Consider the following 72,089-nt stretch of genomic DNA (forward strand, 5'->3'; position numbering starts at 1 on the left):
GACATCCTTGTTGTACCGCTCCTATAAATTTGAATACTGACTTACATATTTTCTTAGAGTATGAGATCTCTGAGTACTCCACGGCTGGTTGCATCTGCCTGGTAGATGTTAGAGTAATCTCAGGTTCATGTAGGTTTTTAGCCTGGCCCTACTTAATGGATTGGCTGTAGTTAATGTTGATGACCATCATTTCAGTAGGGCAGCAAAAACACTGTCTCACTAATGCTGAAGAGTTTAGATTTATTCTAGAACATTGACCTTTATTTAGCCAATGCTATGGTTTGTGGTATTATCATATGTATCTTGTCAGTTCATAAACCAGAGTTTGACTCTTTCTCTCTCTTGTTTTCTCATTCACTGCATTTGTATTTCTCTAGAGTTGGTTATTCATTTATTTATTTTCTGAACTGCGTTAAGTTCACTCTAGCTATGTCCAGGTTTACTTGGAAACTTGTGTATATGCAGTAGAACATTTAAGTGCAATGCGTAGCATAACTTGTCCAAACAGCATGTGAGAATGCTGTGTATTTGTATTTGCCTAGTTATATTTATTCTATGAATAACATAATATGCTTCCATGTTTATATGGTAGAGTGTAGCAGATTTGAATACATAGCATCAACACTCAAATCTGGTAGCAATTAATAGCTATTACTCTCTGTTGGACTACTGTTTACTTCCCCAAACACAAACTAACATCATATTAAATAAAAAAGATACGTAATGTAAAATATATCATGATACAGGGAATGCTGACACTGGTTAAGTTAGGGTAGGGTGATGGAATTCAGGGTAATTTTTCTCTTTGTTTTCTACATGTTCCATGATGTAATATTATTATTATTATTATTATTATTATTATTATTTACTGAAAAGAATGCATTTATTGTTTTAGAAGAAAGGCAAACAAAAAGAAAACCAATAAAACCCGCTGCACTAAGAAATATGTTTGTAAGAATCCTCTTTGTGGAAGCTGTGGTGTGGGAGTGCATTAAAGTCATTATGGTTCTTGCCCTTGTTTGGCATCTTGCTTTCACAAAAGGGTCCACCTGCGTCTTCTTTTTATTGCTTAAACTTTTACTTTTTTTACTTTTCATTATTGTATTAGTTCTCAGATTGAAGGCCTCTTTTTCTCTCTTCTTTCCCTATCTTGACATAATGTCTTCTTCCTTGGCTTCTGCAGTGGGTTTGTGTTATTTGACATAAAATGTCATACTGATGGTCAGCGCAGAAAGGATGAGTTTTATACCAAGGTATATTTTAATTATGATGTGAAGTAATCAAACGTTATATTACTTTGTAAAAAATTCAAGTTAAGAATGGGATAGACATGGCTGGTAATGGAAGGGTGAGCCTTTAAAACCCAGCAGGAAGAAAGACTGGAAGAAGGCCTTGCAATTGGATGTAGCCAACCTGACTGTGGTGCTGGTGGTTTATCTCCTTTCCTATCTTCTGGAAGAGTGAATCGACTTCTGCAAATGATTTTTGTGCCACAAATCAATAAATTTGTAGGTTTATTTTGCTAATAAGTGTTTCTATCAGATATCCTTATTTGAACAGTTTCCTGATTTCTTTTTATAGTGTCTTCATCAGGAAAGATAATAGTAATATCCTTTGAAAATACAGGTGTAAAGGCCCACCGACAGGTGCAGCATTGAATCTTGGACAGATTTTACACTGTGTGCTTATGTGCATGTGTATGTGTATGTGGGAACATTCAGACACATATATAGCAGCAACTGGTATTTATAGAACTTCTCTTGGGATATCAGCAAGGAGACTTCATTCACTTCAAGTATGGAAGATACGACTTCATGGGACCGAGAAAAATCTTTATTACTATCATTTATAAATGCTTCTATTTGAATGGAATGCCCTCATACCTGATCTAATGATAACTTTAATTTTTAGGTTGTAAAGGACGGAAATGCAATTGGTTTAAACCCTGTGTAAACTTACCCATGTATCCTGCTTGAATCCTAACTCTTACTTGCCAGTTTTTGATGGCCACAAATTTTAGAGACCAAAGTCATCATTGTTATTTCCTCTCTTCTTTTAGGGAATTCTTTACATTTTATATAAGCTGTACACCCAATGTGGGGCTTGAACTCATGACCCCCGAGATCGGGAGTCACATGCTCTCCCTACTAAGCCAGCTGGGCACCTCAATTTGTTACATTTTATTTATTTATTTTTGTTTTTTTAAAAAAGATTTTATTTGTTTATTTATAAGAGACACACAGAGAGAGGCAGAGACATAGGCAGAGGGAGAAGAAGGCTTCCTGTGGAGAGCCTGCTGTGGGACTCGATCCCGGGACCCTGGGATCACGACCTGAGCTGAAGGCAGATGCTCAACCACTGAGGCACCCAGGCGTCCCCTTTACATTTTAAATTACGTTTATTTTCCCTAAATACTGGATTTAACTGCTGGTTAGAGGAGAAATTGCTGAGGACATTTTCCCGAAATGATTTCTCCCCTAATGATATCTTAATCTTATTGAAAAGCAGCTTCAATAAGTTTTGCAACAAACACATAATACTTTATTATCGAGACACAGAGAGAGAGAGAGAGCTATTTTTAAAATGTGTATCTATACCAGGCAAAAAGGAGCAAAAACAGCGTTAAGGGTAGGGTTTAATCTTTTCTCCATTTTAGCTAGATAATTCTTTTCTCCAAGCATACCAGGAAATGCTTTGTTCTAGTTGCGCCTCCTGGATCAGTAGAGACTCGGAAGAGAGTAGAAGCAAAAGGCAGGACAGCCAGGCCTCTTCGGGTCTTCCTAGGGAAACTCTTGGGGCATTAGAAGGACCAGGTAGGGGTAAAATGAGTTGACACCTTCCACACCCACCCCCTTACTCCTCAGAGTGTTTCTGAGAGCTCACCTGGCAGAGAACCCTGTGGAAACAATCTCACTGGAGACTGGCACTGGAGAGAAACAGTGGCCATGTGATCACTACCCACCAGCAGCTGAAGGTCAGGCAGAGGAGCTGGGGGTTTGCTCTCTCACTAGTTCTGGGCAGTCATGTCCTCTCTCTCTTCTTTCCCTCCTTCTCTTTCTGTCACACACACACACACACACACACACACACACCTCAAAATCTTCAAAGTGTTCATTATATGCACATTCTACTCAGAGGCCAAAAAATGTAACCAACAACAAAAACAAAGCCATGATCTTTGTTAGGTATTATTGACACATAGAAGTAACAAAAGTGAGCATTCGGGAAGAGAAGTAACTTTAATATACATAAATTATAGTTATTTAATTTAAGAAAACACAAATAATGCTGGTGTTTCTGGAAAGTAGACTTGACACCTCTAGAAAGAGTTACGTGAACTTGATAATGCATAGAAATTCCTTGTTCCTTCAGGTCCCATGAGTTATTGTTATAATTAATAAGGCCGAATTCTAACACAAAGGACCATAATAAAACATTCTTTGAATATTAAAATAATCCTCCCAGAGCCTATATTACGCTTTGCAAATTTTAGGCAAGGTATTGTATTGAAACTCTGCCCAAGACACACACAGTAGTGAGTAATGTGTTGCTCTGAAAGCTTTTTGGATTAAAAAAAAATCATGAACTTTGGGTATTAGAATATTTGATTTACCAGATTTTGGCTCCTCTCCTGCCTGTTTCTCTTGCTAAACATTCAGACTGAGACTTTACTATGATTATCTAATCTTACTCCATTCTTGGAAGTTTAGCTTCTATAAATAGTAGGAAAGGAGACCCTCCTGGATTGTTATGGTGAGTATTTGGCTCTGAATTAAATGAATGTTCAAATCTCTAAGATTTCCAGTAATGTTGAATTTGGCTAGATCATCTGTGGTTATAATATTTTGAGCTTTAAAAATACATGGAAAAAATAAATAAAAATATTTGGGTTCTCCAATAGTGATATGCTTTTTTCCTGATTAGCATTTGTCATTACCTTCACAGTCTTCTTTAAACAAATCTTATGCAGTTTACAATTCTTGTAGCATATGGTTGCTGCCTACAAGCACTTTGTATTCCTTGGCAGACGGCCACATGTGACACTGAAGAATGATTTTCTGGATAAATAGTAAAGAATCTTGCTTTTATCCATTTCTCTACTTGAATTCAACTTTTAAGGTAGGGCTGGGTTAGACCTTTTTTTCCTTTTCTCCCTCCTCTCCCTTCTTTGTCCTCCTGCACTCCCTTGTTTCCTGTTTTTTTTTTTTTTTTTTTTGTTCCAGTCTCCCTCTCCCCTAAGTCGAGTAATTTATGCTGTCAGCGATATTAGAAGTTCTTGTCCAGCAATGGTAATGTAATACTCATGTGGACCACTCCAGGTGTCTCTAGCTTTTGCCTTCTTCTGAATCCTCATCTATTTTTCAAGACATTTCGAGAAGGGACCCATTTGTTCTTTGTTCTTTGCAGAGAATTCTGCAAAGTAGATAACCTGTTGGTTTGGCCACCTCATCATGCATATTGAGACCCTGCGTGGACTTCTGTTTTGGAACAATAATAGCTTCTACTTAGCAATAATTGAGACGAGGGCCGGGTATAATATCCTGCAAAGTCCAGGGTGGGGAGTGGTTACAAAAAAGGTGCAGGTGCTTTGAGAATATAGATGAAAGCTGTGACAGCAAGAATGGTGGGAAACTCTCTCTCCAGAGCAATAGAAGACAGTGAGGGAACTGGGGACTTGGCAGGGCCAGGTGAACATTCTTTCTCAAGACTCCCATGCACAGGAGGCAGGGAGCAAGAGCATAACCTCATCTCAATTGGAGGACCCTCAATCCTTCTACGCTCTTGCTTGTTTTCCCACTTCTAGTGGGAAGGCTACTCCTTGCAGGTAGCCATGAGTGCCTGCTTCCCCACATGGAGCTGCAAGGCAATGCTGAGTTGTGTCTGAGAGGCAGTTGGAAGAAGTGAGCTGTCTACAGCTGTGACTGTTCCCCTTTTCTGTTTACGACTTCTTGTGGCATCTTTGTGTCTATATGTGTTTTGCACACTCACAGTCTAACCCAACTGCTGTTCAGTCATTTGATCCATTGGTTGGGTTTATTGATCTCCCAATATCCGGTTACTTGTTTTTGCCCAACATTACATGGCCTAAAGACCTGAATCCTGAACCTACTTCTGATTCATAGAGCATTAGCCTACCCTCATCCCAAGCAAGTAAGAGATACTTTTTTGATTATCATCTAAATATTTTGCACAAGAGAACTCCAAAAAAGGATGAAATGTATGTGTTTTATATATATATATGTGTATATATATATATATACACACACATATTTGTATACATATATACTAAAAATATACAGATGCACATATAGGTATATAAACTCATATATGTATATATTCACACACATATGTATATATTCACACATATACATATATATGTATATTCACATATATGCATATATTATGTATATAATGTTTAAATGGAACCTGGACATCCATTACTTACTACAGAACTTATTAAAACTGTATAGGGAAATAAATGAAACATTGCATTTTCTATATTTATATATTATAGTGGGAGTCCTGAAACACCAAATCTTACTGCTGATTAAGAAATTGAAATAAATACCATCTCAATGGAAAATTAGTAGGAATTTCCTATCTGTGTGTTTTGTTGCCATTTGGGAAAATTATACTGTCAATCCGTTACACAGAAAAGCTCCAAATCAGTTATAAATTGAGAACAAATAGCACAGGCTGAATGTGCTCTGCATAACATTTAAAAATGTCTTGATTCTAATTAAGTCTCTTCCCTTAGACATCTCTAGCCCTTAGCGCCTCTTCAGAAGACAGTCTTATGATGAAAATGTAAAGTCAGGGAGAATAGCTTCCGAAGGCACCATGAGGCTTAGTCTACTCCTTCCAGGTTGGTGTCGGCCACTGGGGGCTGTCCAGGCCCCACTGAGGGCCCTCCTGGTAGCCCCTCTGCTGCTTCTTCCAGTGGTGGTGGCGGCCCACTGGGCCCACATGCAAGCACCTCAGGTGGAATTGGCTCACCTGCTGTGGGTGGTGGAGCAGGACCACTTTCCTCCATCACTGGTAGGGAAGCCTCAGCTGGGGACTGTGGGGTCTGACTGGAAGCTTTTGCCTCTGGCTTCTGGGGCTGCTGATCAGCTTGGGCTGCTGCAAAGAGACCCCAGTCTTGGGCCTCTGCTCCCCACCCCACGGGGGGATTACTGGGCTTGGGAGGCACTTCTGCCTCATTGCCAATTCTGGCTTCAGCCTGAGGAGTTAGGGGAGGCAGGGAACTCTCTGAATGACATAAAGGGCCCAGAGAGGATTGTTCTGGCTCCTTGGGGGCCGAGTCACCACCCTCTTGAGGACTGCCACATTCTGGTTGGATTTCTTTGGACTGGTTAAGGGTCGACTCTGGATGATGAATGGCCATGAAGACTGTGGCCAGATTTTTCACAGCATTGTGAACACTACTGACTTCCTCGGCATCAACCCCTGCCCCCCCAGACACAGCAGACTCGGGCTCTTCGTCGGAGGTGTGCTGACTTTGGTCATCCCTTTCAGGCATTTTTGCGTCTCTAATTTTTTTGTAGAGTTCATTTCTCTCTTCTTGTAAAGCTCGACAGAGGTTCTCCAGCCTCCCAATTTTCATCACGAAGCACTCATATTCTTTAGCTCTCAGCGCTTTCTGTGATTTGAAAACAACAGAAAGCCAAAAAGGCATAAAACAACAAAGCAACATTGCCAGGATGCTCTCTGGAGACGAGCAAAACCATTTGTCCAGGAATCTGTCTACCAGACTCTGGGCCTTGACCACAGACTGGTGGCTGAACAGACAGACTCCTGGCCAGGGGCATCGAATCTGTTTCTCCATTGTCAGGTAGACTCTGGTAGAATTTTAATCACTGTATCCTTTTCTTTGGGTAAGAAAGATGGCCAAGCTTCCCCCCTGCCACAGTCCAAGTCTCCCAGATCTTTAAGTACATGCATTTTCTGCTTCCAAGACTTAGGAGTCTTCCAATGGCACAATGAGTGAGATGGAGCAAGACCTGGCTGTCAGCAGAGCTTCATCTAGTCTATAGATAAACTGCTGTATGCTAATCCAGCAACTGTTTGATTTATGTTGCTGAATAATAAGCTCATCTCTTTGGAATTGGTTGCAATTTGGGATGAATTGTTAGAACAGTAATTATAATGACAGAAACTCCCCCCACACTAATTCATGATGCTGCTCAAACTGTTCAATTCTCCTCCATTTCCGTAAAAATGTTGGTGTGTTTCTGCATGAAATTGTTCCTCATCATCTCACTCCTCGCCCCCACCTTTGTGCTACTCTGTACCCTTCAAGACTTTTTTTTTTTTCTGTTGATATGGAGAGGCCTTCACCTCTAAACTCTGCCTCGCAGATAATGGCCATGTTTCTTTGGCTTTGTAGTCTCAACAGCTACAGAACCTGACATAATATCAGTCATTAAATGCCTGTTGGAGGAGTTAAAAAAATCCATCCCCATATCTGTCTATAAAGTAGTACATACCCTGGGTGTTCAGGCTGGTGTCTTCTCTCAATATGTTCAAATCAACTCACTAATATATTCTGCACCTGCCATGTGCCAGGCATGGAGGAAATTCAAAGACAAGCAAGACACTTGTCCTGCCTTTAAGAAATGTAGTCGAGCAGGCATGGTGCTGATTTGAGGATGGCTTTGGACTCAGTAAGTAGGCTGTGACTTAGGGTCACAAAGCTCTTTGGGAGTCTGGTCCCAATTCTATTTTGCTCTAAATATTTTTATTACAATTTCATATGTCACATCTCCGGGAAAAAGATCAGCTCTTTTTCAAAGATAATAATTTGTGTTGTTAGGTCATCATTATTTTCTAAGTATGGATATTTGGACCAGGCAGGGGGAAATCAGCTCTGGGGAAGCCCTCCTTACCTCTTCTATCATGTCTAGCAGAGCTTTGTTACAGTTTTCGAACCGAGCTTTCCACGTGGCTGTGTCCTTCTCCAGCTTCTTCATTTTCTTAGTTGTCTACAGAAATTAGAGTATTTTAATGTTAATCCTGAAGACTTACTATATCGAAAAAAGCTATAAGTTCCATATGCAACACCAAGAAAAGTCCTCCTGTTACTAGCTGCCGAAGCAAGCAGGTTTGATGTCAAGGAATGAAGATTGAGTGGGGAGAGTCATATTTATTTCTGAATCATCTAGGTCAGTGGTAAACAAGACTTACTTGCACCAGAGCCAATTCATGAAGAAGGAAACTACTTAGGTCCACACTGTTTCGTCAATTGCATTTTCTTTAAAGTAGCTTTATTCAGTCACAAGAATGAACTTGCAATAATGATTTTTTACTTTATTAAATAGAAGACTAAGTGAGAAAGCTGGTCAGGCTTTTTAGCCATTAAAATATTGATACTATCTTGACACATCTGAGAAGTAGTTACACAAAGGCAGCTTTCTATTTTCTTAGGCTTTACATTTTTTAAAAAAGTTCTTATTTAAATACTAGTAAGTTATCATGCAGTATAATGTTAGCTTAGGTATATAATATAGTGATTTCAGTACTTCCACATATCACCCAGTGCTCATGACAAGTGCCCTCCTTCATCCCCACCACCTATTGTACCCATCCCCCCACCCATCTCCCCTCTGGTGACAATCGGTTTGTTGTCTTTAGTTAAGAGTCTATTTCTTTCTTTCTTTCTTTCTTTCTTTCTTTCTTTCTTTCTTTCTTTCTTTCTTTCTTTTTTTCTTTCTTTCTTTCTTTCTTTCTTCTTTCTTTCTTTCTTTCTTCTCTTTCTTTCTTCTTTCTTTCCTTCTTTCTTTCAAGATTTTATTTATGTCTTCATGTGACACCCAGAGAGAGGCAGAGACACAGGCAGAGGGAGAAGCAGGCTCCATGAAGGGAGTCAGATGTGGGTGGGACTCGATCCCAGGACTCCAGGATCACACCCTGAGCCAAAGGCAGACACTCAACCGCTGAGCCACCCAGGCGTCCCAACAGTCTATTTCTTGGTTTGCCTTTCTCTCTCTCTTTTTTCCTTTGCTCATTTGTTTTGTTTCTTCAATTCCACATATGAGTGAAATCATATGGTGTTTGTCTTTCTCCGACTTATTTCACTTAGCATAAAACTCTCTAGCTCTATCCATGTGTTGCAAATGGCAAGATTTCATTTTTTGTGGCTGAGTAATATTCTATTGCATATCTAAATATACCATATCTTCTATATTCACTCATCAGTCTATGGACACTTGGGCTGTTTCGTAATTTGGCTATTGTAGATAATGTTGCTATAAACATCAGGGTGCATATATCCCTTTGACTTAGTGTTTTTCTGTTCTTTGGGCAAATACCTAATATCGCAATTGCTAGGTCATAGGGTGGTTCTATTTTTAACTTTTCAGGAACCTCCACACTGTCTTTCAGAGTGGCTGCACCAGTTTGGCTTCCCACCAATAGTGCATGAAGGTTTCCCTTCCTCCGCATCCTTGTGAATGTCTGTTGTTTCCTGAGTTGCTAATTTAATTTTTTTTAATTTTTTACTTTCAAAAATAACATGATTCTCTTTTTATATTTTGCTGGCATTTTTTTTTATTGGAGTTCAATTTGCCAACATATAGCATAACACCTAGTGATCATCCCATCAAGTGCCCCCCTCAGTGCCCGTCACCCAGTCACCCCCACCCCCCACCCACCTCCCTTTCCACCACCCCTTGTTCGTTTCCCAGAGTTAGGAGTTTCTCATGTTCTGTCTCCCTTTCTGATATTTCCCACTCATTTTTTTCCTGAGTTGTTAATTTTAGCCATTCTTACAGGCATAAGGTGATATCTCCTTGTAGTTTTGATTTATATTTCCTTGATGATGAGTGATATTGAGCATGTTTTCATGTGTCTCTTGGCCATCTGGATGTCTTCTTTGGAAAATGTCTATTCATGTCTTCTGCCCATTTTTTTTTTTTATTTGGATTGTTCGTTTCTTGGGTGTTGAGTTTTAAAAGTTCTTTATATATTTTGGATACTAACCCTTTATTAGACATGTCATTTGCAAATATCTTCTCTCATTCCACAGGTTGTCTTTTCATTTTGTTGATTGTTTCCTTCGCTGTGCAGAAGTTTTTTTATTTTGATATAATCCCAATAGTTTATTTTTTATTTTATTTTTCTTGCCTTAGGAAACATATTTAAGAAGTTGCTATAGCTAATGTCAAAAAAATTCTAGGATTGTTACGGTTTGAGGTCTCACATTTAGTCTTTAATTCATTTTCAATTTATTTTTATTCATTTATTTTTTTAGATTTTATTTATTTATTCATGAGAGAGAGAGAGAGAGAGAGAGAGAGGAAAAGGTATAGGCAGAGGGAGAAACAGGCTCTCTGTGAGAAGCCTGATGTGGGACTCCATCCCGGGCCCTGGGATCACACCCTGAGCCAAAGGCAGAGGCTCAGCCACTGAACCACCCAGGAGGCCCTTGCATTTATTTTTGTGTTTGGTATAAGAAAGTGGTTCAGTTTCATTCTTTTGCATGTTGCTGTCCAGTTTTCCCAACACCATTTGTTAAAGAGATATTCTTTTTTCCATTGGATATTCTTCCCTGTTTTGTCAAAGATTAATTTACAATATATTTGTGTGTTTATTTCTCAGTTCTCTATTCTGTTCTATTGATCTCTGTGCCTATTTTTGTTTTGATCATACTGTTTTGATCACTACAGCTTTGTAATATAACTTTAAGTCAGGAATTGTGATGCCTCCAGCTTTGTGTTTTGTGTTGTTTTTTTCAAGATTGCTTGGGGTCTTTTGTAGTTTCACACATATTTAGGACTGCTCTAGGTCTGTGAAAAATGCTGTTATTTTGATAAGGATTGCATTAAAGGTATAGATTGCTTTGGGTAGTGTAGAGATTTTAACAATATTTGTTCTTCTGATCCATGAGTATGGAATGTCTTTCCGTTTCTTTGTGTCATCTTCAATTTATTCCATCAGTGTTTTATAGTTCAGATTTTTCATCTCTCTGGTTAGGTTTATTCCTAGGTATCTTACTGTTTTTGGTGCTCATAAATGGAATTGTTTTCTTAATTTCTCTTTCTGCTGCTTCATTATTGGTGTATAGAAATGCAACAGATTTCTGTATGTTGTTTTGTATTCTGTGACTTTACTGAACTCTCTTATCTCTTCTAGCAGTTTTTTGGTGGAGTCTTCGGGTTTTCTATATATAGTATCATATCATCTGCAAATAGTGAAAGTTTTACTTCTTCCTTGCTGATCTGAATCCATTTTTTTCCTTTTTGTTGTCTGAGTGCTGTGGTTAGGACTTCTAGTACTATATTGAATGAAAGTGGTGAGAGTGGCCATCCCTGTCTTGTTCCTGACTGTAAAGGAAAAGCTCTCAGTTTCTCCTCATTTAGGAAAACACTAGCTGTGGGTTTTTCATATATGGCCTTTATTATGTTGAGGTATGTTCCTTTATTAATGCTTTTTCTGCATCTATTGAAATGATCATATATGTTTCTTATCCTTTCTTTTATTAATGCAATGATGTATCACATTGATTGATTTGCAAATATTGAACTGCTCTTACAATACAGGGATAAATCCCACTTGATTATGTGAATGATTCTTTTAATGTATTGTTGGATTTGGCTTCTAGTATTTTATTGAAAATTTGTGCATCTATGTTCATCAGGGATATTGGCCTGTGCTTCTCTTTTTTAGAGATGTCTTTATCTGGTTTTGGTATCAGGATAATGCTGGCTTGGTTGAATGTATTTGGAGGTTTTCCTTCCTTTTCTTTTTTTTCAAATAGTTTGAGAAGAATGGGTATTAACTCTTCTTTAAATGTTTGGTAGAATTCACCTGTCAATCCATCTGGTCCAGACTTTTGTTTGTTGGGATTTTCTTGGTTACTGATTCAGTTTCTTTGCTGGTTATCAGTCTGTTTAAGTTTTCTGTTTCTTCCTATTTCAGTTTTGGTAATCTATATGTTTCTAGGAATTTATCAATTTATTTTAGATTGTCCAATTTTTTGGCATATAGTTTTTCATAATGTTCTCTTATAATTGTTTGCATTTCTGTGCTGCTGGTTGTTATTTCTCTTTCATCTTTGATTTTTAAAATTTATTTATTTATTTTCTCTTCTTTTTGGTAGGTCTGGCTAGAAGTTTGCCAATTTTATTATTTTTTTCAAAGAACCAGCTTCTAGTTTAACTGTTCTATTGTTTTTTTAGTTTCCATATAATTTATTTCTGCTCTAATCTTCATTCTTCTTCTTCTTCTTCTTCTTCTTCTTCTTCTTCTTCTTCTTCTTCTTCTTCTTCTTCTTCTTCAGAAAAGCAGACTGCCACATGTAGCACCTCATTTGGATGGGTCTTGAGTCTTAGAAGCTTGATTACCCTACCTTCTCCTACAAATGGACCTTGAGAGCTTGTTTGAAGTTCTTGGAGGGGAATGTAGTTACTTGTATATCCCTGACTAAAGAGCAGTCTTCCTCTATCGAAACACCCACCTAGCTAGCCAGATCAACGGAATCAATCCTGGTGGTCAATGGAGTGGTGGATGTTGCAGCCAGGTGGCCCTCACATCCTCTCCTCTAATATTTATTATTTCCTTCTTTTGCAGGTGTTAGGCTTCATTTGTTCTTTATCTACCTCCTTTAGGTGTAAGATGAGGTTGTTTTTTTGATATTTTTCTTGTTTCTTGAGGTAGGCCTGTACTGCTATATACTTTCCTGTTTGGACCACTTTTGTTGCATCCCAAAGGTTTTGGGCTGTTGTGTTTTCATTTTCATTTGTTTCCATATATTTTTAAATTTCTGCATTGATTTCCTGGCTGACCCATTCATTTTTTAGTAGCATGTTGTTTAACCTCCATGTACTTGTGTTTTTTTCCAGATTTTTTTCTTGTGATTGACTTCATAGCATTGTGGTCAGAAAAGATGCATGGTATGACTTCAATCTTTTTGTATTTGTTGTGGCCTATTTTATAATCTATGATCTATTCTGGAGAATGTTCCATGTGCACTTGTAAAGAGTATGTATTCTGCTATTTTAGGATGGAATGTTCTGAATATCTGTTAAGTCCATCTGGTCCAATGTGTCATTCAAAGCCACTATTTTCTTGTATGTTTTCTGTTTAGATGACCTGTTCATTGATATGTTAAAGTCCCTTACTATTATTGTATTATTATCAATTAGTTCCCTTACGTTTGTTATTGTTTTATATATGTGGGTGCTCCTATGTTAGGTGCATAAATATTTACAATTGTTAAAGCTTCTTGTTGGATCATTCCCCTTTATTATTATATAGTGCCTTTCTTTTTTTCTTGTTACAGGCTTTGTTTTAAAGTTTACTTGGGGGCAGCCCCTGTGGCTCAGAGGTTAAGCGCTGCCTTCAGCCCAGGGCGTGATCCTGGAGTCCCAGGATTGAGTCCCATGTCAGGCTCCCTGCATGGGGCCTGCTTCTCCCTCTGCCTGTGTCTCTGCCTTTCTCTCTCTGTATCTCTCATGAATAAATAAATAAAGTCTTTAAAAAAAAATAAAGTTTACTTGGTTTACTTGGTCTGATACAAGTATTGCTACTCTGGCTTTCTTTTGATATCCATTTGCATGATAAATATTCCTTTATCCCCCCACTTTCAATCTGCAGGTGCTTTAGGTCTAAAATGCGTCTCTTGCAGGCAGTATATAGGTGGGTCTTTTTTTTTTTAATCCATTCTGACTCCTACGTCTTTTGATTGGAGCATTTAGTCCATTTATATTCAAAGTATCATTGATAGATATGTATTTATTGCCATTTTATTACTTGTTTTGTGGTTGTTTCTGGAGATTTTCCCTGATCCTTTCTTGTCTTTCTCTCTTTCATGTTTTACTGATTTTCTTTAGTGATTTACTTGGATTTCTTTCTCTTTGTTCTTTGTTTGCATGTTTATTAGTGGTTTTGATATGTGGTTACCATTGGGTTTGTATATAACCTCTTCTGCAAATAGTAGTCTAAATTAAAATTATCGTGATTCAGGGTTGAACTCATTCTTTTCTCCTCTCCTCCTTTTAAGTATATGTTATTATATTTTATACCTTTTTAATGAGAATTCTTTGACTGATTTTTACAGAATTATTCACTTTTACTGCTTTTGTGCTTCCTGCCTTTATACTGTCACCTTAGGTCTCACCTCAAAGAGTCTCCTTTAATATTTCTTACAGGGCTGATTTAGTGGTCACATACTCCTTTAGTTTTTGCTTGTCTTGGAAACTCTTTATCTCTCCTTCTATTCTGAATGATAGCCTTCCTGGATTGAGTATTCTTAGGTGCAGATTTTTTCCCATTCAGCACTTTGAATGTATCATGCCACTCCCTTCTGGCTTGCCAACTTTCTGTTGAGAACTCCCCAGCTAGCCTTATGGCTTTTCCTTTGTAAGTTAAGGACTTTGACTATCTTGCTGCTGTTAAGATTTTTTTCTCTATCACTATATTTTGCAAATATAATTACAGTATGTCTTGGTGTTGGCCTGCTTTTGTTGATTTTGATGGGAGTTCTTTGTGTCTTTTGTTTTAATTTTTAAATTTTTAAAATTTTTTACTTATTTTTTTTTCTTTTTCTTTGTGTCTTTCGAATCTGGATATCTGTTTCCTTCCCCAGGTAAGAGAAGAAGTTTTCAGCTATTATTTCCTCAGATAAATTTTCTGTCCCCTTTATCTTCTTCTTCTTCTTTTGGGACTCCTAGAATATAAATGTTATTACATTTGATGGAGTCACTGAGTTTCCTAAGTCTATTCTCATGTTGCAAAATTCTTCTTTCTCTCTTTTGTTCAGCCTCTTTACTTTCCATTACTTTGTCTTCCAGGTCACTAATTTGTTCCTCTGCCTCTTCTATTCTGTTCATTGCATCAAGCCTGTTTCCAATCTTGTTTATTGCATTCTTCATCTCTGATTGATTCTTTTTAAACTATTTATCTCTGTAGTAAGGGCTCACTGTTGTTTTCTATTTGTTTCTCAAGGCCAGTGAGTAGTCTTATGACTGTTGCTTTAAGTTTTCCATCAGACATGTTACTTATAGTTGTTTTGCTTTGGTCTTGGGCTGTGGTCTCATCTTAGTCTTTCACTTTGGATAAATTTCTCCATCTTAACACTTTGTTTAAGTCTCTGTATTCTCTGTGTTAGAAAGGCAACTTCTGTCTCCTGCTCCTGAAAGTAATGGCTTAATGAAGAAGAGGTCATGTCGTGCCCAGAATCTGGTGCTTCAGGGAAGGTCTCTGGTGTATGCCATGGCAGCCAGCATCCATGCTATGCTGCTTTCTGCAGGTGGCTTTGTGTTTATGCTGGAGGGACAGAGGAGAGAAATGGTGCTGGCCAGCTCCTTTCTTCCTGGAGATGTGTTTCCATGAATGATGCCTCCAACGGACATGCTATGAGAAGACTCAATAATGTCCCCATTGTGTGCTGCCCCAGGTGCTCTTCAGATGACTGCTTCCACATTGTCTACCCTGGGTTTCTTGCCTGCTTCTCTCCAGCCAAGCCTGCTGACCTTTAAATCAGGCTTTAAGACATGCTGGTTCTAACAGCTTACAAAATTCAGCCCCTCTCATTTTCTAAGCCAATGGCTTTGGAGAAATGTTCTCCTTGTGCATTCCCCTGTGTGCTCCTCTCTCTTTCTCTCCTCCATGACCACAGCTCCCTCCCCTCCATAGCAGCTGTGATCTGTTTCTCCCCGGAATCACAGCTCTGCACTTCCCACCTTCTTTGATATGGCCTCTTCTCTCCCTTTAGTTGTGGAGTTTATTCTACCAGTCTACAGGTCAATTTCTGGGGTATTTAGGATAATTTGATAGTTATCTAGTGTTTGCTGGCTGAGGCAAGCCTAGGATTCTCCTACTCCACCACCATCTTCCTGCTCCCTTTGTCTTTACATTTGTAGGTTGTGGTGGGATTCATAGAATGTGATTACACGCATTTTTCATTTCACCCTTGAAACAGTTTCATAAGGAAGGTTCTGTTTCACCTCCACTTTATCACTGGGGAAACTGAGGCTCAGAGAAGTGGAAGAATATTCAGGTGAGTTAGCAGAAGAGTGGGGCTAGAGTTACTTTATTTAATGCAACATATGCTGGTCACCAGTAGGGAACTGGGTGTAGGGGATACAGAATTTAATAAAATGCAGCCCATCATTTTTGAACGTGAAACTGTTTGTTGGCTCTCTGCTCTACTTGGATGAAGTGAAGGGCAGGCATGTAATCAGGTGTAGTTTCTCTGCATGAACCACCCCTGGGCACTTGCTGCTTTTGTCATGCTGAGGCTGGGGTACATTTGGAGACCAGAGGCTAGGCCCAGGCTGTCAGCCCCTGGGCTCTATAAGGAAGCTGGGTGAGACTTAACTGATTTTTAATTTTGATCATTCCTTAACCAACTTAGTAGTTTAGAAACTTTTTAAATTCCATCAACCTCTTTAAGAATTTGATGAAATCTATGGAACCACAGTCAAAGAAATGCAATATGCCCATCAATTTTGTTTTGTGTATGCTAATTCTAAGGTCAACTTTAAAAGTCAGTAAATAAATCCTTACTTAAAAATTCCTGTTCTAATATTTATTCCAATCTTAGTACTGTATGGTGAAAAAAGATTTTTGAAAAATAGATAGTTCCATCCCGAGAGGAAAAGCTGTAACTTTTAACCAGTATTGGCCTACTTATGTTTGTTCACTGAATTGTGAAATTTATCATCTAATTTTAAGAAAATGTTTTAATTTTTTTTATTTTTTAAAAAGATTTTACTTATTTATTTGACAGAGAAAGAGAGAGAGAGAGAGCACAAGCAGGAGGAGTGGTAGGCGGCAGGAGAAGCAGGCTCCCCATTGAGCAAGGAGCCCAATGCAGGGCTGGATCCCAGGATCTTGGGATCATGACATGAGCTGAAGGCAGATGCTTAACTGACTGAGCCACCAAGGCACCCCAAGAAAGTGTTTTAGAAAGATACTTTGTGCACTTAAAAAAAGTTAATGCCAATGCTTCTTAAGAAACACAATTTTGATGCTGATTTTATTTTGGGAAAATATTGTATTGAATAAAATTTAAATATTATGTCTAATAATAATACTTAGTACTTTATATTTGTAAGTGAGTATAAGAAAGATTAAAATTCTTTAAAATATATTAATTTATTTGAATTTCACAATCTTGTGAAGTAGGCAAGGGAATAGTATCTTAATTTATAGATAAGAAAATTGAAGGGAACTTAAATGGATTGTCCAATGCTACTTGAGGAGTAACAACACACCCAGAATCTGAATTCAGGCTTCCTTCTCATTCAAGGCTCTGTCAATTATATCATACTACATATATTCTCTTCTAAGAAGGATTGGAAGAGTTGTATGAAATGGTTTTTCCACTATAAAATTCTACTCTTGCATATTTATATGAAAGTTGTTCCTTCAATCTTTAAAAATTAGATTTTTAAGAAATTTCAGTATAAACAACATAATGTGAAATTGCTAGCTCTTGTCTTTTTTTTTTTTTTTTTTTTTTTTTTTTTTTTTTTTTTTGCTCTCTATGGACTAGAAAAAGAAAATATTCTTTTACAAAGTGAAAATGTATCCTAGTGTTTTTGGACTCTTCCTGAGATTAATTCACCAGATACATACCAATAAAAAAAATACAGTTTAAATCTCATTTGAATATATAAATGTTTAATTACTTCATGAAATGCACTGAGTTATCTTAATGAGAGAAAAATGAACCCAAAGGAGAATTACCTATCATAATAGAAAATGTCAGAGTTTATGGGGAATAAGTAATACTCACTTTATCCATTTCCTGTTTGAAAGTGGCAAACACCTCATTGCTTTTTGTTAGTGTGTTCTGGAACTCTTCAAACCTTCCAGAGTAGAGGGTAAGCTGTTAAGAGGGGAAAAAGTAGATCTCTTTTAAAGCTGCTTTCAGAATGCTTCCAGAACAAAACAACTTGTCATTGTTCATTATTTGAGAAGAAAAGTGATTTACGGGAATTCTCAATACAATGTTAGTAATATGTTCAGTTCTTGTATTTACTATGAGATCAACCTAAGTCAGTGAGTATGACTGAAGGAGATCTTTAAAGAAAAATGAAATAATAACATATGTCATCATTTCATTATAACTTTTACCAACAAACTTTTATTGAGCACTGAACGTATGCATCGACTATATGTACAAAAGCATTTAACACATGACTACTGTTTTTGAGAGACTTGCACTCCTGATAGGAAGATAATCTCAAAGACAACTTGATTATGGTATAGTGACTACAAAGTGAAAGTTCATTAAGTATAGTGCCCATCAGAGAAGGAAGTAAGCATGGCAGGTGTTCATGTGAGCCATGTTTTTGTGGAGAAGGCTTACCTTGAACTTGGTCTTGAAGGGAGTGAGAAAGTAGACAGATGAAAAGAAGTGGTATGAAAGGTGGACCAGACATGGGTGGCCGCCGTTATATAGCTTGTGCCACACTAAGCAACAGCTATTTGCATTTTGGTCAATTTGCTTTTGTATGTTTATGAATACAGTGTTTTAGCCAAAAGCAGTTAAATGCCCTTTTTCAGCAAAATCATACCAATTTTCTACAGATGGAAAGAATGAGTCTCAAGGAAGGAATGCCCTTTCTAATGTGCACACAATACAAAACATCATATGGGTTAACACTGGCAAATGTGTGGCTCACCCCTATCTATATCCTTATTCCAAGGCTTGAGTTTGAGGTAGGAATAAAGCAAGACAGAGAAGGAAAGTGTGTTGCTAGTGAAAGTAATGCAATAATAAAATCTTGCTTTCGAAAATGATTTTAGAATAGCATGCTTTGAGTGAGTGGAAATTTAATATGGATGATACATGTTAGTAAAGCCTGCATTTTCAAATGAGTGTTTAGTACTGTTGACTGCCTGGAACTGCTCCAACTCTTCAAATGAGCACCAAATGACTAGCTGGGGGTACCTGTGACACTGTCATTTTGAAAGCAGAGTTCTGCTTTCTGGAGGGTTCTTTTTCTGGAGACTTCTCAGTCTTGGGAGTGAGAGGTAGAGTATGGGAATCAAACAAGCCCTAGAACCCAGAAAATCTGCTTATCCAGAATGGCTTATTCTGAAATGTTTTAGAATGGCAGAGATTTTACTGCACTAAACAAGAACAACAAAATAATTAACACAAAACACTTTCACAGGATAGATTTTCCAAAGAAAAGTCAAACAATGGCTGGCCATCATCTTGGAATCATCCCTTAGCTCTGTGAATATGTGACAGAGCTTGGAACAACTCTGGTGGCCTAAAATTTGTTTCCTGTGATTCCTTGGCACACAGATTAAAGAAGACTGAGTAAAGGGGCATTGGGGAATTCATAACCAGGAAGGTACTCTAGGGTTTTGCACACACACACACACACACACAAACACACACAGTGCATAAGATAATCCTTACTCATTAACTCCTTATGTGCAAAGTACTCTTGACATATTCTATTTAATTCCATTTCATTTTTTTCAAGGTACTGGCTGGAATCCACTGAATTGATTTCAGGGCCCATGAGTAGGTTAAGCCTGTTAATCCGAGGATAAGCTTCTATAGGTCTGGCTACCTATACTGCACATGATCTAATGGTCTAGGGTGAGAACTGAAACTCTGGGCTGATCCTCTTCACATTCTATCACAAAATCCGTTTATTGGCATTCTTGGTCACATCTCCTGTTAAGCTTCTTTTTCTGACTTTCTCTCCTTTCTTTTCCTCACTTCTCAGTAATTCCTGCAGAGTTACAGGAGAGTGGTAGATACTCTGGCCTCCTGAGTAGGTTCTCCCAAACCCACTCTTGCAGCCCTATAGTTGCAGGCTGCAGACAGGAGAGCAGGAGTGTGCACAGGCACTGTTCCTTGCTTGACAGTATCAGCAAGGAACAACCACACCCACCTTGGTCAGCTTCTCCCCTTCCTTTGGGCAAAATGCTCTTTTGGGTGTATAGGTTGGGCAGATTTTGTTTCCCTTCCTCATGTTTTCTTGTGGCATGGACAAGGCAGACACACCCAGCGTGCCAGGAAGTAGTGTCTCATTTCATTACCACTTCTCCTGGCCTTTTTTTAGTGCCTGTTTTTTAATTCCCTCAACTTTTTTTTTTCTTTTTAATTAGGGTAAATACATATAATATAAGATTTGCCGTCTCAACTACTTTAAGTGTGCAGTTCGATACTGTTAACTATAGTCACATTGTTGTGTAACCAATCTCAAGAACTATTTCATCTTGCAAAACTGAAACTCGACACCTATGAACCAGTTAACTCCCCATTTCCCTTCTAGAACTGTTTTTCGTACTCAGCTTTTCTTCCTATTTGACCTCTTTGCTGTAGGTGGCAAAATCTGTGTGGATTATAACTTTTCTGAGGTAACCAACTCTCTCTTTACTTATACTACTTAAAAATAGACACTTCCTGTTATTTTATGGATATTTGTTTGCTAATATGTTCCTTTCTCACTATTATGCTGACATGATGCCTGTTTGGTTTCATGTGTCATATTCCTGCTCTTATTTTGGGATTTCAGAGAAGCATGGAAGGGACATTCAGAGGTCATCCACAGTGCTCCTGCCAGAGGCAGAAATAGAAACAAACTCTTCTAGGGTTAGTAATAACAACAATTGCCTCAACATTTTCATTGGTAAGTGGGTGAGCGACACTCACATTCTTTGAATAGAGCACTGAATTTGAATTACAAACATTCATAGCATATAGGAAACAGAAGCATGTCCAGGAATTCGCCTAGCAAACTTACGAGATTTGGTTTGGGAACAAGTTCAATAATAATAGTTGCAGAGTAATCTCCTCTCATCATCTATATGGAAGGTGAGGACTTTTGAGTTTAAAAGCTCTGATTACTGTCTTTAACAATTTACTCAATGATCTTTAACCCTTGGGCTGTTTTTTTGTTTTGTTTTGTTTTGTTTTGTTTTTGTGGCTGCGTTGTTAGGATTGCTGGCTTTCCACATCTACCATCTTCATCCGTATCGATCCAATGAATACTCTATTTGTAGTGACAATTGTATCCCATTGATCATTTCTGTCATTTACTCTGCTGCCTTGGTTCATATAATTGAAAGCCAGACATCTCTTCCCTAAGTGAAAACCATGTCCCAAACTGGCAAGCTGTTGTCTTATGGCTGAAAGTGACTTCGTCTAGTAAAACACAATTTGTCCTTGTTATTTACCTTGCTCAGATTGTAGAAATGGGGACTTAAGACCTCTGCCTCCTACCACCCCTGTCCTTTAAAGATTGTGAAACCAAAGGAAGTGTTCAAGTGCTATGCCAACTAACCTGTGATAGATTGTGTTTCTCAAAGTTTAAAGGTTTTAAAAATAAAATGTTGCTACTTTTCAAGAGAAACTTTAAACATGATTACTTATAGGTTTTGGGGGCCTTTATATTCTTCTTGAAGATTAAGTTATTCCTGGAGTTTTAGAAAGTGCCTGAAGACAAGAGACAGACAAGGTGGGGAGGGGTCCTTGCCAAGAGCCATACACCACGGAAAACAAAACAATAGAGGAGAAGGCAAGGTTAACCCAGCTTAGGACCACACGGCTTCAATTCTGGAAATTCTCTGCATTCAAGAACTAGAGCTGACAGGGTCTTCAGATCATCTTTTCCAGTGGCTCTTAATTTTTTTTGCAAATAAGACTCCTTTTGTCTCGTATATCCTTATATAGATCCTCACCTATGAAATAATAGTGATATAGGTTCATACAACTAATTGTTAGCATTTTTTATCAATGTTGTTGTTATCACTAGATTGTGAATTTAATTAGGCAGAGATTTTTGATTCTCTTACTGATTAGTATATCTTCAACGCCTATAACCTTGCCTAGGACTAAGTAGGTGCTCAATAAATATTGGTTGAAATAATTATGCTTATTATGGGTCAGGCATGGAGCTAAGTGCTCTGAGTGCATAATTTGAAAGCAAACTGCATATATTACATGTTCATTAACTCATTTTCTTTTTATAAACTTAACCAAACATATGAACAGTTACCATCCATAGCTCTGAAGGAGAGCTGTCATAATGTCAAAAACAACTGTATTTTAGATAGTAGCTGCTGCCTTGTATGCTGTTATGTTTTGGGAATACTGAATACTGAATAGTAAAGTCTCCCAGAGATCGGAGAACTCCAAAGCTTGTGATACATTATGGTATCCTTATTTTACAGTCAAGGAGATTTAGGTATAAGGAGGTTCAGATGAATTGCACAGGGTTAGATAAATTCTGAGCAGCAGAGCCAGGACTCTGACCCTGGTCCCTGGACTCAGTCCAGTATTGATGGACAAATGAGAAACCTGGGCAAGTCTAAAACCCCTGGTAGATGCTTTTTCAAATTTGAGGGGGTATAGGTGGGAAGTTGGGTCACACCTTTATGTTTTATTCCACAGGTCTTTAAAGGCCTACATTCTGATGCTAGCTGAATACATGACTCTCTCATTGCATTTGGTTCACACTGGAAAAGTCTGCTTTAGGAAGGTTAGATATAAAAATGTTATCTGTGTCTTTGTCTGCAGTGATATAACTTGTGATTTTAAGTTTCTTATTTGCTTCTTTAAAATGAAGAAGTATTCATTGAACTTGTTTATTCATGTAATGACAAGTTTTTTGCTTTTGTTTTTTAGAGTGAATAAGTGTATAGCAGTCAGCACATCAACATTTACAAGTGAATTACTCAGATCTTAAATTAACACTGCCCAGCTTGGAAGCCTTCTGACTTCCTCAACTTCTGTGAATTTATTTGTTCTGTGTGACTTTATAGTCCTTCTCTCACTAGGACATTTCTCCCAGCTGGGGTGCTAGTGCTTCTCTACAGCTCAGCCTTAGGGTGCTTCACCTGGAATATGACAGGGAACCTTTCCCAGAAGGGGCAGGGCCACAAGGGCACGGGAAAGAGGGATAGAGTCATCTGTTGCCTGAGGCTTTGAGTCTGAATTATGAATTCTTATAGACTCATCAGAACACGCACATAACATCACGGAGCCAAATCAAAATTGTGCCCTACTTGTCTGTCGTCTCTAGTCATTAACCACTGACAAGGACAACCTATGATAGCACAAAAACTTAGGTACTGACTTAATTTTTCTAATTTCCTTTGTTATAAATGATATCAAACCAGTACAGATATTTTCAGTATTGACAGTTTCTGTATGGTGCATCTGACCAGTTGCCATTTTATTCTTACTTAAATAGGGTAATGGGGAGGAGAGAAAGAAGACATATTATGGACAGGCATGAATCTGGACCCCAGCTTATTCTAGTGAACCATTTCAGGGCCCCCATTGATATGTCAACAAACCTTTTGACTGGATGTTGTTGTGGAGAATTTATTTTTCTTAGATATAATACTGTGCTTTTCTTTTTACTTTAAAATCATAAGTATGAAGTTAGTGTTCATTTCTAATTCCTGCCCCCCAGTGACACATAAATCCTGGTGCAGACTATCTTTGGTTCACAGCCCCTTTATGTGGGGACAGCAAGGAGAGTACACCTCATGCACTGTTGTCTCCCCCACTTCACCTGAGCCTGCAGGACTGTCTCTTGTTCCTTCAGTACTTTGGCCTGAAGTTTCCACTCTGCTGCCTGGTTCAGCAACTGTGAGAAGAAAGAATGCATGGAGAGACTGTCAAATTGTCCTTTACATCACCATTTGGTGATAATTTGTGTATAAAACTTAATAACTTGCTGGTTAACCCTCTTAAGTAAGTTTTAGGGAACTTTGCAAAATATCTAAGAAAGCAGCTAGTCTGAACAGTTGGATTCTCCACTAAAAGTTTGTGGTTCTCATGGTTAAAAAAAAAAAGAGAAAAATAATCTCTAACTCAAGCATGAATCATGCAAAATTTAACCTCCCACCAAATTCTGGAACATTCTCTAGCAGTCCTGCTCAACCATCATTCAGCCTCTGCTTGGACATCTCCAGAGCACCCCCACCTGGATCACTGTTGTGAACAACTGTTCCTTTATATTAAACTCAAAGTTATTCTCCTAGACCACAGTTCTCCACCATAACATGCATCAGAATCTGCTAGGCAGCATGTTAAAATGTAGATCCCTCTCAAAGAATGTCAAAGAATGTAAACTAGGAAGTGTAGGGTGTGGTTAAAGTCTATAGTGAGAGCAAATACCCAAGATAGTTTGGATGTTGGTGTTCCTTGGATTACATTTTGAGAAACACTGGGTTAGAAATTTGACCTATTATTCCAAATCTTGTAGAATATTTATGAAATAAGTCTTATCCCGCTTCCACAAGACAGCCTTTCGAGTACAACCAAGGCCCTTATATCAAAGACAGTCATAACTGGGAGCTGATAGGTTACATTGAAAAAGTTATTCTAGGCATAAAAGTGACACAAATATATGTAAAACATGTTATTTTGGGGGTGCCTCATTGACTTAGTCTGTTAAGCATCTGATTCTTGATTTTGGCTCAGGTCACAACCTCAGGGTCATGAGACTGAGTCCTGTGTTGGGCTTCACACTCAGTAGTGAGTCTGCTTCCTCCTTCTACCTCTCCCTCTGCCCCTTCCCTTACTTGTGCTCTCTCTGTCTCTCCCTCTCTTTCCAATAAATCAATCTTTAAAAATAATAAAATATATTATTTTAACTTAAGATGTATGTTTATTTATTAGTTTATTTTTATTTTTATTTTTTATTTGTTAGTTTTGATAGAGAGCTATGCTCTTTGTTTTGGATATAGGTCTTCTAATTGGACTTCAGAGGAGTTTCTTATATATTTTGTTTTGTTTTTGTAAAAATTATGTCCATAATGTGCCATTTAAAATTTATATATATATATATATATATATATATATATATTTTTTTTTTTTTTTTTTTTTTTTACTTTTTTAAACAATAGTACTAGAACCTACAGCCCTAAAGATATTTGTGAAGAAGCTTGATTGGATCATTCTTTGGAATTGTAAAGCTTTCTCTCTGTCTTTTATAGCTACTCCCATCTAACTTGACAATTGTTTGTGCTATTTGCCTACATTTAGTCTTTCAAAGCATTAAGCTTAGTTTTCATAGAAACAACTCTTTCTTTTCGCACTTACATTTCATCCATTTCTGTGTCATTCTGTTGGTTTTCATAATACAAAAGCAAGAATAACTTTGGGAGCAAAGAGCTAATTTTTGGTCAGTGCCTTCTTACTTATCTTGGGAACCCATGTGTAGGAACTCAAGTGGCTGTCTAACTACAGGATTCAACTTGCTATAGGCATCTGTTAGTGTGTTGACAGAGAGAATGGTGGACATCATGGACATCATAGCTAGTCAATTAGGTGGCCATCAGTTTAAGAAGTTTCTAGTGTATTTGAAGATAAGCTGATTTAGATTTCCTTTTTCTTTACTCCTGTTTTTAAAAATGTCCACTTTTGGTAATTAGAACAAAAAACAATAATAAAGTTATTTTTAAAAACTTGGAAGCATTGTCTTTCTAATCCTAGTTTATCTTTTTCTCACGGTTCAAATTCTCCATTTGTAAAGTGAATTATCTGTTCCTCAACGCCTCCCAGTGAGCAGTGAAGGCTAATTGTTATAGAAGTACAATCAACGCATCCTTCTGGAGGTCTGAGGCAGCTGTGGGGTACAGGACCTGCAGGGTCCCCTCTGGCCCTCTGAGCCCCTGCTTCACAGAGCAGGCTGAGGAACCCAGTTCCCTGACCGTGATGGAGGAAGGCGGCTGCATGTTCTGCTTGGGATGAAGAAACTTTCCCGCTCTCACTTGATTATTTCATCACTTTCAAAAAGAAGCATCAGAGCTGGAACCCAGGCCGGTGGCTAGCTCTGAAGAACTGAGGGCGGTATATTTTTGGACTCAAATCTGCTATTTTGCTAAACCAGGGTAGAAAATAGGGCAGCACACGAGTTTCTTGCTAAGGCTGGGTCACCTCAAAACCACCCCTAGTCTTTTTCAAGTGAAGCTTTGTCTAGTTATCCTTCTGTCATGTCTCATATGTTATATATCAAAGGTACTGATATCCTAAATACTTTGCCTAAGAGAGTAATTACACCAACAGTGGAATAGCTATTTTCTTGGGTTCTGTATAATTAAATGTTTTATTTCTTATTTTGAGGGCTTTTGTTGCTGCTATTCACACTACTGCCGGAGGCCACCTCTTTCTCGTGAGGCAGGGCGCAGCTCAAGCATCCTCCCTTCCAGAAGGCTTCCTGGTCCCCCAGGCTACATACAGTCTGCCCCGTCCTTCTGCTCTTCTTCTTTTCAATTCCTCCTTATTTCCCTAGTAGCACTGATTATTATCTGAAATTTTCCTCCTTGCTTGCTTATTGCCTATCTTTTCTTTTCTTTTTTAAAGATTTTATTTATTTACTCATGGGAGACACAGAGAGAGAGAGGCAGAGACACAGGCAGAGGGAGAAGCAGGCTCCCCGCAGGGAGCCCGATGCAGGACTCCATCCCAGGATCCCAAGATCACACCCTGAGCTAAAGGCAAACCCTCAACTGCTGAGCCACCCAGGTGTCCCTTGCCTGTCTTTTCTTAGATTCTGCTCTCTGTGCTGGGACATGGTCTTCTTGGTCTTGTTCACTGCTGTACCCAGCCCCTAGAACGATGCTTAGCATATGGCAGGTGCTTGAAAAAGATTTGTTGAACAGATGTGTGACTATTTTATATAAAAAAACTGTGTAGGTATAATGCCTTCTACTGGCTGGCCAGTGTAGTTCTCTAGGGAAGCTCGGGCTCTCTCCATCTGTCTAGTGCTCTGTGACTACAATCAAAACCAGCTTTCTTGGGGTTCTCTGACCCCCAGGCAGACCAGACAAGCACACTGACTAAAATGATAAGTACATATTCCTTTTCACGTTTGTGTCGCTCCTCGGCTTCCTTCATCATCTCTTGTGCCTGTTCGAGCTTTGCATCCACCAGCTTCTGTTGCAGTTCTCTGTGTTTAAATATTTTGTCCAGATGCTAAGGGAAAATAAATTGCACAGATCAGGCTTGACTTACTACCGGTGCTGAGAAATATAATAAAAAGTAATATTGACATATATGTTCTCCAGGTTTTAAGATTTAAAGAAAAGGTGGGGGGGGGGGTAGGGAATAAATACATTGGCATCACTTATGGCTTTGTAAAAAAGTCACAAATTGGTGGAGTCCCCTGCATTTTGCACTACACAAAGATGGCTGCAAAAGGTAGAGGGTCCAGAGTTCAGTAATGTGAGCTCTACAAGATCTCAACATTATTTTTCTAAACTTAGTAACTACAGATATGATGCTACTTATTATGCTAGATGGCAAACTGATGCATATTGGGAGGGCTATTGCACAATTGCTCAGTATTTTGATGATTACTATGAATATAAAATTGCTTTTAATCACAATTTATTCCAGTGAATTCTCTTCCACATTCTTGTCTCAAAGGTTGTGAGGCAGCTCTGGAGGACTAGCATGGCCCAGGGCCTGGCACTTAGGGGGGAGCCCTCCCACCCACTTCAACTCTTGCTCTGATGGGCAAGACAAGGCCAAAGGTCACAGATGAATTAATAGCAAACGTGCTACTGCTTCCCCTATATCTTCTGACCTTTCAACTAGCTTGGTGAAGAGAAGCTTCTAATTCTATTTCAGTGCAGATCATTTCTTGGTCACTAGTAGGTGCCAGTGGCAAGAAGACCTATGGATTTCCAGCCTGGGAGCTTATCCAGAACCAATCCCAAGAATGTACTACTGGTCTACCAGGCCATTCTTACCTGTGATCTCTCTGTAGAGTATGGACATTTTGTTTTTAAGCTTCTTCCCTTTTGCTTTTGCCTGAACCTATCTTCTGGAGTAGGACTGATCTTGGTGACAGGATAAAATGGTAGCATAGCATTTTGGCTTATTGTGAGGGGTTTCTTGATTTACCTAACTGCTGCTTTGGTGTGCTCAGTTTTTCTCTTAATAAAATCTTAGCATGTTGCCAACACAGCCACTGTGATTGCTATGTGATATTTAAGGCAGACATTTAAAATATGGGTAGGATGGGGAAAATAACATGACATAAAAATCCTGAGAGGGCTTCTGGAGTCTTAAAAATATATTAAATATTAAAGTATAGTTTTGGAATAATAAAAGGTCCCCATAGTCTCCCTAATGTAAACTATTGAAAGCAAAACTCTTTTGGCTTTTGTGACTGCAGATAAGTGCTTTAATCTCAGGCTCTGCTTCCCATCCATGTAACGTGGATAAGAAAGTATTGTCTAGTGCATAAGCTTGTTGAGACAATGAAATGACATTGCATGCAAAGTACAGTACTCAGCACCTTTCCTGGCACAAACTGAATAACTAATACCAAGAATATTAGAATTAATTTTTAGTACTCTTATTGGCTTGAGGGGGATAAAGAATGCAGATTCATTCAGATGACATGATAATTCTTAAGAGGGAATCTGTGAGATATTTCTTGGCTCTGTAGAGAGTATTTTTAAAAAGCTGAGAAATACTATTTTCAGGGATAACTGTGCTCATGGCCTCCTACTTCCTATTTATTACCTTTGCTTTGCAATGATTCCAGTTTTGAAGAAACCCCATATGGCTTTCAGCCAGGTATTTTGCAACACCACCTGTTTTTATTTTGGCTAGTAAAAGAAATCCAATTCTAAATATTAATCAATTGAGAGGGCTGGCCATAACTTTCTTACTAACCACGTCCTCCATCTTCACAGCCCAGATCTGAATCTATTTATAGTGCCCCTAAGTTGTTTGATGTGGTTCTCACCTCCTCTCTGAGCTCATACTGATCAATGATGCTTTTCAGTTTCTCTGCAAGCTCTGTGTTCTCCTGACACAGCTTCATATTTCGCTCACTCTGCTGTTCAATCTGTGCCTGGATATCTGTCAGAGTGGTCTGAAAGTGACTGGTGATCTCCTTCCTCTTCTCTTCTTCCTCACGTGCTCGCTGAAGGGTTTCCTCCTGTGGATAAAAAGCAAAGTCTTTTGTTAGGCTGGCTTACATGCATCTGGGTTTATAGAACTCAGGGTTAGGTAAAGGAAAGGAGATTAGTGTGCAGGGTTAAGTAGGATTTTTTTCCTCAGTTCTCTGGAGCCAACCTTTCTCAGCCCCAAAATAAATGTATGAGCAAAGGTTTCAGTTGTAAATACATGGTTACTCGGAGCAGGTGCAATGAAGGCCTTGAAATGGATAGTTAGTGATGAATAGGCTTGTTTTAAAGATGACGGGTCTCTGACTGAGTGCATAAACTGTAGCAATTTCTAACAAACATGCAGTAACAGGGTTTTGATCTCTTGGCTGTGGCCTGGAAAAAAGGCCACTCAGCTTTACTGATTGATGAGACAGATCCTGTGTTTCCTTGGTTTGGTACAGAAAAAAGAATAATAGATCTTATATTCCTCTATAAAAGAACTAGGGCATGTTAACCACATAATTGTATTACCCAGTTTTGTAAATATAAGTGATCACAATATAAACTTTTTCTTAGTAAGGAAAACTTTCATCAGCAAGCTTGTAAAGGAAACAAAGATAGTTATAGATCAATTATAGCAATTCAAGAATGTAAAAATAAATCTTAGAAAATTTGCTGGGTGTTTTATTTCTGAAAGAACAATCAGCCCATGTGTCACATAGGGTAATTGAAATGTTCAATATAAATTTTGAATCTGAAAGCGATTTTAAGTTTCAAATTTTCTTTAACTCTCAAATAAACGTCTAATTTCTCCCTCTTTTGCTTTGTTAACATTCAAGAATTGGAAATTAACTTTTATATCATTTCTGTTCTCTTTTCTCCCAAATCAAAACTCTCCTTTCATTGCTAACTACTAACAATGTGCCCAAATTTCCCCCATATCTATATTGAGAAGTATTTGCTTTGTGATGATGCCTCTCATTCTTTTAGAATCAAAGGGTTTAATCTTGCTATATCATACCAAAGATAGAGACGCTGCTGAAAAATGATATAGACATTTTAGGATGCCTTTCAGTTCTGATTAATTGTTATTATGAAAGCTTGCTTCATGGTTGGCAAGTAAAATTATACTGCATTTAGTTGCCTCCTGTGATCGAATTATGTAACAGGATTTTTAAAAAGAAAAAATGATTTAAATAGAAGTAATTGTTCAAATCCTTATTATGGTAGTAAAATTATGTGATCAAAATAAAAACTGATGCTAAGAATTATGCTCTGAAAATATTTTAAGTTATCATTAGGTATCTTCTTTCCTCTACAATATTAACATATTCTCCAACTCCGATAGAACTCCTGATATCTGAATCATAATTAAGTCATAAAACATTTATTTGGTGACACCTTCTTAGGGGTATTGTAGGAAATATCACTTCCTAATCTGAGGACATTAACTGAGATATTATATTTCTCTGCTCTTTGTATGCTCTTACTATATATATTTCACTAAGAATGACTATAGCCATCTGCCAAGAGTCACTGAATATCTATATAATAGTGATTGTCTCCTTACTGCTCCAGCTTAGCTTAGAAGTCAACAGGTTCCTAGCTGTAGACCTACAGACCATGATCTGAATGCCATTTGCATTTATAACTATTCCATCCATGAATGAATGATAAATGAAAGAACCATCCCATGATACTCAGCAAGTTTGAGCTTATCACTGGCAACTGGGTACAGAAAGAAGGTGTGGGTGTTAGGATGGTTTAAACACAGGTCAAAACATTACAGCACTGAATCCTGACCCACAAAGTAGCATTTTGCATTTTACAGCACATTGTTTATCAATGAGGGAAAAATAAATCTAGCAAAATCTTATAAAACTTGGTTCTATTGGTAAAAAATTTGCAATCATTTGGATGATGTCAGAGAACAAATTTTCCTTATCAAGCACATTGTTCAAAGTCAAAATTAATAATGCAAATAAGATTGAAAAGTAAAGTATGAAATAACTAAGAAAAGAGACTTTGCAAGCAGCAATATGTATCTTAGAACTGGTGCTGGGCCTGGCAGGCGATTCATAAGTATTCAGTAAATATTAATTCAATTAATCAACAAATTATTAATTTACATACAAACATGAGTAACTTGGACTAGATGAGTCTTATAATCCTTTCCATGTTAAAATTCTGTGACATTCTGATAACAAATCCTACTTATTCATTTACTAAAATCATGTTCCCTGAAACACCCATCTCTTACTGGAAAGTTCTTTTTCAGTATAGTTTGAAGTTCACATTTAGTGCTTCAAATATATGAGTATTTTTTTGAAATAAATCCATGTCTCATACGTTCACTGGTCTTTTTCTAGATTACCCTAAATTGTGATCTTTTGTGGGTTCTTTTTTGACTCACTAAAGAATCAATTTTATTTTATTTTATTTTTAAAGATTTTATTTATTTATTCATGAAAGACACAGAGAGAAAGAGGGAGGCAAAGACACAGGCAGAGGGAGAAGCAGGCTCCATGCAGGGAGCCCAATGTGGGACTTGATCCCAGGACTCCAGGATCATGCCCTGGGCTGAAGGCAGGTGCTAAACTGCTGAGCCACCCAGGGATCTCCTAAAGAATCAATTTTAATAAAGAATAGTGATAGTTAAGAGTTTTTTGGTGGAAGAGCCTGGCATGCATTCTTTTTCTGTATCTTCCCAAGCTCCTAGCACATGCATTTTAGTAGCAGATATACTTATGTTGTTTTACTAGTATGACCAAGGAAACTCATATCACTTTGACCCTTCTACAGATAACAAGTATGAGGTCTGGACAAAATGCAAGAAACCACTACTTAAAAACACTGGAGAACTGGAGGTCAGACAGATGCTATAGGGAAGTTGACACCTGTAAAAAGGGAATGATATACTGTAAGTTTCTCTCTCTCTGTCCTTCTTCAGCTTTTATCTTGGGTGAAGACTGAAATTAGCAGCTGCATGGGACAGGTAAAACGGTCATAGAAAACCTATCTAGGGATCCCTGGGTGGCGCAGCGGTTTAGCGCCTGCCTTTGGCTCAGGGCGCAATCCTGGAGACCCGGGATCGAGTCCCACATCAGGCTCCCGGTGCATGGGGCCTGCTTCTCCCTCTGCCTATGTCTCTGCCTCTCTCTCTCTCTGTGTGTGACTATCATAAATAAATAACAATTTAAAAAATAAAGACTTAAAAAAGAAAAAAGAAAACCTATCTACTATTTTTCTGGTGTGAAGAATGGAGAGTTCTGAACAACTACAGCTAGTGGAAGATGTGGGGAGATCCCCAAAAATGAGGGAGAGAGAGAGAGCGAGAGAGCCCTAAATTCTGTAATACATTCTGCCCAAATCTTTGGCTGACTCTGAACCACACATGCTCAGGGCAGGCTCAAAGCAGCCTAGTTAAGAAAAAAAGAAATGAACTGAACTTGAATTGCTCCCCGAGAGAGGATTTGCAGTTTGACTCTAATCAAGTTAAATCCCTGGTTAAAAAGAACAATAGCAACAACATTCTCAAGGAGTATAGTAGAATCCACATGCTCCACAACACAACAGCTGCAACATCCAGGATACAGTTTACAATGACTTGATATATATGATATATGAAGAATGTGACCCATTCTTATAAGAAAAGGTAATCAGAGGAGGCCTATTCCATAATGAACCAGAGATAGAATTAGCAAACAAGAATTTAAAAACAGGTATTATAAGTATGCTTAATGATTATAAAGGAAAGTATTATCTTAACGAATGAAAATATAGGAAATCTCAAGAGAGGAAAAAATCTATAAGAAAGAACGAAATGGAAATTCTGGAGTAAAAGTCATAATATATGAAATTTATAGATCACGGAGTGGACTTAGAGCAAAACGGAGATGACAGAGAAAAAAATCAGTGAATGTGAAGCTAGATCAATATAAGTGATCTAATCTGAAGATAGAAGAAAATGGATTGGTGAAGAACATATGAGAGGCTGAAGGACCTGTGGGACAATAGTAAAAGGTTTAACACTCATGAAGTTAGAATCTTAGAAGGAAAGGAGAAAGAATGAGACATAAAAAATACTTGAAAAAAATGGTTGAAACTTTACCAAAATTGGTGAAAGACAGAAATTACAGATACAAGAAGCTCAGTCAATCCTAAATAAGATAAATATGAGGAAAACTGGAGCTAAGCATAAAGAAGTCAAAATTCTGAATACAAAAGATCAATAGAAAAACCCTGAAAGTAGTCAGAGATAAATGGCATATTGCATAACTGGGGAACAGCAATTCAAATTATTGTTGATTTTCATCAGAAATTGTGAAGGTTAGATTACACAATACAGAACCTATAAAAGGCTGAGAGAGAGAGAGAAATAAAAAAAACCCTTGCCAACCCAGAATTTTATATCCAATGACTATAGCCTTCAAAAATAAAAGCAAAATAAAGACATTTTAATGATAAAAAAAACCCACAAACAACAAAAAAGAGAATTAATTGCAGACTTGTATGATAAAAAATACTAATGGAAGTTCTCCAAACTGAAGGGAATGACACCAGACAGCAAGTAGAAGTTTTAGAGGAATAAAAAGTGTCAGAAATGATAAATATCTAGGTAAATAAAGAAGACAGTTTTGCCTTTAATTGTTAAAGAAATGTATATTATCATTTAAGTAGAAATTGTAACATGGCCTCATGGGCTTTATACATGTATGTAAATGTAATACATATAACAATTATAGTTTGAAGGGGGATCACTAAATGGACCAATTTAAGTTGTAGTGTTTCTACACATTATATGAAGTGATACAGTATTAACTCCAGGTAGACTGTAGAAAGCTAAGAATGTTTAAGTAATTACAGAGCAACCCCTGAAAGTACAAAGAAGTATACTTAAAAATCCAAGAAATAAATTAGAATGGAATTTTTAAAATATTCAAATAATCCAAAGGAAAGTAGGAAAAGAATAGAGAACCAGACAACAGGGATGGCAGATGATGAATAAATAATAGAATAGTAGAAATATATCCAACCACACTTATAATTTCACTGTAGTTAATGGACTAGTACTCTTAAAAGATAGATATTATAAGAATGATAGAAGCAAGGTACAACTATATACTGTCTATAAGAGGCTCACTTTAAATATAAAGGTCCAAGTTTGAAAATAAGGACGGAAAGAGATATACCCTGAAAACAATAAGAGTAAGAAAACTGGAGGGGCTTTATTGATATCAGATAATGTAAACATCAAGATAAGATCTTTACAGAAAGACATGTCATGGTGATAAAACAATTTATCAAGGAGATATAACAATCACAAATGTGTATACTTGTCAAATTAATGCTTCAAAATATGTGAAGCAAACATTTAACATAATTAAAAGAAGTAGAGAGTTTCAAAATTATACTAGGAGATTTTTAATTATACTAGGAGATTTCCTCAGCCATAGATAGAACAACAGACAAAAATTCAGTAAAAACATAAATGATCCAGAGCTAATTGTTGCTTATGCAAAATTACACCTAACATTTGAAAAACAGACATTCTTTCCAAGTGCATATAGTATGTTTGTCAAGATAGACCATGTTCAATGGGCTATAAAAATTAAGCAACACTTCTAAATAATCCATGGGTCAAGGAAAAATGGAGAAGGAGACTCAGAAAATATTTTGAATCTGAAGCATGATTTTGATACTTAATATATGCATAACCTTGGACAATTGATTTGAATTGCCAAGTCTCGGTTTAGTCATCAATAAAATGGAGCTATTAACCCTAGCACAAGGTTGTGTTAAGGCTCTTAGCACAAGTCCTGGTGTAATAATGATACTTAACTTCATTGTCCATAACAGGAAGCCATTGGTGAGGGTGTGTGGCTATACGTATAGGTCTCCTGCCACTTCCATTATTTTCTTTGAATGTTACTCAAAAAGCCCAAGCAACATCACCCCATTTATTATTTTAATTAATTAATCAATCAATTAATTAATTTTAGAGAGGGGATGGTCAGGGAAGAGAGAATCTTAAGTGGGCTCTACACTCCCACGTGGGGCTGGATCTCACAACCCTGAGATCATGACCTGAGCCAAAATCAAGAGTCAGACGCCTAACTGACTGAGCCACCCAGGTACCCCATCCCATTCTTTAAATATCTTTGTTGATAAACTTTCCACTATCTTTGATTTAATTTTTAGCTCATTACCATATAACACTATTGAAAGCCAGAGGATTTATGTAAACACAGAGTGCTATTTGCTTGAATGTGTATCTTGAGAATAATGCTCTCATCCTGGGCCCCCGTTTAACCTGCAATTCTGATTGTCCCTAGTGCAATGAGTGAAAGGATGCCAGGCCAGAAGCCCTTCTCCTACAACTTGTAATTTGAGAGCTATAGCTCATCACGCTGGCCTTCCATTTCCTAGATATCAAAAACCAATCTGGAATATAAGAGTCATGATTCTCTTCCAGTTTTCTTCCCTGCTATGTTGTACAAACTCAGCAGTGATATCAATCTCTCTGCTTCTTAAAATGTTTCCTTTTAAACACATGTAATAATAACTATCTCACTGGAATATTGGTGTCTAATTAATTATTGTTTGTCAAAAGCTTTAAGGTCTTCAGCTGGAAAGGGGATTGTGGATGCCGGCGGTATTATCTTGGAGAGCCCTGCATCTTGCTTCATTGATTGAATGGAGCTAGTGTCTGTGTGTAATCAAATTAGGCACACTGCTACAGGCTTCTGCTATAATTAATGAGACCCATGCAGACTGAATGAAGTGATCAGTCTATTATTTTTAGATTGAATAATTAAGTCTGAAGAGCTTCAGTATTTTTTCAAGTAGCTTCTTTTCTCAGCTGACTGTTGACATTCTGGCTCTCAGTCTTGCTGTATTGTGTCACTTAGTTTTGTGTCAATTTTTCTTGTGTTCTGCAGATTTCATCATAATACAAAAACTGTGGAATTTTTACAAATTTGTATTTTACAGGGTAGAACTAAGTCTTACCCTAAAAAATAAGACAAACTGGGGCAAGAAAAAGGCAAGGGGGATGGTACATGTTTTACTGGGGGCCTGCTCTGTGTCAGGTACTACGTAGCACCTTATGTATATGACCTTGTTTAATTTTTCCCTGGCCACACAGTGAAGTTGGCGTGATCCCCATTTTACAGATGAGGAAACAGGCTTGGGGAGTTAAAATAATTTATGGGAAATCAGAAACTCATGCTCTTTCCATGAGTGGCAGAAGCCCGTGCTGCGCTGCATGCCAGAAGGTGTGTTATTCAGAGAGGTGGTGATAACATACCTTCAGTGTCTTGTTGTGTCTCTGCAACTCCCGGCATAGACTCTCCAGTTTGCTTCGAGCAAGGATAGCTCTGCTGTGTTCACTTTGTAACTGGTCTTTTTCTTTTTGGATTTGTACCTGTTTCTTTTGTAAGAACTTTAACTTCTTTTGCTCAGTGCGATGCTCATCCAGCTAGACATGAGGGATGCAAAAATAAAAGAAAATGGCAGGAATTGCTTTTGAGTTGATAGAAAAGGATGAAAAGAGGAAATACCAAAAGATTACTCTGTGGTTGTTGGAAATATTCTTTGCTATTGTCACTGCCCCTCTGCAAAAAATTTCACAAATGGGACTTTGTGATACTCATAGATACAGCTTTTAGAGCATATCATTTATAGGTTTTCCTTATCATTATAATGATCCCTTCCTATTCTTTTTGGTGGTCTATAAATAGTTTTCCTTCTCTTGAATCTATCCAGTGATACTGGTCAATATAGAAGGGCATATCTTGGAATCTGTAAAGCTGTCAGAATTCATGATAATGTCTTGCATTGGTGCAATGGTCAACAGTGTGTCTGCTTGGTTTATATTTTGTTCTCACAATTATTTCTCATAACAAGCTTATAGCAACTATTTTTTAAAGAATAAGAAAGCATAAAATAGCCTCCTGGTAAGTGGAAGGTGAAGTCTGTGGTTTGTAAAACAGGGAGGGAAGAGAAAATACCTCTCAACTACCTAGCATTGGCGATTTTCCACCAGAGCTTCAGAAGTAGCCACTGCACAATTCAACAGCGAGAATGGCAAGTATCCATAACACACCCTGCCCTCTGACCATCCCCAGGTTCCATGCTCATGGCCAATAAATCATGACACGCACTTTTGCCAACCACAGTGGGGGCCTTTTCTCATGCTCCTCCAGCAGCTACCACATAGTTCCATGCGACTTCCCATCTTGGGATGCTACAGTTCAGGGATGAAGTCACAAGATAAGATGTGGGACACCCAGTTAAATTTGAATTTCAAATAATTAAAAAATTTTAGTAAAAGTATATCTAAAGTATTGGATGGGGCACTTTTACTGAAAAAAAAAATGTTTACTTGAAACATAAACTTAACTGGGTGTTCTCTATTTTGTTTGCCAAATCTAGTGATATTTTAATGGAATTCTAGCTCTGGTGGGTGGAGGGGCAGTTTGTGGATCAACCAACGGAAGTCATCAGAGACTAGCACATGCCAGACGTGTTGATCTCAGACAGTCAGTGAGGCTGTATCACTTCATCCAGAGCCTTTCTTTTGCTGGACTCAGTTTCCTGAGTGCCAAAATGGTGCTTAATGCAGGTAGGTGCTTATCCTGATTATGACTTTGTTGGCTCAAGAGGAGGAAAAGCCCATGTGAGACTGTCAGGGCTTCTGAACCCCAGGTGTTCTTAGTGACTTGAAGAATCTGATGCAAGTGATCACACACGATATGAACTCTCGCATGTGCCTCAATCTCCCTGTCTTGAAAAGGTATTTGTTCTTTTTGAACTAGCTGAACAAGACTATCACATTTACTTCAGTTCATGACTTATTTTACTCTCTTCCTCACTCCTTCCTGCCACACCAAAATGATCATTGTTGGATTAAGCTGGGGATGTTCATAAATGATATTCAATCTTCACATTTATGGGCAATTTTCATTTATTAGTGAGAATTAACATCAGGAAAAATTAGACCCATATGACCATAAACATTGATTGAAATTGATTTCTTTCTTGAGGTTCAATTGGAAAATCATTGATATTTTATTATGTTTCTCATTCTAACCTCCTATTAAAAGGATGGATGAGTTTTTTTCATTTTGTACCATAGTTACATTTGTGCTTATATTTGGATTTTATTAATTTTTTATTTTTATTTTATTTTTTTAGAGATAGAGTGGGGGGAGGGGCAGAAGAAGAGGGAGAGAGAGAATCTCAAGCAGACTTCTCACTGAGCACAGAGCCCCATGCAGGGCTCCATCTCACGACCCTGAGATCACGAGCTGAAATCAAGAGTTGGACACTTAACTGACTGAGTCATCCAGGCGCCTCCCATTTTTTTTCATTTTTTTTAATTATAAAAAAAAAATTTTAGAGAGAGAGTGTATTTGGATTTTAAATGACCTATTATCTCTATCTGAAATTTATATATTGTTATTATTGTTATTGCCATTATTATTTAGACTTTTTTCTTTTTGAAGATTAAATTGTATGTCAGGATTTCTCAACTTAAGCACTTGTACATATTGAGCCAAATAATTTCTTGTTGTGGGGGGCTATCTTGAGCATTGTAGGCTGTTTAGCAGCATCCTTGTCCCCAACCTACTGGATGCCAGTAGCGCCCCCCAATTGTGGCATTCATAATATCTCCAGACAGACATTGACTATTGGCCCACAGTGAGCAAAACTGCCAAACAAGGGAGTACTACCCCATATGGATTTACCTGAGCACTAGGAGAAAGATACCCTACATGTGTTTTATAAGTTGGAAGAGATGATTTTTGCTTGCTTATCAACCATGTAATGTTCTAGTTTTACTGCAAAGTCATACATATTTGCCATTAGGTCTATCTTGCTTTGCTCTAAATAAAAACTCTTAACTTTCTGACAAATTTATGAAGAGTGTGGCTAACTTTATTCAAATACTTCTGACTTGTGAATATATATATATATATATATATATATATATATATATGGTTCTTAATGAATGAAAGCGAACATATTGTAACGAGTCAACTTTAGTCAAATACTTACTGGCTTAGTGATTTAATGATGCACTTAGACACAGCACTTCTGTACAATTGTAACAGTCATATTGGATTTTTATCTGCTATTTTTCTTGTTCTCTCTTTTTCATTATTAAGTTAAAAAAGTAAAATTAATGCCAATTATGAAATCAGAATAGTATTAGTGGTTTGTTGTGACTACATTAAAACTGAGGAAACTTAGAAAACCTACTTCTCCCAAGTCCCTTCTTAATTTACTCATGTGGTATCTTTATTAATAAATATATCCTTATTTATTAATGAAAACAATCGTAGATGATATTACAGGATTCAGAGTCTGTAAGGGTGAGTTAGCTAGAGTGGCATTTTGATTCACGGCTTTGAATTTGATGATTTATTCTATGTTAATACATGTCAGACACCTTCTATATTAATATCCAAATCAGTGAGCAATGAAATAGGTTTTAGTCTTTAAGTAAAAGATTGAAATTATTCATAATTTTGCCTTTCTGAAAAAGAAATGTAATGAGTTTTTGGCCAATTATCTCCTATTCATTCTTTCTAGAATGATCTTTTGGGTTTTAAAGTTCATTATAGGACATGATATAAATGCCAAAGTATAGTAAGTAGGCTTGAATTGAGTAGGCGCTCTGGAAAAATAACCTGGGTGGGGTGACTCTTGACTAGGAAGGTGAGTAGGCGGAGGGAGTTCCCATGGTGAACAGCTGTGGTTTAGGAAGAAAATCTCGGCAGATGGGAGAAGTGGTGCTTCTCTGATGTGTTTCTGTGGGTTGCAGCACTGCACATGGCTTCCTGTACGGAGCTCGAATACTGCCCAGTCCAGCCAAGTATGAAGCATGGCGCTAGAAACGAAACATGACTGGCTTTGGTAGAAGGAGGTAAATCAAAGTGGCAAAGGGAAAATGATGTGGGAAATATTGAAGAGAGCAGGGATGGACAGGTGAGAATGGGGCCTTATTTTTAGGAAAAATATTTTTGAAACCTAACTTATTTTATGCCATTGAAATTGTTCATAGACAGTTAATAGCTAGTGTTAAGCAAACTGTAATAAAAAAAAAAGTTGATACACGGTACTTGCTTTATAAATTTCTACTATGCTTTTGGAAAGTACTATGACCATTAAAAAACAAACAAACACAAAAACCAGAAGGAATTCATACTACTTGATTCAGTAATCCAATTCTGGAACTTTTCCCAAAGATCATAAAATAAAGGAGAAGGAACAGATCTAATGCATGACGGTGTTCCATGCAGCAGTATTTGGTAAAGCAAATCGTGGAAGGAATCTAATGTCTCCAGACTCGAGAACCAGGAGATAATGGCCACTTCATGGAAAAAGACATAGCTATTATAAAATATAATTATAAAGACTCTGAACTACATGAGAAAATGTCTGTCATATGAGCCAAAAAAACCAGGTACCAAATTACATACGTACCTTATGATAGTAATTGTTATAAAAAGTATCTCTGCATATATAGCAGAATTGGAAAGGAAGATGGATAAATCAAAGTTTGTGTTTTAGATTATGACATTAGAGAGATTTTTGCTCATGTCTGCAGCATTTCTCGTATCATCATGATGTGGGGTTTATGTGATTAAAAAAAAATTAAAAAGTATTAGGGGAGTTAAGCAACCAGCCAGTCACTCAGTATTTCAGAGTCCCTCCAGGTCTATTGCAGGACAGTTCAGCCCAGAGGATGCAACAGGAGGATAGGAAGAAAGGGAAAAACAGGAACCACAAGACAAAAGAGTGAAAAAGAAAGAAAACAAATCACTTGTTAGATTGCACTCCACTGATAGGGATAAGACAAGGGGTTTGCATGCCTGAAGCCCCTTCAGGTTTGGACTCTCTTCTCAAAACAAAACACACAGAAAACAAAACTAAGAAAAAGCAATTCCGTCTAGGGCCTCAGAGAGGCCCATGCCAGTGAGAGGCTCCAAATGAAACTTCATTAGTGGCAAAGGTAAACCTGCCTTCACCCTGCCACCTAGAGGAAATGTTCTGTTGCGTGTGGACTTGGTTTCATTCTCCTGTCACTGCTTGTCCAAAAGAAATCAGTAAGTGAAAACATTGTTTTAAAGAAAGCCAGCAGATATGAGGGAGAAGCATGTTGGCTAGCTTCACTTGAGCAGACGTCACATCCCAGCAGTGGGTTGCATACTCCGTACACCCGGGGGAGTAGGACACAGATGTCGCTGCTTTAGCGGAGAGGCTGCTACACTGAACCCTCCTCTTTTCCCCAACTGACCCACTGAAGGAGTACCAGTGGGGAGGCAGTGCACTTTGCCGGCTCTCTGGTGTCCATTGAGTGGCTTCCCTGCCTCTCGAATGGCCTTCTCCAGATGGACCCTCCGTGGGGAGGACCTAGCACTAGGCAGAGAGTGATCCACACCAAGCACTGCCACAGGGGGGCAGGGAGAAGAATGTAGATCAAAGAGAATGAATGAATGGTTGAATGACTGAGTGACTGGCTGAATGAACAAATAAAGTTTTCCAGGCCAAATGAGAAGGTGTTACACAGTGAAGGTAGGATAAATTCATCCCTCTCCCTTCCTGAGGGGGCCTCTCAAAACACCCAGGCAGGTGCCTATGCACCTGTTCTTACCTTTCTTCCTGTCACCTTCTCTTGCCTATATCGCCTTTATATTGAGTATATTTCTCTTTTATTACAAACCCAAAAAGAACTTTAAAATATCCACAATTTTCAATTCTCTATAATTCTCTTTTCCATTCCCCAAATTATACATATAATTGAAGGCAGAATAGATTCCAACTCTCTTCTCTTTCTTTTTTGAGCTGTTTTTCCTCAGTTTTTCTATTTCTTTTTCCTTTTAAAAAAATTCTGCTTTTATGGATTCTTGTTTTGGCTTGCGTGAGGCAACCAGCTATGGTCTCTAATGAGCTACCTGAAAAACGAAAGGCCTCTTTTTGTCAGCTCTAGCCAGAGCCTGAATCTTTCTGACAAAAAAAACTAATCAGAGATCTTACCAATTCAGCATACTTCTTGAATAAAAAATCAAGTTTTTCTTCAGGTGTTTGCAACTTGTTCAGATTTTGCATTAGCAGGTTGGCTTCTTTGCCTTCAAAGAAAATAAAAACCATAAAGACATGAAAAAGTGTTTTAAATGTTTTGAAAATATTCAAAAGAATAAAAAATGCTGACTTTATATAAGGCTAAGTCATCCATTTCGCCTCATTAATTAATTAAAAAAATAAAAGCAAAACAGCCAATCAAAATTTCTGACTCCCATGAAATGGCCAGCATCGATACATGCAGTTCTAGAATTCCAGCCCAAAGCACAGAAATTTGACAGTTCAGTATGCCATTTTTTGGTTAGTTTTGTTTTTAGTACCTCTTTTTTCTCTCTCTTTTGGGGGAATCATTCTCTTGTTCCTGTGCATGAATGCATTCCATGAGATAGGTTTGGGTGGGAATGATCTGATTGTATCTCCTATCTAGCAGAGAATAAAATCTACATAGAAGGAAAATCAAGCCAAGACATGGAGGGCCTTTTCCACAGACTTTTTGGTGTTTCTGTGATGATGGCTTCTGCCTTCCTGGGCCTTCATTCCTCCTGCCCAGGCCTTAAAATTTGTTGGCAGTCTCCTTGTCCGGTCCCCGTTGGAGTTTATGCTACAATTTAAGAGTCATCTGTTCACAATTATTTGATAGTAAATCTCAAACTCTTCTCTTTCCTCATTGTTCTTTCTTTCGTCTTCTTCAGCTCAGCCTCTCTGTTTGCCTTTCTGTGGGCCTAGAAATCTTGTTTTCAAGTTAGCCATTGGGCTGAGTGTTGGTGGGGAGGAGAGGGACCCTGAGGCCTGCATGTACCACTGATGATACCTTTTCAAAGAGTCTGATCAAGGTGGAACAGAGTGACAGCCACTCTGGCTAATTAGAATCGGAAGGTCAAACCACACGGTAGAGGCCATGTTTCCTGGCCTAAATCTATGTAAGAATATTAACAACTTTGACAACCTTTCCCAAGAACAGGCATTTCCCTTTTGCTAAAATATTTGCTTTTATCCTGGAGAGGCAGATAAATCATGGAATTAGGCTTGCCAGATGAAATACAGGACATGGGACATGACTGTACAAAAAAAATTTGCATTGTTTACTGAGGTTCAAATTCCCCTTGGCATCCTGTATTTTTATTTGCTAATTCTGGTAACTCTAATGGCATCAAAGAATTTTAGGTTTAGAAGTACTTTAAAGAGCAGCCAGACAACTGGTTAATTTTATAGATTAAAAATCTAAAGCCCAGAGAAGGCCAAAGTTACATAATTAGTACTGGCAGAGCTGAGGCTTGAGTCCAAGGTTGGTCTATTTGCTCTAAATCGCTCCATTCCCATGTGGAATTTGGATGCCAGGAAACCCAGAGAAAGAAAAGAAAACTTTTTCTTAAAAAACATGACCTCATTCCTAACAGCTGGTTTTGTCCATCTTTGCCCAGTGAGTCAGTTCAGATTAGAGACCTGACCTGAGACGGGGAGAAGGTGGGTGTGAGAGGCAACCTGCCAGCTCTCCAATTATGGCCTGGGTGCCTCGTGCTGCATTTAAGCTGAGAATCACTGCTGCCCACCTCCACTGCACCTGCGCTGTGAGCTATTTCTCTAGCAGCCAGGGAGAGATGTGCATTGGTCACAGGCCTTGTCTTCAGGCTGTGAAAGGCACCCAGATGAAGACTGCTGTCCTGAGTGAGTGTCATCTATTAGGGGAAAGAGATTGTTGTGGATCAGATTTGGCCCAGAACCCAGCACATGTTTTGTCCACGATAAGTTCTCAGTAAATGTTGGTAATAGTGGAACAGAGCAAAGCCAACCTGTGCTCGCTAGTAACATGTAAATGAAACGAACGCTGTCCTGAAGACTACTTTGTGACTGACTAGAGGACAGACAGGTCTTACTCTCACCTGTGATATTTAATATACACTTAGGATATTTCTCAGTCTGAGTACTAGCACATAAAACCATTATGTGTTTCATCTGGGGGAGATAGAAACATTTGAGTGAGTCCCATGGGTCTCTCTCTCTCTCTTTTTTTTCTCCATATTAAGAATCTTCTTTCCTTTTATTTTCTTTAGCTGTGAGAAGGGGATTATGTTTTGTTCCGTTTTGTTTTGGGCACATTCACTGAGGTATCTTTCTACTCTCATATCCCATTATTTTGTATAAAAGGTTTACATTCAGAGGCATCAGTCTATCATTCAACAGCAAAAAACATCCAGGAAATTGGAGGTGGGCATGTGCAGGATTAAAAAATTTGTGACATCAGGGGGCTTAGTTTTAAACTTTCATTGGTTTTGCTGGACTAGAATGTTGTGTGGGATTATCGTGGTGAAGAGAAATAGACAGAGATTGCTCATCTTCTAATAAAGGCTGCAATTACAGTTCCACAGAAATGAGGTCATTCGGTGATAGTGTCAGACACCAGAGACAAACTGACTTTTTTCAGGGATATTTTATTGTGAGGGAATGACCTGACTTCTCTCCAGTGTGTCATTCCAAAACAGTGTGATTGTAAGATTAGTCATTAAAAAAGCAAGGGACAGACCTGAAGTCCCCATTAAAGCCAGGGAAGGCACATGAAGGGCATATGGCCATCCGTCCACAAAACACTCTACAAGAAACTCTACAAAAAGTAGGACCACCAAAGCAACAAGAACAGCCATGTCACACATGGCTATGACCAATGGCACAGCTGTAGCCTGAGGGAATATTGTTATACGAAGGAATCATTGTTACATCAAAGACATTAAAACACTTAAATTGAGATAATGAAATCAGCTGGCTATATAAATGTGGACTGGGATTTTTCTTAAACTTTTAGCATAGTGATAACTATCAATACTAAGTTTATGTAGATTTGATGAGTGTCTGAAACCTGGCTTTTTCTCTTTCAAAATTGTCTTTTAAAATTTGGGCTTAAAATTTGGTCTTGGATACCCAGGTGTGCCTGTCTTCCCCCTTCCTGATTTCCATGTGCTGTGGCGGAAGCTAAAAGCTTGAAAAGATTGTGAAGGTTCTGTTTCAAATGTTAGACCCAGATTTATATTTCAGTGTTAATTTTGTTCTCTAACACAATTTAAAAGTAGTGAGTATGATACAAATAATTCCTGAGTATCTATAGAAATCTTAAGTGAAATAGGATTTGTGTATGTTGATAAAAAGGACACTCCCCATGGACTCAGCATAAAGACTAGACCCTGGGTTCTAGAACAGACTGTGTCACTGACTAGTTTTTTGTTTGTTTGTTTGTTTGTTTTTGTTTTGTTTTGTTTTTTATAGTCTTCAACTTTCTGGGCCTATATTACCCTGCCTATAAAATTAGTAAGTTGACTAAATGGATTCTGAGTTTAGCTCTTAGGATTTGTAAAATTCCATGACTGGAAACTGGAATAGTTTTAACCATTTTTGGCTTGATTTAGACAACAACAAAAATAACAATATTTGGATGGTATATTTGTCTTCCCAAAATGTTCTGGGGAAAAAAATAAAAAACTTTAAGAATTTATCAGGATTCTCTTATCCCTCATTTCACCTTGTGTTGTCTGAGTTTTGTTTGTTTTGCTTAGTTTTAATGACTATCAGCTTTGAAAATACTACCTGCCCTGTATTTTCTAGTTACATTGTTTTTATTTGGCCAACATTTTATACCTTCTGTATAAAATGTTTTAGTCACCTTGTTATATTTACTTGGAACTTTGGCCTCTCATTCAGTTGGGGAGTGGACCTGGACTTCTTACTAGGTCAGTTGATGATATGTTTGAACTATTAGCAATTTCTTGGCTATAATTATAAAGAAAACTTTCTTAAGAGGAAAAAATAACTTTAAGAGTCTAGTAATGAGGAGATTATTCCAGGGAAAACAAAGTAAAGCAAAACCTTATAGTGAGAAAGAAAAATATCAGAAAGAACAGTAAGAAATGAATACATCTATTCCTAATTCTGATCAGAAGATAGTACTAATCATTTTTCTCAAGTAATGTTTTTCTCTCCCATTCAACCTATTTCTTTAAACCTTTCTCTCCTTTAAGGACCTGGCCTAAAATCCAGTTTCCCTGTGAATCTACTCATGAATCTTACAATCTCTGTTGATTCCTCTTTTCCCTGAATTCTTCCTGTCTCCTACCATCTTATCCCCAAATTTAGGATTTGTATCAAGGCAACAGCTTATTCCCTTTTCACAGTGAAACTAGAAATCAAGCTAAAATGGATGAAATAAATCATCTGGAAAAGTGCCCATTCTAAGGAAGAGTAAGTGAATGGCTTTCTAAAGATGTTTCAGAATCCACTGTCCTCGTCCAAGTCCTCAGACGATACAACTGAAAGTCACCTGTAACTAAAGACAGAACCCATTAACTGAGCTATATAGTAAATGCTCCCTACCCAACACACCAATTAGTTTTTATGTATACTCAATCCTGCAATATTAGTGGCTTCAGTTCTGCTCCTTGCTTTCTTTATGAATAATCTCAAAATCACATCAACTAGGTGAGTAACCTTTTTTGTAGACTCTTAAACTCTCTAAGCTTCAATTTCCCTTTTTATAAAATTAGTGGGTTGACTCAATGTATTCTGAGCCCATATTGGACCTGTGGATCAGCTTTGTTTTCTTCCCAGGCTTCAAACCTCTGATTTCCTACTCGATCAGTTATCAACCTAAATATCAGAATGTATATTATATTTTATCATTGTTTTATGCTTATTACTATGGGGTGTCCATGCAGCCCACCTACTGTTGGCAGAGAAGTGAATAATAAAATATTTGTGAGTCTGGAGGGTGGGGTGGGGAAGGCAAGGGGGATGATTTAGATGTTGACATGATGTGTCATGGTGGTGTCTAATAGGACTCTGTTTTTGTTTCTTTCAGTTCTGACTTTATCAACTAAAGAGATTTAAAAATATTCTTCCAATTGCTTTGGTGTGTAGTGTGTGATTGTGGGATATGCAGTCTCTAAAGGAAAAATGAGTCCTGGATACATGGGTTGTAGAGACATTTCCCAAATATTCAAAGGTGTTCTGCGAAAGAAGGATCTCTTTGGTCCAATAAGTCCAGGAAATGTAAACTATGCTCATCTCTGTTGGGGATTTTTATTGTTGTATGTTAAAGGTCAGAGAACTCTAGCAGTAAGGAAACTTTAACTTTGTCTGAAACCTCAAATATCCCAAAGTATATGCTATGGAAAATTTTGGGTTAGAGAGCCAGAACATTTCAGCATCTCAAAGATAGCAATAAAGCAGATATTATCTGATAAACATGCAGCAATTAAAGGTATCTTTGATCAAGGACCTAAGTAAAATCTAAGGATATATTTTCAGGTACTGGTCAAATGATTTACTAAAATTCTATAAAAGGTCCAAATAGATTCTAAGAAAGACCACAGCCAGCACTTCACTTTCTCTTTAAAAGGGGGGAGGAAGCACTTTCTGAAGCAGCAGAATCATTGCTTCCACAACCTGTTTGTATCAAAACTACCCCTGGTATTTTGGCTTGGTCCATTCCATTCCTCCCAATTCTGAATTTCAGTGGTCAAGAGCATTTTTGATACATTTTGTATTTGACTCTAATGCACAGTTAAGTTTGAAAACCACTGGTCTAGATGATAGCACAGTGCCATTTAATTGATAAACAACTAAGAACCCTGCTATAGCTACTTGCAGATGGCTGAAATCATGTTGAAAATGGTGGTTCCATGTTTTGATTAGTCTAAAGATATTTGTCATAATGAAGCCAAAACATGACAGTGTTTAGAAGAATATGCTGATGGTGCTCAGAGGAAGAGCATGGAAGGGTCACTGTTCACACATACATAGACTTCACAAACACTGGTTCTGGGCATTCAGTTGAAATCTGGTAGCTTGTAGATAGTGGCAGAATTAGAGTTGTGGAATTTTTTCTTTCTCTACAATTCTTTTGATTTGGTAACTACACAGTTAACATAGATTTTGAAATAACTCATGGAAGACAGAGAAGAAACCACAAGTGGTCATCTTTGATTTTACCCTTATGTTTTTCATATCCCCTCAATACAGCACATACACACTCCTCTGTAGAAATAGCTGTAGGGTGATAAAGCAAAAGAATTTTCTGGATTAGGAACACTTGAAACCATTCACCTCTGCTATGTGACTTTGTACTGTCTTATAAGAAATGTAACAATGACTAATACAAAGGGACATTTCTGAAATGTCTTGGATAGATAAGGAAAAACAGCTTTTGAACACAGAACAACCTTATTCTCTTTCCCAAAGATCCAAAACCCTTGAGTGATTCTAGTCCTGCACTTTGCAACTTTGGTAGATATTTTAAAAGTATTATTTGGGTTATTTTATTCTTTATGTTGTGTTTATCAAGTGTCTTATTTAAATGTCTTTTAACCTTTCTTGAAAGTATTGCCCACAATGGGTTTTAAGTACCGTAGTGATATCCCATGCCAGCACAGACATATTTGGGGGTTTATAGATAGCTTGTTATTGGAATCTGAACCCAGTTCTGACTCCAGTGCCCGTGATCTTTCACTTTGCCACACTATCTTCCGGAAATGAGTAAGACATTATAGCGGCTTCTGATAGATTCTCTACCTCCTTTGGGAGGCAGGTATATAAACAAATGATTGCTGCAGAAAATTTAATGGAGAAGTAAGGTAGGTGATGCTAACTATAGCTTGGCATGTCAGGGAATGGACCATAGAGGAGGTGGTCTTGTCCTGAGTGTCACTGTGAAACTCACCAACGAAGACAGGCAGAGGGGCTCTCCTATGCACAGTAACGTGCTTTCACTAGTAGCTGAAAAATTAACTCTCTCATCCTTTTCTCACAGCCATTTTTTATGTAAAATCCCTCACAATCTTCACTTTTCCTGTACCTGTTCTTAGCACTTATCCTATATAACAATTAGATTACACATCTGCTTTTCTCTCCATACTTAGAGCTCCTTAACCAAAAGGCCTTATTTATCTTTGTGTACCCAGCACAGTACCTCATAAAGACTATGCATTAGCAAATACTTGCTGAATCAATAAACGGATGAGAGTAAAAATATTTTGTATAATTTTTGACATTCTATAACTGAACATTTTTAAGAGTTTTGTTAAAAATATTTTATATAGTAATAGAACATTCCACTCATTAATCTAATAGGCAATCCTTTTATATACAAACCATCTCTATATTTATCTTTTGTTTAAATCCAGATTCCACTAGCTTTGCTTTAAACAATTTCTCTTGTTCATTCATCCTTATAACAAATATTTACTGACCACCTAGCATATGTCATCTACTATTGTAGACACTAGGCATCCAATGATGTCTGAATTCACACACAGTTCCTGTTCTTGTTCTAAAAGAGCTAGGGGAAGTGAAGACAAGCATTAACCAAATAATCACAAAAAAATAAGTGTACACTCTCAAATGTTGCTAAATGCTTGGAAGGAAAGATACATGGTACAACAGAAACAGAAAACAAGAAGACCTTATCTAGGGTTGGGCTAAGAAAATGTCACTTGAATTGTGAGCTTACTGCTAAGTTAAGTCCCCAAAGGGCTGAAAGTGAAGGGATTTCTAGGTAGAGAAAATAGGATGTATGTGGGCTTTGTGGTACATGGAGCATGGTACATTAAAAAACTGATAGAGAAGGTCAGAATGATTAGCAAATTAGGCAGTAGTAGTAGTGGGTGATAGGGGCAGAGAGTTCAGGAAGGGGAATTATGCGGTAGAGTGATGGGAGATAAAGCTGCAGAGACTGGTTTGGGTTAGAACATTAGGGCCTAAAAGATCATGTTAAGAATTTTAGTCTTTGTCCTAGGAGTTGTGGGAAATCACTGGGGAGACAGGGTAGGTGAGCAACATGTTGAAAAGTTCACTTCACTCTTTTCAGGGGAAGCGGCTAAACACAAGCATAGAGCTTAGAGCAAGGGAAGTATAGGGAGACCCTGAAGGAAGCTATTACAGCAATCCAAAAATGAGATGTGGCTGTTAGTAAAGGTTAGCGGAAGTGTCTCTTTTTAGGAATAATCAAAGAAAAGTCATGCATTAGAACATAACTACTTGCCTAATCCTTTTAGGATTTTCTTTTCCAATTTTTGCTCTTTATTGCTGATAGGTTCTTTGGCTGTGGCCAGCTCTCCAGAAGCCATGGGTTCTCTGTCAGTCTCTTCAGTGGCCTCATCACAGTCCCCATCCTCATTGTCGGGTGGTTCTGTGTTCTCAGGCTGCTCCTTTGCCTTGGTGGGACCCTCTTTTTCAGTAGCAGACCCATAGGTGTTAATGATGTCTTCCAGTTGTCGATTCAACTCCTCAGAGATATCATGAGCTCCCTGTTTAGACTGCACACCTGCTATCCCTTCTGGTGCTTGGAGTGAGGTTGAGGAATCCTTATCATCTTGCTTCTCCAAGCCATTTTGACTGGGTAATGATGAACTGTCTCCTGGAGGTGTTGACTGGGGTTCCCCTGAGAGCTGCACAGAATGATTCATCTCCATACTGGGAGATGTATCTAGTGATAAGCATAGTCAGGTTTTATATAGTTAACCAAGTTACACATAAAATGTAAGGATATCCCCCAAAGGGCACCTATTAATTATGGCTTCTAACATAGAATGAATGTACTTTTGCAAACCATTGATATTGCAATTAGTTATGTAAAAACAGTGGGAAGCCATTTTTCCAAAGCAAGTCATACTGTGAACATATTTTTGGTTTTGGTCTTTAAATTCCAGTAGAAATTTCTATGATTGACATTAATGGAGTAATTCAAGATATTGTTTTTCATGTTATATTTGTCATATTGCTTAAGCCAATTTGGTTATCGCTCTCTTACTTTATTCTATGTAGACTTACAGTCATTGGAAGTACATGGATGGATGGCTGTATTTAAAATGTTTAAAATGCTGTTATTTTTTTCAAAGTTAAAACATTTAATATAAGAGCCACTGAACTTACTAAAATCATTCATAACAACAGCAGTCCTAATCCTAGTCTATTTTTTTAATTTTTATTTATTTATGATAGTCACAGAGAGAGAGAGAGAGAGGCAGAGACACAGGCAGAGGGAGAAGCAGGCTCCATGCACCAGGAGCCCGACGTGGGATTTGATCCCGGGTCTCCAGGATCGCGCCCTGGGCCAAAGGCAGGCGCCAAACTGCTGTGCCACCCAGGGATCCCTCCAATCCTAGTCTATTTTAATCCATAAGTGAAGACTTGATAAATATGAATACATTGATAAAAATGAATAATAAATAAATAAATAAATAAATAAATAAATAAATAAATAAATGAATGAATGAATGAATGAATACTACATACAGGAAATACTTTGTTGCTTTTCTGGTGTTTTCCTTTCCTCAAATGAGCAACACTTAATCATCTATCAGCAAAACACGTTTTCTGAGGTTCAAACTAGCTCCATTTTTGGATAAAATGAAGAATGAAGGAAGGTACAAATTAACCAAAAGCTAGTATGGAACCATGGTGATGGTCATAATAATAATTTCTTGAATTTTATTAATATTTTCGTGTTCCAATATAAAAACTGACTTTCTTTAAGAAAAAAAAAAAACACAGATTACAACTCTTTTTTTTTCTCAGTCAAGAAGCTCTAGGCTAACTTCATAATTTAATTTTTAAGAAATAGCACTGTTTAATGAATAGGGAGGGGATAAACTTGGGAAATAATCCACATATAATGTGGGCTCTTTGGAAAGAGGGGCTGAAGTACAAGGTGAGTCAAAGAATTTTAGGAATTCTGGCCATCTTCATTTCTAGGGTTGCAATAGAGTTGACCTTGGAGTTATGGTGCCTTTTATTTGTTAATGGTATTTAATGGGGATGCTGCTAATGAACGACACAAAAATATGACAAGTTTCTCATAATGCACAGGTTTTGCTGTTGTGGTAGCTCGAGAAGAAAACCAAAAACATACTGTTCCATGCACTGCACAGCTTCCTCCTCTCATTCTCAGGGCAGGGGACCTCAAGTGCTTGAACCCCAACAAGAACGGAAAATCCAGCCTACAGCCATTGCCACCCACTTACGGCCTTCATCAAGTGCTCATTAACTTGGAAGGAAGTACTTTTTTCTCCTACCTACTTTAATTCACCAGCTTTATCATCAAAAGATGCAGTAAACAGCCTCATTGTTTTCACCACTGGTATTTCTTTATCCTGACCCCGACTTGTTGGGCACACTCGTCTATATATAACTTACGCCTCCCCTAAACTCTGAGAAAGATACATGGCACCTGCTGTCCAGCCAGAAGTTATTTTAAGCTCTTCTAAAAGGAGCCATGGCATTTAGCACTTCTTTGAAAATTAAGGGAAGAGAATCCTTTTAAAATCAAAACTAAAAGCAGTAAACATTTACTGGCTTAAATACATATGTGGGTTTTAAAGTGTTAGGGAGGCTTCTTAGTATGAAATAAAATCTAAAGTAAACCCCAACTTCAAAGCAATGAATTTAACACTGACTGCTCACAAGAGTTTTAGTATGGTTAGTCTAAATGCAAAAGTTGACTTGTATTTGATTTATTCTTCATTCCTCAGAGGCCACAGTCCTTGATGTTTTTAATATTAATTCCATGGATATCCTTTAAACTCATTGCCCACATTTACTTTAATACAGAATAACTGAGTCATTGTAAACCACAAGACAACTCAATTCCTAAAAGTAGCCTCAAGATAAATCACCAAGAGGGAGAAAATTAAAGTCAGAGAACTCTGCTACTTTAAATGATTCCTTTCCATATTAATTAATTGACAGCAAGAAATTATTTCTAAATTTTATCTTCTTAATAAACTTTATTGCCTTTTTTCTCTCCTCAGAATTTTTCACTTGTACTGGGTAGTCCAGCAAATTATCACACACATCCCTTCCTGAGCAACACATTTCAATTATAAATAAAACAATGGAAAGTTCTTCAGAGTTCACTGGCAATCTCAAAGTTGCAAGTTTCGAACACCACAAACCGCACCCTACAGCTTCTCACGGGGTTCGGGGAGCGATTGTCGCACTTACCAGAAGACAGGGAGCTAAGCAGAAAGGAGAGGCAAGAGGCAGCAAGAAGCTAGTCAGAGGAGCGGTGACAGCAGGGGACAGGCAGCTGTGTTCTTACAAGGGAGAGAGAGAAACCACACACACACACACACACACACACACACACACACACACAGGCGCCAGGGCGGCAGGAGAGCAGGGAGGGGGTGGGGAAGGAAAGGAACCGTGTATGACACAGCAAGAGAGAGGTACACCCAAGTTTCAGTAGCTGTCTTCTAGGCAAAGGTCTGAGGAAAGAGAAACAGCTGGTAGATCTTATCAGACTCCATGTTTTGTCCTTTTAAAAATCTAAATGCTCACTATATATAGCCCCTCGGTGCAATTTTTCATCGTTGTTCTTTTGGGCAGAGGTCATATTTTCTTATTCCTTAGTTTATTTCCAGTGCGATCTGTGATTCATTTTTTTTCCCCTTCTTATGCTAGTCCAATTAGTGTCAGGTTTCTTATAGGAATCATGGGGGGAAAACCCAGTGGCTTAACAATAGGGAGGTGGTGGGAAAACTCCTCTAATTCTGATGTTATTGGTTTGTTGTAAAACTCGAAATACGAATGGAGGTGGCTCTCTTGGCACTGGGCTTAGTGGCATCTTCATGGACACGGTAATTGGCCTAACTGGCCTCAGATCCCACGTCTGAAGCATGTCACCACCTTCACGTCTCAGATAAGCCCTTGGGGAGGCAGTCGCTTTTTCTTCCTAAGTTGGAGGCTTTTCCACCAGCTGCTTTCCCAAATTTGTCCACCCTTTTTATGTCTTCAACTTGTTCCTTAATCCTTGTCAGAAAAAGAACCTTCTCTTGATTCACTGTAAAACGGCCTCTTTCTCTTACCTTACATCGGTGCCCTTTCCTTTCTGTTTCTAGAGAACATGTTCTCACACTTTTCCGAGGTAGGCTCCTCCATCAGAGTTGCTGCTCTTGGGACTGGCTGGGCATAATGACACCGGCTGTGGTATGCAGAATAGTGCCACCAGAGAGATGTCCACATCCAAATTTCAGGAACCAGTAGTATGTTACTTTACATGTTGAAAGAGACTTGGCATGTGTGATTAAATTAAGGGTCTTGAGATGGGGAGATTATCCAGAATTATTTGGGTGGGCCCAATGTAATCGCAAGGGTCCTTAAAAATAAATAAGGGTCTGAGTCGGAGGGTTAGAGTCAGAAAATGACTTCAAAAGAGGTCAGAGTAATGTGTCAAAACTAAAATAATCTGTTCCCAAATGTTTTCTCATACCTTTCTCTAAGTTTAGGAGAGGCATAAGGTATGTACAGATAAGGGTTCCCAACAAGTAGAGGTCAGGATAAAGAATCCCAGTCATAAAGACAATAGGCCTTTTACTGCATCATTTGATGATAAAGTTGGTGAACTAAAGTGGGTGAGAGAAAAAAGAACTTCTTTCTAAATTAATGTGTACTTGGTGAGGGCCTCAAATGGGTAGCATACTGGATTGCATTAAACTGATGTAGTTAGATCTCTCAGTGAATACAAAAAGTAAGTCAGTTCTTTTCAAATTTAAGTAACTTATATATTCTTTTAACAGAATAATTTAACCTTGAAATTAATTTAAAGGCAGAAAAAGAACTCTTCGTGATTGAACTAAGTTATTATATTATCATTTGTACCAATATGTACCAATGTAAAAATAGGTATAAACTTCTGTTGCTATAGTTATTATATGATACAAAATATAAATATATATTATTTTTAAAACCCTACAAATGAATAAGTACACAAATGAACATTACTTTTATGTGGCAGATAGTATTTTGCTGAATCCAAATTGCTACTTGCAACATGAATATACCTGCTGGTCCTATTGAGTTTATGACACTCTACCACAGTGCATCTTATGAAGTGACTCAATTTCCTCAATGCTTGATTCATCCAAATTATTACATAAATTTCATTCACATTACCTGCCATAATTTCAATTGGACTTTCTTTGATACTAATGTATCATTTTTAGTTCTTTCTTACTTTCTTGCAATTATTAAAGTAGTGCTACTTGCATATCCTCATCTTGGCTGTAACCCTAATTTTAATCCTAAACCTGGCCCTAACCCTAACCCTAACCCTAGATCTGAGAAAAAAAATAAAAAAGAATGGAATATTACCTGGTCATAAAAAGGAAATGAAATCTCACTATTAGCAATGACATGCATGGAGTTAGAGAGTATTATGCTAAGAGAAATTAAGTCAGAGAAAGACAAATACCATATGATTTCACTCATATGCGGAATTTAAGAAACAAAACATGAACAAAGGGGGGAAAAAGAAAGAGAGAGGCAAACCAAGAAACAGACTCTTAATTGTAAAGAACAAATTGATGGTAACCAGAGGGCAGGTGGGTGGGGGGATGGGTTAAATAAGTGATGGGGATTAAGGAATGGACTTATGATGAGCACTTGATGTTGTATGGAAGCACTGAATGAACAATTATACACCTGAAACTAAAATTACATTGTATGTTAACTAACTGGAGTTGAAATAAAAACTTTCCAAAAAAAAGTAGTGCTACTTTGAGCTAAGTTGATTAGATACACAAGAAAGTGATGGCACCAAATGACAATTATCCAGGTTATCCAAGATAGGCTTATACATTTTCAATTAGTATTGAAATGAAGACAAACACACAAACTTATAGCTCTCTAGAACCCATCTGCGGCCTGGTAGAAGCCCAAAGAACTGGGAATGTAAAGAAAACAAATTAATAATAATAGTATTTTATTTTATTTTATTTTAAAGATCTATTTATTTGTTTTTGTGAGACAGAAAGAGAGAGAGAGATTGATGTGGGGAGGACAGAGGGACAGGGAGAGAGGGAGAGAGAGAATCTCAACAAGGCTCCCTGCTGAGCACAGAGCCTGACACTGGGACTAGATCTCATGATCCTGGATCATGACCTGAGCCAAGAATCAAGAGTTGGACAGACGCTTATCTGACTGAGCCACTCAGGCATCCCAGAATTCAATGTTGTTTTATTGTAAGGAATTTTTTTTGGAAAATAACATTTTAATTTTTATGCAAATATTATAAGAAAATAGAAAGTCACTAATGCTAAAATGTTTATCAATAATCCCTTGTTCTCCTCCCCATCCTGTTCTTCCAACCCTGTCATGTTCCCCAGGGGTAATAATATTAAACTAAGCAGAAATTTCTTCTATGGTTTACTTTTTCATTTATAAATAAGACATCTAGATTGCTGTCAACTCACCCATTTTGACATTATCTATTGTTTTCCCATAATAATAAAGATGTTTGCTATACCTCCTTTTTCCTCATTTTCTTCATAAAATATAATTCATTTTAATCAATACTCTATATTTTCATTATTGATAAAATGTTCACTGACAAATTAGGTAAACCACTGTGATTACATACAATTCCATTCTTTTGTAACTTTTTGCTAATGATCATTTTCTCTTTTCATTTGTTTAGTATTGAGAGTACTCTGTTTTCCCAAACTGCACAAAAGGTCCGTAAAATGCCTTGTTATGCAATTTTCCCCAAGATATAATCTGTCAGATAGTTTATACATTCTAGTATCTTCTTGGAAATATCACCCCCATATACAAAAATCCCCAAAGACTTGACTTCCTGTTAAGTCTGATTTGGTGACTTTGTTGGCCTGCTGCACAGCTGTGGTCCTTACACTTCCCCGGATGTCATTCTGGGAATTCCCTTTACCTTTCTCTTGTTTCCTGATTCCCATTCTTCCTCTTTCTTGGTGTACTTCTTCATTTAGTGAAATGTATTGTCCACGGGCTTTTTTGAGAAATCGTTTATGGGGGACTTTGTATGTCTCAAATGTTTTTTTGCTACCCTTATACATACTTGATTGCTTGGCTAGATGTAAACTTTAAAAAAAAGTTTTATTTATTTATTCATGAGAGATACAGAGAGAGAGAGAGAGAGAGAGAGAGAAGCAGTGACACAAGCAGAGGGAGAAGCAGGCTCCATGCAGGGAGCCCAATGTAGGACTTGATCCTGGGACCTCAGGATTATGCCCCAGGCTAAAGGCAGGCGCCAAACCACTGAGCCACCCAGGGATCCCCATAGATGTAAACTTTTTTACAAAATCTAAAAAAAACTGTTTTTGATAAAACTTTTTTTACATATCTACTGAATTTTTAAAGGCATTATTCCCTTGTCTTTTAGGTTTCTTTTCTTAAAAGTGCAAAGTCATTTTTATTCTTGATCTCTTATATGATCCTTATATGTTCCTACAAAGGGAACGTTTAGAATCTTCTCTTTATCCCTTATATTCTGAAGTTTCACAATGACAAATTTGATGTGCATTTTTTTTCATTTATTGTGTTGGATGCTTAATGGGTTTTTAAATCTAGAGACTTATGGCTTTAGCTTCCTTCCCCCTTTATCATTCATTGTTGCTTACCTTCTTCCTCCTCGGGGCCTCATATCCTTGAATGCAGAGTCTTTCTGGTTAAACTTCCCAGGGAACAATCCTGAGGTATCTTGAAAGAGTAGAGAGAAGTTACTTTACTTTGTGAGGTGGAATTGGGGACCCTTAGATCTGACTGCTCATTCTGCTAATTAAGACCCCAAAACTAAAACCCAAATAAACAAAAAACCAGCCTTACTACTACTTTTGATAGTACCCCTGTTTGCTGACTATTAACCTCAAATTCTTTAGTCTTTTCAAAGCCTATCAGGAAAATTATGTTGCTTCTACATTTCCTGCTGACTTTCCCTCAGCTCACTAACTCATTTCTGTCAAGCATCTTTTTTCTGTTTGATTTTTTACCATTATGTCTTTTGTTCTAAACCTCATTCACTATGGTTTGGGGTTTACAGATTCAGTTTTTCTGGTTTTATTCATGGTATAAGTTTCTATTTCTTGTTCTTGTTTGCTATAGAATTTTATAGGAAAAAGAGATCAGAAAGATTTTTACAATGCCATCTTAGAGTCAGGAAGATCTGTTTAACCATCGCAGTGGTCTAACAATGAAATGAACTATCAGCCAAAATCAGAAGCTTCAATACTAGAAATATCTGATAGAGCCTTAGTTGTTCTTTCTTTTAGAGATTCTGAAGAAGAAATTTTTGCATAGGGTGGGGAAGAATTAATTAAATGACTCATTTAAGACTTTTTTTCAAAAATGAATTTATTAATTCTATACTTTCTTACTATGGATTTAAGGGAAACAGAAATCACATAATAATTAAGACTATAAATCTGAAAACAGGTAGCTTGCATATGAATTCCATATCCGTTATTTACTTGGCATATTTTATTTTATTTTAAAATATTTTATTTATTCATTAGAGAGAGAGAGAGAGAGAGAGAGAGAAAGAGAGAGAAAGAGAAGCAGAGACACAGGCAGAAGAAGAAGCAGGTTCCATGCAGGGAACCCAATGCAGGACTCGATCCCGGGACTCTAAGATCACACCCTAAGCCAAAGACAGATGCTCAACCACTGAGCCACCCAGACATACCAATTTTATTTATTTTATTTTATTTTATTTTATTTTATTTTATTTTATTTTATTTTATTTTATTTTATTTTATTTTATTTTATTTTATTTTATTTTATTTTATGTAGGCTCCATGTCCAATGTGGGGCTTGAACTTACAACCCTGAGTTCAAGAGTTGCATGCTCTACCAACTGAGCCAGCCAGGTGCCCCCTTAGGCTATATTTTAACTTCTTCAGCTCTAATTTCCTTCTTTGTAAACTAGGACTGCCTATTTTATATGAGTGTTATGAGACTAACATAGTGAATGTGGTCTATATAATGAACACATAATCTATGTTAACTAATTCCAATAGTGGTATGTTGAAGTAAAGCTTGTGAATGGAGATTAGTATTTTCTACACTAATAGCATTTTGAAATTGTTGCTGTCTAGAAGTCAAGTTATAGCTGAGAATCTATTGTATTATATCTTGGTCATGGTATATACTTAAACTGGGTTAGATTTGCTTGGGATGATTCTGTTCCTACTCAACAGAAAACACCCTCGTGTTTCTGGAAAAGGGGAAAATGTAGGATTGTGGCCAAGCAGAAATTATTTTCAATTAGTCTAATTACAAAACCTATGCAGCAAGTTACAATTTTCAATTTTTATGGTGATGCCTCTTTAATTTGTACTTGGGTACAGTTGGTCCCTAGAAGTGAAAATTATGATTCACATCCTATGGAAAGACTTTGGTTTTATTACTTCTAAACAAGAATTAACCAAACAACGATTGTCTGTAGAAAGGGCAATGTGAACTAGCTTTCATGAATAAAATAAATCATTTGAAATTTGCATAAATATTGGGTGCTACCCTTGTACTTGGAAAAAGCTCCACTTCTTAAGTGGCCTTATTTGATTATACTTAAATTTTTTTTTCATGATAATAATTTAATCATGAATTTCTTCTTATAAATAATGCAGATAAATTTTAGAGTAAGCTTCTTTACACTGATTCTCTGTTAATCTGAATTAACAAGATTGTGCTGCATGCACTCTACGATGGAGATTTGGCTTCTGTCAATATTTTGTCCAAGGAAGGTCAGAATAAAGTCTGTCACATTGTATAATACTGAATCTCTCATCTTTGAAAAGCCCTTCCTTACTGCATTGCTTAACGTAGTAGGATTCTGGAGCATGGATGGGACTGTGTGTTGCCGTGTTCATTTAGAATGTGTCCACTGAGGGTAGAGCTGAATTTTAATGGCTGCCGAGGGCTGCAGCAATGATTCTCCTTAAACATGCTTCACCATTCCAGTCTCTGAATGCCAACAAGGCGGCTTGAAGGCCACATGGTTAAAGCATGAAGACATTTTTTCCCTGAGTGTTGTCTAAAACGTGTCATCAGTGATTTGCCCATCAGAGTTCCAGATGTTGTTTGTGTCAGGATCTGCTTATAGCTGCAGACCAGTAGGAAAATCCTGCTGACATTTGAACAGTCATAACATAACTTGGAGACAGGAGCTCCTAAACTCCAGTGGCACCATTACTTACAGTGTCCCATTGCTTCTGGCTCATGTTCCCTACAGAAAACTTGGGATATACATCCCATTTGAAAGAATTGTAGTCACAAGATACAAAAATCATTGGCAACAAGAAGACAATAACGCAGATTGAAAATGCCAATTGCTGTTGGTCCCAACTTTGAGGTTGCCAAACCATCCGTGGTTTTGGACTGCGACTCCCCTACTAGGTATATCCCCCCTCCCAACCCTTCCCTTATTCTCATTCCTTCTTTTTCTGGAATTTGATGACTACCGTGGCATCTGCAGAATCTTGGCAAGTGAAAGGACCTCACAGATCATCTTACCATCTTCCTTGCACTTGAGTTTTGTCCCATGCCACCCTGACCTGCTGTTAGGATGACATTTTGGTGGGAAAAAAATCATCCCTTACTTATAAGACAGCACTACTTGTCAAGTGTTAAATAAAGGAATGAAGTCTCCCAAAATGATAGATCTGTGGTGTTTTACCCTAAGCAATTGTTCCTCCTTTCAAAGGTTTGACAAGGCTTCTCTTTCAAAAACCCTTTTTGAGGCTTGGTAACTAATGACTACAAGGTTCATCTTTCTTTTCTCTGTGTAGTATCAAAAGTTCTTTAGATTCTCTTCCGTGAGGAGGGTCATGAGTTCGTTTTTCCTCTACCTGAGTGTCATGAAGCCCCTTTTCCCTTGCTGATCACAGAGAAATTCTCAGAAAGGGTCTAAGGGTCTAAGTTGAACTAGTGTTCAAGAAAAGCCTGTCATTTGATGTGTTAAAAAACAGGGGTGTGGTGGTCACCTAGTTACAAGCTGATGAGTTCTTTTCTCCTTTCTTGCAATGCAGTTCTTATCATAGAATCTGGACCTATTTTTAAATTCTAAGTATGTGGCCTTTTTCCTCCACAATAATTTGATGTGGTTTTGATAGGATCGGGAACAACATAGATCCTGAGAATGGCAGAGGTGGTCAGTGCCATAGGACTGAGTGAGCAAATGCTTAGACCACTGACACTTTTTTATCCTCCTTTTGTGTCTCCTCCTTTGGTTCCTGTGGTGTGGGATGTCTAGGCTTTTTTGTTTTGAAAATAGACCATTAACTGAGTTTGTCCATCTACCTATCTAGTCTTTAAGAGACTTTCCAGCTCTTAATAATCTTTTATGTGACTGGTTGTTCCCAGACTAGATTAACTTACCATTTGTGCTCCTTAATTTAAAAGATTGGGGAAGAAGTACCTCACCTCTTCTGTCATCTTTAAACCATTTAGTGGACCCTAGTCTGTTCGTTTGGAATTGAATTAATCAATAATTGTCCCAGCTCTTGTCAGAGCTGGCTCATTGTTTAATTCCTGTGGTCATCAATGAAATAAAATAAAAAGTCCTCCAGCTTTGTGCATCATGGGGGTCTAGGTTCAACCTAGACTGTGGCCAGCTGGAATCATGCTATCTGGGAAGGACAAATTCCTACTTGCCTTTCTCTTATGTATCCAAGAGAGGTTGCAAAAGCATTAAAAACATGAAGTGGCAGCGCCTGGGTGGCTCAGTCAGTTGAATATCTGACTCTTATCTCAGGGCTGTGAATTCAAGCCCTGCATTGGGTGTTAAAAAAATAAATAAATAAAGCATGAAGGACAATGCAAGGGGATCATCTTGGGTATCTGCAAACTAAGTGCAAAAGATAATATCTTCCAGCACTTTATAGTAGAAAAATATTATTAACCATTATTAAAAAATAGTGGGAAAGTGATACCTGGCTGTTGCCAGTGCCCAAGTAAACCTTCACAATCTCTGTTGTTCTTTGCTCTGCATCTACCTTCCTATGACATCCCCACAAACCACATATAGCTTTCTTCTAGGGATGCCAGGAAGTCTTCTATAGATTGTCTAGAAATAAGAATAAGCTCCTGAGGCATGATCACTACTTCCTCATAGATTAGAAGAGGACAACCTAAAACTAATGGGTTTGAATCCTCACCAAAAGAAGTACTGTCCTGCAGTGTCCAACACTGAATGGGACAAAGTGCCCTCACCAGAAGAAATCTGTTCACAGAGATCAATGCTTGAACACTGCCTGAACACTGCCTGAAAACAAAACATACTACTGATGTAACTTCAAAATTCAAAATTTAAAATCCAGAGATCTTAAAATCTAAAAAATGAATGTCTTTTGGGAAAGGCAACAACAAGCCAACAATTTTTTTAAAGATTTTATTTTATTTATTTGAAAGAGAGAGAGAGAGCATGAGAGTGAGCACAAGTCAGGGGAAGGGGTAGAGGGAGAGAAAGAAGCAGATTCCTCACTGAGCAGGGAGCCTTAAGACACAGGGCTCAATACCAGGACCCAGAGACCATGACCTGAGCTGAAGTCAGATGCTTAACTGACTGAGCCACCCAGGTGCTCCAACAAGCCAACAGTTAAAAAAAAAAAAATACACTTGCTTGAAATGATGAAGTTTTATTGGTCAAAAGTGTGTATGAAGAATTAATATTTGCATATTTTGTTTGAATGGAGTTATAGGTATTTAGCAAAAAATAATATAACAACATGAAATTATGTAGATGAAGTTAAATATTATATGATTAAGCTACTTTAAATGAATTTTTTAATATCATAGATTTAAACTCAAAAAGATATTTGACTTTGTGCTACAGAAAAAGGCCAAGGAAGAGATAAGAAGCTTGACCTGAATAAAGAAGCTTGACCTGGGAAAAGAGTGGCCATTTAAAATCTGTCCTAATAGCAAAAGCCCAATTCTAGAAAGATAAGGGTTGAATAACAGCAACAACACAAAATAATCTGATGGGTTTTCTATACCACATATTCCCAAACTGGGTAATTCTGTATTAAAAGCCTGTTACATTTTGAAGTGTAACCATACCTATATTGTACAATGAAACTGGAAAATTTAATGTGATTTTGTGGTTTTTTTCTGTAAGGTTAAGTGACACAAGATTAGATTTCTGCATAAAAACAAGTGAAAGTATACAATTATGTTAGGTGAATGTACATAATATTTCCATCAAACTGTCTTATTTTAATATTTTCTGATATCCTAAAGTAGTTTTTGGAATCTTGAATTCATAACATATTAAGTAATGGATACTTTTTATTTATTAAAAGGTCTCTGAGAAACTCAAGTTCTATACTGATGTCAACTGTAATTAAATTAAAGACTCATGTGTTTTTGATAAGTGAAAATTTATCAGATGATATATTCAAAATACATGAATTTTTGATCATGGGTCAAAGGAGAGACTTAGTATCTAAACCTCAAAAGCCCGAATTTACATGTAATGTTATTTACACAGTCTTTTCTTGATCTCCTTGCAGAAAATTAAACACTTTCAACTGTCCTGGCCCTGGATGGAAGTGGCACTGGAGAATCAGTTGGGTTCACATAATGCAAATAAAACATTTCATGATATGTTAGGTTGCTAAGGAAATGAGGAAATGGTGCATGGCATATGGAAGGATGTGCTTATGGCTCAGGAAACGGAGTAAGATATATTTAAGGAGCATCAGGGGAAAGGCAAAATTTAGGACAGCTAAAATTTAATTAAATGTGTGAAATAGAAATTACTAGAAATTAAAGAGTAGTAAGAAGAATCAATTTGTCCAGCATGCATTTAGATAAATGAGTTTATACTTTTAATTGTGTAGTAAGTCATAGTGGACCACAAATTAAAGCTCTTTCCATCTGCTCAGAGTGGACTGGACTAGTTCCTGGGCCCTCTTCCAAAGTTGAATATTAGCACTGAAAGAGGACTTGTGATCTAAAGCCTTCACTTCCTGCGACACAGAATTGGCAGCTGTGAGGATTCTAAAGACCTCAGACTCAAAACCAATTGAAACAAGTGATACTTAAACCATTTGTCAAACAAGCATCTACATAGCTACAAAGAATGAAGGCTCCAGAACAAACCTAGAACCTAGAATGTATCGGTAGAAGTATTTGGAATGCACATCCTTTCTGGGATCCTCCTCTCAATATAAAAGTGACTACATATAGAATGGTGTGTTTTATTCAATACTTTATTGTTCATATTGATATTTGGATAAGTCTCTTGGACTCTTAGTCAAATAAGGAAAGTAAGAAATTATTCTTACTTGCATAATAGAAAAGCACTGCGATTATAGAGTTCCTCGAATTAAGGAGGAACAATGTAATTTTAGAACAGGATTAGAAATATTAGTGTAAGCTTTAAAAGAAAACTTTTGGGGCGCCTAGGTGGCTCAGTCGGTTAAGTATCTGACTCTTGATTTCAGCTCAGGTCATGATCTCAGGGTCCTGGGATCAAGTTTGCATTAGGCTTTATACTCAGCACAGAGTCTACTTAAGATTCTTTCTCTCTCTCTCTCTCTCTCTCTCTGCCCCTCCCCCTACCTGCATGCACACACGCGCTCTTTCTCTCAAGTAGATAAATAAATCTTTAAAAAATATTTTTTAAAAAAGAAAACTTTCATAGCTTTGATTCTGAAATAACCTCAGAACAGAGCCATAGGTGCTCATGTAACTGAAAAGGTTTACATTTAACTCCCTTAGTGTGTTGACAAGTATTTTAGCATTTTGGCACATAAAGTTCTGTCCAGAATTAAATTTAAATGCTTTACTTGGTTAAATAGAAATCTTATTCATGGGCTCAGCATGTGGAAAAGGTTGAAGAGCATCAGCCTGGACTCATCATAGTGAATGGCCACGGCTGGGGCTCTTCCTTTCACCAGCTCACTGGAACAATGTTACTCCATGTTGCACCATATTATTTAGTTTTTGATGTCTTCATTTTTTCACTAAAAGAAACTAAGTTTCCTTGGAGAAACAACTCAGTCTATGCATGCATGGTCTAGACATATAGCTTAGATTGTTGGGATTATCTTGTGCCAGACAGCAAGAAGCTTCCAAAAGAAATAGTCATATCAGAAAGACAGAAACTTGCCTAAATGAAGCCACCACTAACCAAAGTTGTGACATTAAAAATGATAACAAGTCCTCCAGTCAATTTAAATACATTCAATCTACTAAAAAGCCACGGTTTCCTGAACAAATGAACAAAAAGGAAAAACATCACATGAAGTATTTGAAAGAAGATGAAGGGACTAAAATTTATTACTACTGAGGCTTCTTTTTCACGTGGCATTATTGGCTTATTTATTGTATCTATAAAGATTACAGTTATTAGCTAACCTAAATGTATCGGTAGAAGGCATTTTAGGACACAAGGTAAGAATGTCAGTAGAAAGACTCCATAACTTGTGACTGTAAGTCTATCAATAGCCAAATTCCCAAATTCATTTGCATCACTTTTTAGATGATGCAAACAATAGGAAAGAATGTGTCCTGTGCAAATGTCTTTAAAGGTAAATGGAAGAGGCAAATACCATTGTGGGGAGAAAAGAAGGTCAGTTCACCAGAAGGAGCAGGACAAGAAGGTGTGCAGGGGCAACAGCTAGGCTGTCAACTGCAGGCCTGTGCACATTGAAACAAAGCCACAGAAGACAACAGGATGGGACAGATTTTCAGACAAAAATAGATGTAAACGAAAGAGGAAAGGCTGAGGTAGCTCACCAAGAAACTAGAATACTGCCCTGAAGAAACCAAAGAAACAAAGTGAAGTCCAGTTGGTGTCATACATCAGCTCTCACCTGTGGATGTCTCTCCTTATTAACCCAGATATCTTTGTACCAACCCTTGTATAAATGCAAATTACTGGTAGCTCTGGGAGGACATTATATTTATTTTTTTATGCTCATTTTTTAAAAAGATTTTATTTATTTATTCTTGAGAAACAGAGAGAGAGAGGCAGAGGGAGAGGCGGACTCCCTATGGGGAGCGCGATGAGGGACTCGATCCCAGGACCCTGGGATCACACCCTGAGTTGAAAGCAGACGCTCAACAGCTGAGCCACCCCGGCGTCCCTTTAGGAGGACATTTTAAAGGGGAAAAAATCCGACCTCTTATTCTACTCCACTCGCCCCCCCCCCTTTTTTTACGTATTTGGGTAGGTGCTTATTTTCATTTACTGCAAACCTTCTTTAAAATGTGAACGATTGTCTTCTGTGTCGACTTAACATTCCACAGGCTGCAGGAGTGCAATTTGAGTGGCCTGTGATATGCAATATAACTAAATGCCAATTTGAAGTCATAATCATGTTTGCAGCATGACAAGTATTTCAAATGACTTACTTTTTAAAAAATCCATTTTTAAAGTAGAATTGTTTCCTGCTCCTTGCTCTTAGCTCTCCCATTAAAACTGTGACATCTTTGGCAGTGGTATTCTAGTTTTCCATATTACTTTATTCATCTAATGTCAAAGAGTGGAAATTTTTGTGCATATGCGTTAAATTATATGTTGGAGAGAAATTAGGTCTAACAGCTCATCAATATTTTAAAATATTGGTATTTGAGATCCTCTATTTAAGAACAATTTGCCTACAAATTTTAAGATAGAAAGCTACTGGAAAAATTGCCATGGATTACAACTCATGAATTTTTAAACCTTCAGTGTTTATATTAAGAATTACAAGTAGTTTCATAGCATCTATGGACTGATCATGGAACAAAAATTTCTATTATGAAAAAATTAAATGGAAAGAAATCTACATATTTTGTGATATTTTCAATTTGTAAGTCTTTAGAGACAAAAAGGTATTTACATAGCTTAAGAATCCCAAGCACATCGAATGGATCATCCTGAACAGGATCTGTAGATTTCTAAAGGTACATGGAAGAATTAGAAATTGTTTATAATGCATATCCAGGAAAGTGAGCTGGGTGATCACTTCCCTCACAGTAGTGAAATTATTAGCCTGATTACTCTAAGTAGAATTTTGCATTAATCCTCAGGTCTTGAGAAGGATTCAGATCTTCCATCTATCTCTAATAGTAAATAATCTCAATTAATTAGAAGGGAAACCACTTTGGGACCCCTGGATGGCTCAGCCGGTTAAGCGTCTGCCTTGGGCTCAGGTCATGATCTCAGGGTCTTGGGATCGAGCCCCACATTGCTGAGCAGGGAGTCTGCTTCTCCCTCTCACTCTGTGCACACACTCACTCTATCTCCCCCCCGCCCAAATAAATAAATGTCTTAAGAAAAAGTGGGGGGAACCATCTTTCTCAATAGGTATGCATCTTTTAATCCCCAGAAGATTTAGAATTAAGCACAGAAAAATTTAAAAGCGTCAAAATAATTTATTAATATTAATGTCAAGTAGGAACTGTGAGATCTACCTAGGAGAATAGCCATGATTGCAACATTCCATCCAGTTTCATTACAATGATTTATTTGCCTATAACCCCTGGACTATGTTTCCTGGGAACGAAGATGGTGTGTTTTATCTTAGCATTGAATGGCAGGAAGACTTCAATATATTTATTTTTATCTAACAAACAATATGGGGATTCCTTCTTGAAATGTTGCTTGGTACCATTTTCTAAGATTAAAAATGATACTCCTACATACAAAGGAGGGGAAAAAATTAACTGTGATAATTTTTTTCTTTAGTGATGCATTTAAAAATTATTTCCTTTTTTTTCTAGAGATTTTATTTATTTATTCATGAGAGACAGAGAGAGGCAGAGACATAGGCAGAGGGAGAAGCAGGCTCCCTGTGGGGACCCTGATGTGGGACTCGATCCCAGAACCTCAGGATCATGCTCTGAGCCAAAGGCAGTTACTCAACCACTGAGCCACTCAGGTGTCCCTTAAAAAATTATTTTTTTTTCCTTCCTTGAGGACCATGAGGATGAGACGCCATCTTAGAGGCTGCCATGAAGAGGGCAATTCAAGAAGTTCTCTTTGGTGAAATGATATTTGAGCTGAAATCCAAATGACCAGACAGAAGGAGCCATTCCAAGACCAGGGCAGAGTGTCGGCAAAGAACAGCTATGCCCCTAGCATTCTTATCCTTGACTCAGGCCTTCCCTTCTGCCTTCCTCATCCAGGCTCTGTATTTCCCCCCAAACTTTTTCTTATTAGACTGGGGAAACTGACAATCTGGGGTAAAAACATCCTTCATTAGAGATGCACTACTTTCCATGGGACGGTCTTTAACCTTATTAAACAGAACACTTACTGTCTCATACGAAGCATTCTCAGCTGGGTTCCTCCAGCCATTACCCAGAGATATCCCAAGGGAAATTATTAGATTCTTGACTTTAAAATGCTCGTTAAAGTGCCACCTCCCCAAATAGAAGATATCTCTCCTAAAAACAAATTCCCACTGCCACTATTCTATTTATCAGATATAAATTTCTGGCAGTAAAAGTATCACCATTCTATCTATCCTTCCAATTATGAAGCCTTCAGAATAATCACCAAGTTCCCCAATGAAGAAGAATTTTAATTATTAAAAGGACACTTCTGTGTCTTTTTTAAAAAATAAATTTTAGTATCATTGCATTGGCAACTAAACTGCCTTCTGCTTCACTGCCAGACATCTTCGGGTCTTATTGCAGTTTTTAATAAGTAATAAGGTATAATAACCAATGAAATAATTATTTAAATAACAGTCAACTAAGCTAAGGTAAGGATACATGTTTTCCAGCTCCAGATGAGCTAGCCAACCCTATACCACCCCTCTGCTCACTTCTGTATCTTGTATTATTGAGAACTAACCCTAACTGGTTGACAATGTGGCCCTAATGCTTTCTGAAACTTTGATCAGTAGAAGCTGGGGAAACTTTTTAAAAAGTAGCCAACATTTGAATCACCTGTGTGGTGCACTCGATTGAGCACCCAACTCTTGGTTTTGGCTCAGGTCGTCATCTGTGTTGTGAGATGGAGCCCTGCATGGAGCTCCCACATGGAGTCCCACTTCTGGCTCCATTCTCAGAAGGGATCTCCTTGAGATTCTCTCTCCCTCTGCCCTTCCTCCAATACCCCCCTCAAATAAATAAATAAATCTTAAAAAAAAAAAAAGACATAATCTAGAATGATTAACACTGTACTATTCTGTTTGGTGTCATTGTTCTGATGGAGTCTTTATGCAAGGTCATACTCCTGTGGTCCAGGGCAGGATCTTCCTGTGAAGGAGCTGTTTCTTCTTCAGTCACTCTTGAGCAAGAGGAACTGATTTTAGGACCTTAGACTTGAAGAAGGATAAAAAAAAAAAAAATCATTCTGTCTCAACTTATCTTCGGTTATCTGGACTCTTAGGCACAGTTATATTCAGAGAATTCCTGGGCTTGGAATAACCTGACCCTTACTATGTTCACTTTGGCTAGGAACACCCAAATGGGCCCTGAAGGTAAGTTGAGACTAAGCTGTTAGTGTAGCCACCTCTATGGGCATTTGTAAGACACCCTTCTATCAGGTGCTACACATCAAAGAAAGGACAGTATCCTTTCATCATCTGCTGCAGTCTGAAATTAGCTGAATCCTTAGTTAAGGGAAGGATCTGTCCCCTAGGCTAGTTGGGTGTTAGCAATGGCCATTTCCCACAGTGTAGCTGCTCCTGCAAAATGGTGATCTCAGAACTCATATCGGAAGAAGAGAAAGGGAAAGGGTGCTCTGTCCAGGAGTTTGGGCCAGAAAAACCACATGCAGGATCTGTTGTGGAACATATATGAGAAAGCTCAGTAGTGCTTTCATAAATGTGGGGGGTAGTTTGATCCGTGAAAGTTGATGCTCTTAAGGTAAATTTTGAATATGAACACAGCTGCAAACTTATTAAGACTCCTATGTGGCAGGTAGCCCTCACATTCATTTATAAGATTTTTCTTCCCCTACACAATGGGATTTCAAACCTTACAATAGCTTTATCTGGAATAATACTAAGTAGTTTTTCAAATTTTTGTAATTTTTTAAAATAAATACTTGTTACTGGCATGAAAGAGAGTAAATTATGAGTAAATTCCATGATCTTTGCATTCTTTGGATGAAGTCAGCATGCATGTAATTGTCATCTCTCTCACTGAGGATATTGCTTATATGAATAAATAATAAAGAAACAACTATTTGAACACAAATTTTATACTAATATAATATTTATAGCATCCCAGAGAAGTTTGAGTGTCAGATTCTTTTTAACCAAAATGTATTATGAAAACTGTGAAACACAAGGATGGATATTCAGGCAAGGGTGTTTGAAATTCTTTTGAGAATAAAATAAATGGTAAAAGGAAAAGAATTTATTCTGGCATGAACAAAAGGTATGCAGGCCAGTTTTTAAAAGTCATAGTTTCTTTCTTGTAACTTTAGAAATAAGCCTTTTCATCAAGAGAACTACAGTGGATACTATTGTAGATACAGAGAATTTATAGAGAGAATTTGGATTACAAGATTAAAGTTGCAGACCAAAAAGAAACAATGTATAAATGGTATAGGTTTAAATTAATGGAAAGAAATTAAAACTAAATTTTATAAAGTAATGATAATAGTAAAATATCTTTCATCTGAAGTGTTAAGTTAAACATGATAGGGAGAAAATATATTTGGCAAGAATATATAGAAAAGAATGCAATAATCTTGTAAGGAAATTTCCACTTCTAGGTATGGTGGTTTATAATCAAATTAACTCCTTTCCCTTGATAAAAACAATTTAAAAAGAGAGTAAAATGTATTAAAATGTAATGCCTCCCCCAACTTTTGGAGGCATCAGAGAACAACTAAGGGTGTTAAGATTAGTGGGATAAAATCCTGTACACAAGAGCAATGCACTGATGCAAACATGACATTCTTTTTTTATTGTCTTCTCAAGCCAGTTTCTAATAGGTAAGTGGCACAAGAGAGAGGATAAACAGAAAGAAAAATCTTATAATTTTTTTTTATGCTCACAAAAGTGGGTAGGCAAGAGTTGGGGTTCCACATGGCCAAGGTAGCTAAGACTTGAGAAGTCAAGACCTTGGGTTAAAGGGAATTACAAGGAAGTGAGCCCAATATTCTGTAATTCTTTTTTCTTCAGGGTGTTTGATAAGTTTCACAGGGTAGGAATATAAGCATCAAAGCAGAAAGTAAAAACTAACTTTACACAGTTTCACAGTGTTTGAGAGATACAAACACTAGACTCAAGACATTTCCAAAGACCTCTCAGATTTTAATCATCTCAATCCCCAATCAGATCAAAGTGATTTAGTTTCTGTCTCCTAGGAAACAAACAAACAAACAAACAAACAAACCACCCAGCTTCTTTTAAGGAACATATTATCTTATAAGATAAGGGAAGAGCCCTTATAATTCATCATACACAATTACTGGCATTCAATAAAAGTGTACAGGATACTCAAGGAAACAGGACAAAATGGCCAAAACAAAAATAAAAACAATACAAACAGACCTTTGGTTGATCTATGTATTGGAGTTATCAGACAGAGGCTTTTAAATAATTGTGATTAATAGATTTAAGAAAATAGATGAAAAGAAAATTCCACTGGAAGACTGGAACCTATAAGCACAATCCGATCAAAGTTCAGAGTTTGTAAACACAAATACCAAAATTAGACCTCATCAGATGAGTTTAACAGTAAATTAGAGCAGAGAAGAGGATTACTGAGCTGCCAAGTAAAACGTGTAAAATGAAGTGGTGCCTGGGGGTTGCCTTCAGCTCACTTCATGATCTTAGAGTCCTGGGATCAAGTTCTAATCTTCTGCCTCTCCCTTGGCCCTCTCCCCTGCTCATGCTCTCTCTGAAATAAATTTAAAAATCTTTTTTAAAAAGTTTAATGAAAAAGACAAAAAATACAAAAGAGAGCAAAATGTATATAACAAATGGTGAGAAGTTCTTGTATATGTGTGATTGGAACCCCAGAAGGAGAAAAGAGAGAGAATGGGGGATGAGTAGTAAATGAGAATTTTTCCAAAATTAATGCAAGGTATCAAACCTAAGATTCAAGAATCTCTATAAAACCCAAGCACATCTAGGTACATTATAGTAAAACTTCCTAAAATTAAAGACAAAAAGAAAATATTAAAAGCATTTAGAGGACAAAACACATCTCTTTCAAAAAGAAATGATCAGAGTGATGAAAGCCAGATGATAATGGAATGCTATTGTTAACATGATATAAAAAAAACAATGCTAACTTAGAATTCTATAGGCAGTGAAAGTATCCTTCCAAAAGGAAGATACAATAAAGACATTTTTTTCAGACAAAAATCTGAGAGTATTTATTGCCGGTAAACCCACATTAAAATTGATTAAAGTAAAGAGAGACTCAAATATTAAGTTACATAAACGGATAGACTAAAA

The 72,089-nt window shown here is 37.5% G+C and overlaps 1 protein-coding gene across 1 annotated transcript; it reads right to left on the reverse strand.

Moving 5' to 3' along the window:
- Positions 1-3,172: 3,172 nt before the first annotated feature.
- Positions 3,173-53,113, reverse strand: TXLNB (taxilin beta). The gene is made up of 10 exons (XM_072825609.1): positions 52,915-53,113; positions 49,955-50,398; positions 41,890-41,981; positions 36,152-36,322; positions 28,698-28,892; positions 26,792-26,911; positions 23,502-23,576; positions 17,744-17,836; positions 7,890-7,985; positions 3,173-6,643 (listed from the first exon to the last, which is right to left on the reverse strand). The coding sequence occupies exons 2-10, from the start codon at positions 50,382-50,384 to the stop codon at positions 5,849-5,851; spliced, it is 2,067 nt and encodes a 688-aa protein (XP_072681710.1). The 5' UTR covers positions 50,385-50,398; positions 52,915-53,113; the 3' UTR covers positions 3,173-5,848.
- Positions 53,114-72,089: the final 18,976 nt, after the last annotated feature.

Source organism: Canis lupus, chromosome 1, assembly GCF_048164855.1.
Source record: "Canis lupus baileyi chromosome 1, mCanLup2.hap1, whole genome shotgun sequence".
Taxonomy (NCBI): Eukaryota; Metazoa; Chordata; class Mammalia; order Carnivora; family Canidae; genus Canis; species Canis lupus.

Bases quoted from the DNA above. Each gene is read 5' to 3' on its own strand.
- TXLNB (XM_072825609.1), bottom strand. From the start codon at position 50,384: ATGGAGATGAATCATTCTGTGCAGCTCTCAGGGGAACCCCAGTCAACA. The intron at 28,893-36,151 runs GTATGTTATCAC...TTTTATCCACAG, and splicing joins GACACAACAAGACACTGAAG to GAGGAAACCCTTCAGCGAGC. The intron at 17,837-23,501 runs GTGAAGTGGGGG...CCCTCTTAACAG, and splicing joins AGACAGTCCTGCAGGCTCAG to CTTACCCTCTACTCTGGAAG.